Source organism: Neofelis nebulosa, chromosome 17, assembly GCF_028018385.1.
Source record: "Neofelis nebulosa isolate mNeoNeb1 chromosome 17, mNeoNeb1.pri, whole genome shotgun sequence".
Lineage (NCBI taxonomy): Eukaryota > Metazoa > Chordata > Mammalia > Carnivora > Felidae > Neofelis > Neofelis nebulosa.
In genome coordinates this window covers 49675850-49746643 of record NC_080798.1, presented here as the reverse complement: position 1 = coordinate 49746643, position 70794 = coordinate 49675850, and the positions used below count along the sequence as shown (strand labels likewise).

The following is a 70794-nucleotide window of genomic DNA, read 5'->3' as shown; positions in this document are numbered from 1 at the left end:
TGTTAAACCAAGCTTGAATTCCTGATAGACCCCATTTGGTCATGATGTATTATCTATTTAATGTATTGTTGTGTTCAATTTGCTTAAGTTTTGTGAAGAATTTTTGCAATGATGTTGATGAGTGATGCTGGTCTGTGGTTTTACTTGCTTGTAATTTTAAAATCCAGTTTTGGTATTAGAGTAATGTTGGCCTCAAAATATAAGTTAATGTATTGCCTCTTCAAGTTTTGAATGAGTTTGCATGGATTTGGTATTATTTTTTCCTTAAATGTTTAGTAAAATGATCAGTGAAGACAATGTTTGGTAGAATTAACCAGTGAAGTCATATAGGTCTAAAATTTCCTTTGTGAGAAAGTTTTAAAAAACGTTTTAATGTTTATTTATTTTTGAGAGAGAGAGAGAGAGAGAGAGAGAGAGAATGGGGTGGGGTCAGAGAGAGAGGGAGACCTGGAATCCCAAGCATGCTCCAGGTTCTGAGTGTCAGCACAGAGCCTGAAACGGGGCTCGAACTCACGAACCATGAGATCATGACCTGAGCCAAAGTCGGACACTTAACTGACGAAGCCAACCAGGTGCCCCTTTTGTGAGAAATTGTAAACTATAATTTCACTTTAGTTAATAGTTATAGGGCTAGTTAGGTGATCTATTTCTTCTTCAATGAGTTTTGGTAGTTTGTGTCTTTCAAGGAATTAGTTCATTTCATCTGAATTGTCAAATTTATTAGAGAAAAAATTGTTTGTAATATACCCTTATTAACTTTTTTTTTTTTTTCAACGTTTTTTATTTATTTTTGGGACAGAGAGAGACAGAGCATGAACGGGGGAGGGGCAGAGAGAGAGGGAGACACAGAATCGGAAACAGGCTCCAGGCTCCGAGCCATCAGCCCAGAGCCTGACGCGGGGCTCGAACTCACGGACCGCGAGATCGTGACCTGGCTGAAGTCGGACGCTCAACCGACTGCGCCACCCAGGCGCCCCCTACCCTTATTAACTTTTTAATAGCTGAAGGTTTCACCTCTCTCATTCCTGATATTGTTTAAAAAAATTTTAATGTTTATTTATTTTTGAGAGAGAGAGACACACACAGAGTGCAAGCAGGGGAGGGGCAGAGAGAGGGAGACACCGAACCTGAAGCAGGCTCCAGGCTCTGAGCTGTCAGCACAGAGCCCGACATAGGGCTTGAACCCACGAACGGTGAGATCAGACCCGAGATGAAGTCGGACACTCAACTGACTGAGCCACCCGGGGGTCCACGTGTCTTAACCATTTTGGAGTATACAGTTTAGTAGTATTAGATACACTCATAATGTTGTGCAGCCATTGTCACCGTCCGTCTTCATACCAGCTGCCCCAATATTCCTGATATTGTTAACTTATGTCTTCTTTTCTCTTCTTTATCAATCTGTCTGGAATTTTATCCATTTTGATGATCTTCCCAAATAACCAATTTTGGTTTCATTGATTTATTACATCTTTAATGGAAGAGGAAATCTTCACGTCACCCTGCTTTAAATTCTCTGATTGGTAATTTTCACTTTTTGACTTCCTGTTTATTTACTGATTTTTTTAAATTAATGGTATCCCCCAGAATGTCAGCTCCTTCAGAGAGAGAACTTACCTGATTTCTTCACCAGTGTATCCAAATCCCCCTAGAACATGCCAAATTTCTCTAGAACTTTTCATACATGTAATAATTGCGTGATGAGCTGAACATAAGAGTATGTTTGCTAAAAGAAAAATCCTCAGGGCGCCTGGGTGGCTCTGTCAGCTGAGCATCCAACTCTTGATTTTGGCTCATATCATGATCTCAGGGGCTGGATCCAGCCCACGTTGGGCTCTGTGCTGAGAATGGAGCCTGCTTAAGATTCCCTCTTTCTCTCTCTCTCTCTTCCTCTCCGTCTCATCCTCCCCCCACCTCGTGCTCTAAAAGAAAAACAAAGGAAAAATCCTTCTCTGGTGATTCAGTATTTCCCCTCTTCCTGTAGAGAAAGTCATTGGTATAAAATCCACAGTCTGGTAAGGGGGATGACTGATGGACAGATAGGACAAATATGAATGAGGGAAATTAGGGTAGATAGTTAAGCTGGGCCCTGAGATAGAGACAAATATCAATTCCTGGGAAGAGAATAACTGTCATCCCCAAAAGAGGGCACTACCACAGTGAGAAAAGCCTCAGAGGCAAAAAAAAAAAAAAAAAAAAAAAAAAAAAAAAAAAAAAAAGAGTGTATTTAGCGCTAATGAATCCCGTCTGCTCTTCTGATATGTAAACAGGAATTGGAGGTACAGTTGAAAAGTGGATTGAGACAGGGGGCAGACGACACCGCGTACTAGAGGGAGTGTGCGTTACACTCAGCAAAGCTTTAGCAACACGCTCAAATATTTTTAACTTGGCAATAGTCAGTATGTAGGGAGTATTTAAGTGGGAAGAGACTTGCATCAGAAAGGCTTTTTATCTTATTTTATTTTTAATTTTTTTTAACGTTTATTTATCTTGAGACAGAGACAGCACAGAGCCCGACGCGGGGCTCGAACTCACGGACCGCGAGATCATGACCTGAGCTGAAGTCGGACGCTCAACCCACTGAGCCACCCAGGCGCCCCCAGAAAGGCTTTTTAAAAGATAACTCCGATTCTTAATAAGGGAAATGCAAATCAACTACACAATTTCTTCCCTATCGGATGGGCAAGCATTGTAAAGTTTGACCACACACTGTTGACTCTCATGTGCTGCTGGTAGGAGAGCAACGGGGTGTTTCCTCTGTGGAATGGGGTTTGGGCCCATCTAACAAAACTATAAATGCACTTACCCCCAAACGCAGCAATTTCATTCTTAGGAATTTACCCTGGAAATATTCATCTAAGCCATATAAAAATAATATGTATACGACTACTCGTTCTGGAATAATTTGTAATTGCAAAATACGGGCAATAATCTAAATGTACTTCTACACAAAGGAGGCTGTTTTAATAAAACTGTGCTATATCCACCTTGTGAAACACTAGGAAATTAGAAGAGAAAATAAGGAGAATCTCCTTGACTTAATATGGAGTGATTTCTAAGCTAGACTGTTTTGTTTTTGTGGGGTTTTTTTTGTTTAAGTTTATTTATTTAGTTAAGTAATCTCTACACCCAACATGGGGCTCAGCTCATGCCCCCGAGATCAAGGGTGTTACGTCTTCTGACTGAGCCAGGCACCCCCATTTCTAAGCTACATTGTGATATAGGTGTCTATATGGAAACAACCTATATGTCCATCAATGGGTGACTGGATAAAGAAAATGTGGTGTGTGTGTGTGTGTGTGTGTGTGTATACATGTGTACACACAATGAAATATTAAGTCATATAAAAGAAGAAAGTTCTGCTGTTTGTGACAACATGGATGTACCCTGAAGGCATTGTGCTAAGTGAAATAAAGAAAGCTGGGGTGTCTGGGTGGCTCAGTCCATTAAGCGTCCAACCTTGGCTCAGGTCGTGATCTCGTGGTTTGTGGGTTCGAACCCCACATCAGGCTCTCTGCTGTCAGTGCAGAGCCTGCTTCAGATCCTCTGTCCCTCTCTCTCTGCCCCTCCCTGCTCAGGCTATCTCTCTCCCTCTCTCTCTCTCAAAAATAAATAAACATTAAAAAAAAGAAATAGAGAAAGCCAAATATTGTATGATCGCACTTATATGTGGAATCTAAAGAACAAACAAACAAACAAACTTACAGATACAGAGAACAGTTCGGTGGCTACTAGAGGCAGGAGGAGGAGAGTGTGTGAAATGGGTAAAGATGGTTAAAAGGTACAAATTTCCAGTTATAAGATTTTTTAAAAAGTCCTGCGGGGGTGCCTGGGTGGCTCAGTTGGTTAAGCAACTGATTCTTGATTTCGGCTCAGGTCATGATCTCACAGTTCATGAGTTTGAGCTCCAAGTTGGGATTTGTGCTCACAGCGAGGATCCTGCTTGAGATTCTCTTCCTCTCTCTGCCCCACCCCTGTTCACATACACGCTCTCTCTCTCAAAATAAATAAGTAAATAAAATGTACCCAAGAAATGAAAGAATTAGCATTAAAAAAAATCCTGGGGATGTAATGTAAAGTATGGTGACTATAGCTAACACACTGTACTGTAAAAAAAATGTTTTTAATGTGTATTTTTGAGAGAGAGAGAGAGAGAGAGAGAGAAAGAGAGAGAATGTGAGCAGGGGAGGGGCAAAGAGAGAGAGACACAGAATCTGAAGCAAGCTCCAGGCTCTGAGCTGTCAGTGCAGAGCCCTACGCAGGGCTTGAACTCATGAACTGAGAGATGGTGACCTGAGCTGAAGTCAGACGCTTAACCGACTGAGCCACCCAGGCACCCCCATATTGTACTGTATATTTGAAATTTGCTAAGAGAATAGATCTTGAAAGTTCTTATCACAAGGAAAAATGTAATTACATTCAGCGATGGATATTAACTAAACTTAGAGTGGTGATGGTGTCACAACATATGCATATGTCAGACCATTAAGACGGGTGCCTGAAACGAATACAATGTGATGTCAATTTCAAAAAAAAAATGTGTATGAGGAGCAGAAGTGGGGGTGGGGAGAGAACGGAAGGAAATAAGCTAAACTGGATATCGGCTACCTCTTGACCAGGAAGTAGAACTGGGGGTTTGGGCTGGGGGGATGACAACTGAAAGAAGGCTTGCGTGACTCACTCTATAAATTTCTGTATTACATAACTCTTTTCTTAAAGTCAGGTTTATTGGGGTATAATTTACATATAGTAAAATTCACCCCTATTAGACATACAGTTCTGAGTTTTGACAAATATAGTCATGTTACCACCACCAAAATCAAGACTTAAAATGTTTCCATTGCCCTCAAAAAAAGGTTCTTCATGCAGTTTTATGGTCCATTCTTTCCCTCACCCCCAGCCCTTGATCCAATTTTTTTCCTTATAAAACTTTTGTATGGTAATAGCACATTTGTGTACTACCCGTATAAACAAATGTTAATCTCAATAAGGTTATTTTTCCTCATCCCTTTTTCACACATGTTCATTTCAGGGGGGAAAAAAGACAGGAAATATAAACATGCAAATGGGAGGTAACTTCCAAAACCCTCTCGGTGCATATTTTTCCAACTTTCTCAAATAGACATTGAGCCGATCCAGGCAGCTCTGACACACTCCTTTAATATGTTTGCTTCCTACTCTCCAAATTGACTCACAGACTTTCATTTGCCTTAGTAATTGACTTGTTATCCCAACAGCCTTTATTGAATGAAGTAGTGTGAGCTTCTGTGGTCCTCGTGATTGACGGAAGGATCTGTACCCTGACGGTGAAGGTGAGGTGAAGATAAGAGACATCTCAGAGGTAGACTGGACACAATTCAGCTGCTGGTTGGTTTGGATCGTGTGGGAGACTAGCACTAAATGGGGATGCTGAGGTCCGTCACTGAGTATTGAAAGTTTCATGATGTCATTGCAGAAACAGGAGAGGCTGGTTTTAGGGGCAAGATAATCGGTTTGGGTTTAGCACGTGGGGCTTGCAGGAGACTCAGGTGTCATCAGAAATACCTCTCTGGATTTGAGAGGGGGTCAGGGATGGAGCTATGGATTTAAAATTCAACAAGAGATGGTTGTTGAAGTCAAAGTAGTAGATACAGTCACCAAGGGAAAAGTACAGAGGGGAAAATGGAGACTTGAAGGTGACCTTGTGAATAGCTCCATCTCAGGGGCAGTGGGAAAAAGAAAATATGCTGGTGATGGGGGAAAAAAGGTGGGGCCATCAAAGAGGCTGATAAACATTCAGAAAGTGAGTGTCAGAGAAGGGGCTGGAATCCACAAGGAGTTCAAGCCAAAGAGCGAGAACAGAATAAGAGCTGCCATCATTAAGATGGTTGTGCACATACATCAACACATTGGGGCCAAAGTTGGTCTGCAGAAAGTGAGAGAACAGAGCCTCCCAATCCTCTACAAGGACTCGAGACCCGTGGCTCTCACTTCCCTTGCACCCTTTTCATCTTTGATCTGGTCGGGGGGTGGTGGGTGTAAGAACATGGAGGTCGGCAGGATGGTACTCTCATCTGTTGAACAAGGAGGAAAGCTCCAACCTCACACACTGTGTCCCAGCAAGTGTATAAATGTCACACACACAAAAATCAGATGGGGCCCCTGACCCCCAAGCAAAAACCTGGGGTGGATAGAATAATTTGCACCAATTCCAGACTTCTCTGTTCTAAGTCACCTGAGCACCCGCTGCCTGGGGGCTTTTTCTAATTAATTTTCTAAACTATCATTTCTTTTTTTTTTATGTTTATTTTTGAGAGAGAGAGAGAGAGAGAGAGCAGGGGAGGGCAGAGAGAGACAGAGATACAGAATCCGAAGCAGGCTCAAGGCTGTGACCTGTCAGGGCAGAGCCCGATGCAGGGCTTGAACTCAGGAACCATGAGATCATGACCTGAGGTGAAGTCGGATGCTCAGCTGACTGAGCCACCCAGGCGCCCCTCTAAAGTATCATTTCTTTTTTTTTTCTCAGTGAATTATTTTATTTTTTTAATTTACATCCAAGTTAGTTAGCATATAGTGCAACAATGATTTCAGGAGCAGGTTCCCTAATGCCCCTTACCCATTTAGCCCATCTCCCCTCCCACAACCCTTCCAGCAACCCTCTGTTCTCCATATTTAAGAGTCTCTTATGTTTTGTCCCTCTCCCTGTTTTTATATGATTTTTGTTTCCCTTTCGTTATGTTCATCTGTTTTATGTCTTGAAGTCCTCATGTGAGTGAAGTCCTATGATAGTTGTCTTTCTCTGACTGACTAATTTCGTTTGGCATAATACCCTCTAGTTCCATCCACGTAGTGGCAAATGACAAGATTTCATTCTTTTTGATTGCTGAGTAATACTCCATTGTATATATATACCACATCTTCTTTATCCATTCATCCGTTGATGGACATTTGGGTTCTTTCCGTACTTTGGCTATTGTCGATAGTGCTGCTATAAACATGGGGGTGCATGTGTCCCTTCAAAACAGCACACCTGTATCCCTTGGATGAATACCTAGTAGTGCAATTGCTGGGTCGTAGGGTAGTTCTGTTCTTAGTTTTTGGAGGAAACTCCATACTGTTTTCCAGAGTGGGTATACCAGTTTGCATTCCCACCAGCAGTGCAAAAGAGATCCTCTCTCTCCGCATCCTCGCCAACATCTGTGGTTGCCTGAGTTGTTCACGTTAGCCATTCTGACAGGGGTGAGGTGGTATCTCGTGGTGGTTTTGATTCGTATTTCCCTGATGATGAGTGATGTTGAGCATTTTCTCATGTGTCGGTTGGCCATCTGGACGTCTTCTTTGGAGAAGTGTCTATTCATGTTAAAGTATCATTTCTTAATGCATATATTCTGTTTTTTGGACTCAACATCATAGCACTTTAGACATTTTTTTTTTTAATGAGTTGCTTTACAAATACTCTATAGCTTCATGTTCTTTTTCCCCTGTTGGGGGCATATGGATATCTTTCCTTTCTTTGGTGTCCTGGATAACTAGAGAGTGGGCTTTGACCAACAGGGAGGAAGTGAAGGTCACCCTCTGCACGGGAGTCTTGTCTAGCATAGAGCCACTAACAGAGTTTCTCAATAACCCCAATCACTCACTGCCTACCCTACCGGTCTAGAGGCACCCCACCCAGCAGATTTGTTTTGTGCTCATTCGAGTTACCCACAAGTAACTCAGGCCCAACAGCAGCAAGGCCAGATTATGACTCAGAACCCCAAAGCACGTTATTGTCCTCGTAGTTAATTGGCACCTTTTGCCCTGATTGCTTTACCTGAAATGGCCAAGAATGGATGTCTAGGTTCAGCTGTGAGCAGCTGGTCTCTGCCAGGCCGGGAGCTGGCATTGGATGACAAGCTGGCACTGAGAAAGGGCGGAGGCCATAACGGGTAAATCAGCCGAGAAGCATAACCGTAATAGTCTACCACCAGCACCCCACAACACATGTGCATGGGGCGGCAACTCGTGAAATATTTTTTATGTGCTCTCCTTTGGGTTTCACCCAGCCCTTAAGGCAGCCAGGCCAGGGGGCCTATTAAATCGCAATTTTACACAAAAAGAAGCGAAGTATTCGTAGCACCATTCACAAGAGTCAAAAGGTGGAAACACTGCAGATGTCATTCAACTGGTGAATGGATCAACAAAATATGGTCTGTCCATAGAGTGTGGGAATGTTGTTCAGCCTGAAAAGGGAATCAAGTGCCGATACGTGCTACAACACGGATGAACCTCGAAAAAATGATGCTAAGTACAAGTAAGCAGACACAAATATATTGTACAATTCCATTTATATTAAATATCCAGAATAGGCCAATCCACAGAGAGGGCAGATTACTGGTAGCCAGGGCCTAGGGTGGGGTTGGGGGCAGAAGGAAATGGGGGTGACTGCTAACGGGCACGGGGTTTCCTTTTGGGGTGATGAAAATGTTTGGGTCGAGGTGATGGTCGTACAACATTGTGAACTAAATGCCACTGAATTGTACGTGTTAAAACAGTTTAAATGATACATTTTATGTTATGTGAACTCTAATTCAATTTTTATAAAAGTGAAAGAAATCAGCGTTCAGTAGCTTAAGAAACTTGCTAAAGTCACTGGGGCCAGTGTCCAGACCCAAAGTAGATTCGGGGCTTCTGAGTCACAAATCAATGGTTCCATCTCTGGTAACTGTGATCTGTTTTGTTTTGTTTTTTTCCCTCTACGTTTGGGCGCTTTTTTGGATTCTATACATAAGTGAGATCATACACCTTAAACTCACACAGAGCTGTGTACCAATTATATCTCAATAAAACTAAGACAAAACAAAAAAACACCCAAACTCAGTGCTTCGTCTCACACAACGCTGCCTTTTAGCAAACCAAACAACCAGCCAATGAAACACCTAGGGTTTGTGCCACAGTGAATGAGGCCCATATTCCATGACCCGTGGGATAAAAAGATAGTACCTTCAGATATCCCAACAGCGGCAAAATGTTTAGTATTCAGATGAGTGCTTAAAAGGGGTATGCAACTGTATGTTTTCTGTGTGCACACGTATGCTAGAGGCAAATGTGTGTTTATGTTTACTGGTATAATTATTAGCAGATATTGGGTTTGTCCTGCGTGCTAAGTGCTGGAGACTCAAACCAACACGAGAAACATTCCCTGCCTCCAGCGCTTCTCGTTAGGGACCAGTCTAGGTAGGGACTGGGTAACAGCACAGGACGCTGTATGCTGAGAATACTCTCTGGAGAGGTGGTCCTGGAATGGCGGGGTCAGGCCAGCCAGGTGGAGAGATAGAAGGATCTCTCCCTCTGAAAGAGAGGGAGGCGAGTTTGAGGAGGTACTTCAGGATTACATCCCAGGTAGAATTCATATCTCACGGTGTTTGTCAGAGGGAACCTCTGGCAGTTTCTGAGCAGGGTGATGCCACGCACTGAGTGAAATGTTCGTTCTTCGTGGTGTTGAAGGGGGACTGGAAGGGCTGGGGCTTGGAGGAAAAGAGACTGTCAGAGCCATTGCAGGAGTCAGCGTGAGGGGACAATCTGACTTAGAGAGTGAAGTTCAGTTTCAGCAAATATTTACTATGCGCCTCCAGCGTCAGGAGCTCTGTTTGGAGCAAAGCAACAACCACGTAGGCAAGACGGGGCCTTGAGCTGCTCATGTCTAGTGGCAATGGAAGAATGAGCATTTAAGCTTAAAGTGAAAGAGAACTCGGCTCCTACCTGTACTCCTCATTAGCAGTGTGATTTGGGGTCTCATTTTCCTCATCTACCAAAGAATTAAGATTGAGCCATAGCCCTTCTCTTGGGCCACTTTTAACTTTAACATTTCTTTGCTTTTTAAAAATTTTTAAGTGTTTATCCATTTAAAAAAATCTTTTTAATGTTTATTTTTGAGAGAGAGAGAGACAGAGACAGAGACAGAGTATGAGCGGCAGAGGGGCAGAGACAGAGGGAGACACAGAATCCAAAGCAGGCTCCAGGCTCTGAGCTGTCAGCACAGAGCCCGATGCGTGGCTTGAACTCACAAACCGTGAGATTATGAGCTGAGCCGAAGTTGGATGCTTAACCGACTGAGGCACTCAGGTGCCCCTTAACTTTAACATTTCTAAAATGAAAAGGAAGTGAGAGGTGCCTGGCTGGCTCAGTTGGAGCTGTGAGCAACTCTTGATCTCAGGATCATGACTTCAAACCCCACATTGGGTATAGAGATTACTTGAATCAAATAAACGAACTTTAAAAAAAATAAAAGGAAAAGGAAATATAGGAGATGCCTTTTAAAGGAGGAGGGTGTGGCATAGGTGTTGGGTGACTCTAAGGTTTTGGACGTTGGGGCCAGGTGAGCGGTAATATCATGATCTTGGGTGGCTCAGTTGGTTAATAAGAAGAAATAAGGCAGTCCGGAAGGGGCTGCTGACCTAAGGGAAAGCTGAATTCAACTTTTCCTTTGCAATAATTTTTTTAAGCTTCCCAATACTTAAAAGACAAAAGCTGTCAGTCAAAATCGTTTTAAAAACGCACTGTTCACTGATTACAAGAGAGAAATCTAAACATATGATTATGGAAAAAGTAAAAGTAAAAAAAAAAAGAGCACGAACAAATATATACTAGACTTGTGCTTGCCAAAATACAGCTGGTATAGGAATATTAAATAGACAGAAAAGCAGAAATCATTAAAAGAGATGAACAGATTTACTCTGTAATGATAAAAGGTTAAATTCACAGGGAAGGTGTCACAACTTTGCATTTTTTTTGCAACTAATAATAAGTCCCCATATATATGTATATATGCATATATGTTTTTTAATTGAATTTATTTTTTTAATTTACATCCAAGTTAGTTAGCATATAGTGCAACAATGATTTCAGGAGTAGATTCCTTGCCCGCCCCAGCTTGTGCTCTGTCTCTCTGAGTCTCTGAAAAAATAAATAAATGTAAAAAAAAATTTTTTTAAAGAATGCTCATAATAGAAAAGAAAAAAGAAAAAAAAAACTCAAGCAAAGAAAATGGGTAAATAAATTCATATAGTGGAATATGACGCTGCTCTGAAAAACTGGTGAACTACAGTGACCCTCAACAGCATGGATAAATCTTTTTTTTTTTAAATTTTTTTAAGTTTATTCATTTTTGAGAGACAGAGAGAGACAGAGCATGAGCAGGGAAGGGGCGGAGAGAGAGGGAGACAGAGAATCCGAAGCAGGCTCCAGGCTCTAAGCTGTCAGCACAGAGCCCGACGTGGGGCTCAAACTCACGAACTGTGAGATCATGACCTAAGCCGAAGTTGGACACTCAACCGACTGAGCCACCCAGGCGCTCCCAACATGGATAAATCTTAAAATGATATTGAGTCAAACATGCAAGGCCACATAAAGTAAAATACAGTATCATGTGATTTTCATAAAACTCAAAGCTAAGCTGATCTAAATAATATATTGTATAGGCATATACACAGATGTGATAAAAATATTTTAAAAATATTTTTAAAGTTCATTTATTTATTTTGACAGCGAGAGTGAGGAAGGGGCAGAGAGAGGGAGAGAGAGAGAATCTTAAGCAGGCTCCACACTGTCAGTGCAGAGCCCTATGTGGGGCTCGAACTCACGAACCACAAGATCATGACCTGAATTGAAGTCAGACGGTTAACCGACTGAGCCACCTAGGTGCCCCAGACGTGATGAAAATATTAAAAATAAAAAGCAAAGGAAGGATAAGCACAAAAGCCAGCACCGTGATCACCTCTTGGGGAGAGGCAGAGAGATGAAAGTTTTGGAGTACAGAGGTACGTGCAGGTGTTTTATAATGTCCCAGCTCCCGGGTTGGGAGGCAAATTCATTGAGTTGAATACATTCTTTTTGCTTTGAAATTTACATACACTCTTTTGTTTGCTTTCAGAATATTTTTAAAGATTAAAGAATTAAAGATAACAAAATAATGTTTAGCCCACCATGCACACTATTTTTTTTTTTTCCACTGAAAATGTCCTGGAGATTATTCCCTATCAGTACATTACAGATCTACCTGGTTCTTCCTAACGGCTACATAGCCTTTCACAGTGTGAATGCATCATCGGTTATTCAGTTAATCCTCCATTATGATGAACACTGGGGTTGTTTCTAACCTATAAGCAGTGTTGCAATTAATACTATTACATACACATCCTTATACAGTATATCTGTAAGGTCAAATTTCTATAATTGGAATTACTATGGTAAGTGTGTTACGATTCTGAATAGATGCCTTAAACTACTTGGTCAACTTCAGGTGTTTAAGGCAGTGGTGTAACATGCAAATGGCGAAGTCCCGCAGACTGCTTTTGCACAGGCAAGGTGTTTGGAACAGAAGAGGTGTGGAAATGGGGTGAGGGTGACTATGCATTCACCACTTGAGAAAAACATTTGTGACCTAAGGCCTCCAGGCCTGTTGGACAGCAGTTCCACCCAGGCTAAGCCCAACTCTTGCCTACTCCCTGAGGACGCACCGGGAGAGAAGTAGAAGGGAGAGAAGAAAGGGACAAGTGTCCTGAACTTGGATACCTCTACTGTTCGGGTGGCCCCTAAGGCCTCTGGGCCAGGCTTTCTCACAGGGCCAGCTGGGCACAGGTGCCCAGTCCCAGGAGAGCACAAAGGTGACCCTGAAAATATCTTCCTGAGAGAGACAGATCCTAGCTGGATTCTCTGTTCTCCCCTCGGGGTCCTCCCCCCTCTCCCCAGGACAAGATTAGAATGAGGCAGTCACTCTGGGTGCACAATTTATGTCTGTGCCCAAAACACTTCACAATCAAGATAAAGAATATTTTAACGCAGTGTTTTTAAAAATTTGAAATTAATGCAAAAAATCCACGGTGAACACAATACCAGAAATTTAACTATTGAAGACAAGATCCAATCGTGCACTTAACCAGCTTGCTTCTCTCGCCTCACTAGCCCTGGTTCCAATAAAACTTTATTTACAAAAACATGATTTAAAAAACTATTCTATATTGTTGTGATAAAATATACACAATGTAAAAGTTACCATTTTAATCATGTTTCAGTGTACAGTGGTATTAAATAGTACATTCACGTTGTTGTGAACATCTTTTAAATATTACATTAAAATATTATATATTGTGATTACCGGCTTCGAGGGCGTCCGAGCCCAGAGCCTCACTCGCCTTACTCGAGCCCTCGCCCTGCCTCCCCCACTCCTCGGCCCCTCTAGGAGCCTGAGAATCGAAAGCTGCAAATTTCTCCCAAACAGACAGCAGCAGAAGAGTTATTCCAGTAGCGATCACGCCACCGAGGATGTCCGTCCAGGCAGCCACCCGCGACAGGAAGACTTGCTCCGCCTGCATCCGCCCGTCCCCTTCGATCTCTTGCGACGGGACACACCTGGCCGGCGCGCCCTCTACCTGCCCGGGGCCACCTGGCTGCCCGCCCCCCCTCCTCCCCCCGCAGCGGGTGGCCAGCCCCGCACGCGTTGCCCAAGCTTCCTGCGGGCCAATGGGGAAGAGGGCGCCTCCGGGCTCGAGCAGCGTCCGGCCGAGCGGCCAATAGGAGAGCGGCATGCAAATGAGCAGGTGCGGTGGCGGCCGGCCCGTCAAGGCGGCCGCGGCTCCGGGGATGTTAGAAGCAAGCTGGGCTGCCGCCGAGCAGAAGCCCGGGCTTCCAGCTGCGAGCTCCGCTCTCCCGCCATGGCCCCCGCTCCGCCCCACGCCGCCTCCTTCTCACCCGCCGAGGTCCAGCGGCGCCTGGCGGCCGGCGACTGCTGGGTCCGCTGCGGGGCCCGCCTCTACGACCTCACTGGCTTCGTGCGGCACCACCCGGGGGGCGAGCAGCTGCTGCGGGCGCGGGCTGGAGAGGATGTTAGCGCCGACCTGGACGGGCCGCCGCACCGGCACTCGGCCAACGCGCGCCGCTGGCTCGAGCAGTACTACGTGGGCGAGCTGCAAGGAGACCCTCAGGTACAGCCCGGCCCGGGGTCGCACCCCTCTACTCGCCTTCCCCCCTCCCCCACTCTCCCCTCGCCGGCAAGTCAGGTTCACCTGCCCTCTAGGAGGACCCAAGGTGACAGCCTCCGCCCTCACCTTCGCTTCCCCCTTCTCTCCAGGTAACAGGTCACGACCGGTCCCCCTCACCGGGACTTGCCCTTGCTCTCCAGCATTTCCCCTGACCGGCTTCTATCTGCTCCCTCCTTCCTACTTGTTCCTTCTGCAGCCTCTGCCATCTGACAATTTGGATCACCTTTTACCAGCCACGCACACTCTCAATCTTTCCTTTCTTTCCTGTTCCCTTATCAGCCTCTCCCCCTTTGCGTCCGTCCTTCACTTCTGTTGAATAATTGCTTCATCCTCACCTGTGCTCCCCTCCCCACCTCACCCCGCTCCTGCTTCCAAAAGTTACGGATCCTTACCCTTCTCAGCCAGTTTGGATTTCCTGGTGCTGCCCTATCCGGCACTAGGGCTTCCCTGGATCGCTAGCGGTTAGGGCAGTGTCCGGGGTGGACTATGTCCTTCCATCCCTCAGTATTGCTTGTCTTGGATGCTGGCGTGGGGGTCCAAAAGATCGAAATGACAAGATTAAGCTAGTTTTTTAGAGGAGGGGGGATTAGCACCGTGAACAGCATGCTGCCATGCGGTACAGCCTCATTTCGGTAGTTAAACCTCCAACTGATCCTGGGGTAGATTTGTTATCCCTATTTTACGATGTGGAAACCGAGGCTCGAGCAGGCTCTGTAATTTGCCCAAAGTCAAAGAGCTAGTTAGCGCAAAAGCCAAATGTACCTGGCTGCAAAATCGATTCCATCTCCCTCCCAAGGATCTCTGGGATATGGGAGATGGCCCCTATCCACAGGGCTGCAGGTAGGCCGAGCCAGAGGCAAACTGCCTCCTTGGGCCTTCCCCAGGTTCAGCTGTAGGACTGGTGACAGCGGGGCCATCGTGCTTGGGCATTACGCTGACAGCCGCTCCCTGCTTCTAGCTCTTGCTTTCAGGGTGGGCCCAGCAAATGCTTTTGGATCTTTGGATAAAAGGACTTGCCTCTCACTGTTCCTGGCGGCTCTGCACTGGACCACCTTGTTTACTACTTCAGTCACTTCTTCACTCACTGGCTTGGTCCCTTGATGGTTACCAGCACTGAGCTGGGTAGGCCTGGAGAGGCGCCAGTAATCAGCACCAATACAGTCTTCGTAGAGCAAACAGGCTAATGAGGGAACGTACTAACTGCATAGTAATTAATTACCTAGTGCTATCAGAATATGGATTTGGAGGTGAGAAGTTGAAGGAGAGCTTTCTTGAGAAAAGTAGCATTTGGACTGAGAGCTGACCATAAATAGGGTATTAGCCTGGTGAAGTGTGGTGGGAAGAGCATTCCAGACAGAGGGAACAGCATGTGCCAAGAAGGCTTTGAAGGGTAAGGGCTCAGCAGTCAAGGGACAGAAATAAATCCAGTGTGGCCAGAGGCTGGCGGGCATGGAGAGAGAAGGGGGAGGAGGCCAGAGGTCAGCCAGGGCTACATCACGCAGGGCCTCCTAGGTCGTGGGCAGGATTTGGGACTTGATTCTAAGAAATGACAGAAAGCCAGGGAAGGGATTCAGGAAGGGGTGTGGTGTGGTCAGATTTGCATCTTTGGAAGATCGCCCTGGCTACAGTGTCAAAAGGAATGCAGGGAGCCCAAGTGGGTGTGAGGAGGCCAGGCAGGAGGCCACCGCGTGGACTGGGCAAGAGGAGAAGGCACGATGGTGGCTGTGACCAAGGGCAGAACGGGGTTGAATTGGAGAGATTTCATAGGTAAAGCACCAGGGCTCAGCGTTCTGCAATGGGAGCCCAGCTGAATCTTGGAAGTTGGCGTTTGGTGCCAGGTCCTGAAGGGGCAGAGGTTTAGCCGTGGATACAACTGAAGCTGAGTGCAGGAAATGAGAGGTTGGGATCGGAATACTAGAGACTTCCAGGCTTGTGATGGCTACTGGGAGCCACCCTCCAAACTCCCAACCCACCCCCCTTCCCCAACAGTTGCCCTAGATGGCCCCACCCCCCATGCTTTTGCTTTGCTCTGCCCTACCTGACCCTCAGGGAGGACTCAGAGAAGACAGTGACCAAATTTGATATCTACCCCTGCACTCCCCTGTTACCCCAAGGGTCCCAATGTGGCCATGTTGCAGGCATCTTTATATCTGGGCCCCAGTCTGAGGATATGGGAAAAAAACCTAAAAACTAGTAACACACTTAAAAACCCATGGCTCAGTTTCCGTAGTGTAGTGGTTGTCACGTTCGCATCACAAACCCATGGTCAGACTTGACCAGGAGCCATACTTACCCCATACTGCAGTGGCCTGTCGGCTTCTGTCTGTAGATTTCTATCCTGGAAACTGGTATAATGTTGTCTTTAAACTGAGGGAGAAAGGTAGTCAGAGGAGAAATCTGGAATGTACCTGTACCTGTACTGAGAGAAGCCCTCTTCTTAAGGCCTGAACGGAGACTTTCTGTTCTTTTTTCTGGCTAAGCCCTTCAAGCACCCCCTATATTACTTCCTTCACCTCTCTTCTCTCCTCCTGCCAGGCCATGGATGCTCACTTCTGTTGAGCTCAGAGCCTAGCTTCTGTAATGTGACGACCAGGTGGGGTGATGGGAAAGGAAATGTCATGACCCAGCTCTTTGTTTGGAGTTCATTTCTGAATCGTGCCCCTTGGAGGGGTCCTTGAAGGAGAGTGTCCTGGGGCTCTGCTGTGAAATCTCCAGGGAGAAGTCCCGGTCCCTTTGGTTTCCCCTGTTCCCCAATTTGCCACACACCCCCTCACACACCCGTGTGTACTCTGACACACACATTCACACTCACGCAAAGGTGCACACACACACACACACACACACACACGCGCGCACACACACATAAAACAAGTCAAACTCGTTTCAGCCAACATACTGTGGGGATGAAACAAAGTCTGCCCGTGGTCTTGGACTTGAGAAAGCTGAGCTGCCTGCCCTGAGCAAGTGACAGAGCTATGGCTGAGCAGAGAAGTCAGGCCCCCTTCTCCTCCTGGCCCCTCAGGGGCTAACAGGGTCAAGCTGCTCAGTCCAAGCTCAGATACGAGCAGTGCTCTTCCAACTGGAGCTCATGTTGTTAGTGGCACATGAGGTCCATTTACTGAGCTGCAACCAGAATTTAAAAGGAATAAATAGGAAAGGAAGGAACTTTGGGTTCAAATCTCCTCCCAAGATCGCAGATACTGTGTTTCCTGGACTTGCGTCATCCATGAATCACTGTCAAGTTTGTTTTTTTTTTTTCTGAATTCGTATACCCCTCGAACTATTATATGTAATATTTAAGTAGACTCACTTTTTATTTTACCATTTACTCACCCTAAGCAATAATACCAGTGAAATCACAAGTTTTACATGCAATTTAAAATAGAGAGCTATTAAGGTAGGAAAGGCTCATCCCTTGTATTCCCTAAAATCATCTTGGGTACCATCAGTGGAGTGGATATCATACTTCAGAAAACATCCAAAGAATAGCTTCTCCTTTTTTTAAAAAATTAATTATTTTATTTTGAGAGACAACAGGGGAAGGGAGAGGGGAAAGAGAATCCCAAGCAGGTTCCGTGCTGTCAGCGCAGAGCCCAACTCAGGACTCGATTTCACAAACCATGAGATCATGACCTGAGCCGAAATCAAGAGTCAGATGTTTAACAGACTGAGCCACCGAGGCACCTGGGGTTCTGTGGGTCATTTTCTGGGACTGGTGAAACAGATGAATTTGTATGTAAAGTATACATGGTTGTGCCTTTTTCTAGTGAGAGAGCTACAGCTTTTATGATAGTCCAGCCAGGATCCTCCCCTCCCTCTGAACCTGCCGTCAAGAGGCTAATAACTGGGAAAGGGTGGTTCCTACCTCCCCATCTTACACACACGGATGCCCCAGCCACTGTTGTCAGGTAACCCGGATGTCTGAGTATCTCTGGGTGCCGTGTCCTAATGCCACAGGGTGCACCCATCTCTGGGCGGCTGAGAAGTCCTCGGCCTCTGCCTTGTGTGGTTCTGCCAGCCTTTGGAGGCTGGCCATTCAGAGCTCCAGGGCTTGAGTAACTCAATGGGTAGGATATCTAAGTGCAGGAGGACTCAGAGTTCCCACCCCGCCGCTGTAACTGCCCTTGTCGAGGTCATCGGGACCTTCGCCTCACTAAAGCCGGTCACCAGTTTGCACCTTGCCTCACCTGGCCTGGCAGCAAGTTTTGATGTGGTCACCAATTTCCTTCCTTGATACGATTTCTTCATGGGCTTCCCGAGACCACACCCTTTAGTTTTCCACTATCATTTCCTGTGGCTGCTGTAACAAATTGCCATAAACTCCGTGAATTAAAGCAACACGAATGTATTCTGTCACGGTTTAGAGTTCAGAAGTCAAAAATAAGTCAGTAGGGCAGACTTCCTTCTGAAGGTTCGAGGGAAGAATCCATTTTCTTACCTTTCCCAGCTTTTAGAAGCTGCTGGTATTCCTTGGCTCGTGGCCCCCTCCCAGCAATTGCATTGCCCCAACCTTTGCTCTCATGTCTCTTCTCTGACTCTCGTGCCTCCATATTTTACTTCTAAGGACCCTTGTGATCACACTAAGCCCGCCGGAATCATCCAGAAAGCCTCCCCATCTCAAGGTCCTAAATTTAATCCTATCTGTGAAGTCCCTTTTGCCATGTAAGGTAACATACCCACAGGTTCCAGGTATTGGGACACAGACTGGGGAGGAGGGCTGCCCTACCTACCTCACCACCTGTAGCCCCCTCCCTGGTTGTTACTTCTCAGTCTCCGTTGCTCATTTCTCTTGCTCCTCATTTCAAAGAAACATTTGCAAAGCTGAAACGGAATCATACATTGTGCACTCTGCTGGATGGCTGCTTCCACTCAACACTATGTCATGGGAGATTATCTGTGTTTTCCCTCCTCTGAACAGCAACTATCCCCATTCTGTCCTGGAGAATCCAGGGCTGTAGAAGGGGGGGAAACGGGGACTGACTAGGAGGACAGAGTGGATGGCTTGCACAGACCACACACTGATCCGCGTGAATTTCCTGGTCTTCCTTCCAGGATGTCTCCCCACGACTCCCCTACTTTGGCCAGAGCCCCGCTCCACTCGTTCTTACAGCAATCTCCCAGGCAGGTCTCTCCCTGCCAGTACTTCCTACACCCTACTGCCTGGGACCTTTTCATGTTACAGCAGTAATCCTAAGCCCTCGCGGGCTCCTCACCGCCACCCGGTTTAAGTCCAGTTCCAATGCTGCTTCTTCCACAGAGCGCCCCGCCCTTTGCCCGTACCTGTGTTACAGTGCTCGTGATGTTCTTCCTTATTTACTGTATTTTCACTATGTGTCTTATCTCCTCAACTAAACTATATACCCCCACCCCCAGAACTGGACTCGTCTGATTCATCTGGGTTTCTTTTTTTTTTCAACGTTTTTTTTTTTTTAATTTTTTAAATTTATTTTTGGGACAGAGAGAGACAGAGCATGAACGGGGGAGGGGCAGAGAGAGAGGGAGACACAGAATCGGAAGCAGGCTCCAGGCTCCGAGCCATCAGCCCAGAGCCCGACGCGGGGCTCGAACTCACGGACCGCGAGATCGTGACCTGGCTGAAGTCGGCCGCTTAACCGACTGCGCCACCCAAGCGCCCCAATCTGGGTTTCTTTAGGACACAGTAGCACACTGACGAATGCCAACAGAAACTAATCAGTGTTTGAATAAATGAATGACTGCGCTGCTTGGGAAATTGAGGCATGTGCACTACTGAAAAGGAAAGCGGGCGGTGGGGGGCGGGGAAGTGGGAGCGGCGCCTGGGTGACTCAGTTGGTCGACTGTCTGATTCTTGATCTGAACTCAGGTCATACGTGATTGCGCGGTTCTTGGGCTTGAGCCCCGCATTGGGCTCCATGCTGACAGCATGACGCCTGCTTGAGATTCTCTCTCTCCCTCTCTCTCTGCCCCTCCCCCACTGGTGCATGCTCATTCTCTCTCTCTCTCTCTCTCTCTCTCTCTCAAACTAAATAAACTAAAAAAAGAAAATGAAAATGAAAGTGGTAATATTAGCACACACAAGATACTTCAAGAATTACAAAGTTAAGTCTCTTTCCAGTTCCTGTTTTTGGCTAAAAGAGTTGGGAGTTTGATGGGAAGGATGGAGGGCTATCAAGTGAATCACTCATTTCTGCCTTCGCCCTCAGTTATTCTCAGCCAGAAAGAGTTGACAAAATGTCTTCCATACCAGGCTACTGCCATTCACCCATGCCCATGAGTCTGCCTACAAGACAAGAAGTGAACCATGGACAATCCCAGTCAAGGGGCGCCTGGGTAGCTCAGTCGGTTAAGCATCTGACTCTTAATTTCAGCTCAGGTCATGATCTCGTGGTTTGTGAGCTCATGCCCCACCTGGGGCTCTGCACTGACGGTGCAGAGCCTGCTTGGGATTCTTTCTCTCTCCCTCTCTCTCTGCCCCTCCCCTTCTCATTCTCCCTCTCTCTCAAAAATGAATAAATAAACTTAAAAAAAAAAAGAAAAAAGAAAAGAAAATGTCAGTCAAGAGCCTCCTTTGCTGTCAAGGCTGTGGCCAGCCCCATGTGGCTGTAAGTGCCTGTATGACGTGCTCAGGCAGGACCTGGGCTGCCTGGATTTCCAGTTCCGTTTACTCTTCCCTGTGTCTTGTCATGCAAATCTCTCTAAAGTGTGTGTCTCGGAACAGTAGTTCCCAATCTTCTCTAATCGCCACTCATCTTGCACGATATGATGTACAAACCTCGGACTTAGGATTTTTTGTTGTAGAGCATAATTCTCCAAATACTTTGTTTTCTTGCCTTGATTGTATATAGCAAAATATTTAAATACCGGTACCAGATAAACAAATCTGGGGGGATTTGAAGTATTTGAACTGTGATTCATATAGATACATCGTAAAGTCCTGTCATAGGAAAACTAGTAGCCGGAAATTCCGTTGATAAAGAACACGTGACTACACACGTAGACTAAACCATGCAATCTACAACAAACTTGACTGATAATTACCAACATGAAGTAGTCTTAATTTTTCCTTTAAAGGGAACAGAATTTCAAAGGAGTAGAGTTCTGGTTCTCTACATTTTTTCTGTGCCCATTAGAACCTTCTCAACATTGCTTAGCATTGCATGATGCTCAGATTTCCCCCGGGAAAGTGGAATCAGGGTTTTTAGGGATCTCTAGTAATGGCTAGTTTTAGTTTTATAAGTTCCAGATGTTAATGGTCCATAATAACCCACTTAGTTCCTAAGATCTAGTCCTTAGCCTTCTATCATAATGAAAGGCTATGAAACGGGCATCATTTATCCACAAGGATGAAAGATGGACCTCCAATCTTTAAGTCAATTCAAGGCCCCCACTGTGAGACTGACTGCTATGGAGGAATATTAAGGGTCACCTATATGGGACTGAATCAAGACTCTGTGATCCTGTACACCACCCCCCACAGGCCAGAAAAAGGTCAGACTAACCTGATTTAGTGGTTATCCCAGCAAGACCCATTGGCCTGCCAAGTGTAATGGCTTTTGCAGGTTGGAAAACAAGGTGTCATAAAAAATTCAGTTGTTCCTTAGACCTACATGGGAAAGTCTTTGACTCCTAGGAAAGAAGGTCACTTGAAATGAATCTACTTTTTTTTTTTTAATGTTTATTTTTGAGAGAGAGAGAGAGAGAGAAGAGTGCAAGCAGGGGAGGTGCAGAGAGAGAGGGAGACACAGAATCTGAAGAAGGCTCCAGGCTCCGAGCTATCAGCACAGAGCCCATCACAGAGCTCGAACCCACGAACAGTGAGATCATGACCTGAGCCGAAGTTGGATGCTTAACCGGCTGAGCTACCCAGATGCCCCAAAATGAATCTACTTTAAATGAAGACCAAACTTTCATAGAAAATGGAGCAGGGGTTTGGGAGAGGGGAAGCGATTATTTTTTTAAAATGAAACGGAAGGGGTACCTGGCCGGCTCAGTTGGTAGAGCATGCAACTCTTGATCTCGGGGTCATGAGTTTGAGCCCCACATTGGGTGTGGAGATTACTTTTTTAAAAAGGAAAAATTTAATAACAATTAAAAAATAAAAATGAAACTGAAAATTGTTTTAGTTTATTTTAACCTGACAGCAAAATTAAGATTGCATTCGTGGGCAGGTCCTTTAATTGAGCAAATACCGAATCAAGCGGTGTGCTTTTTGTGCACATGTGTGGTTTTTCTGACAAAACTGTATGAAAGTGACAGTGGGACATTCCAAACTTCACATTGTTCACAGCATGATCATAAAGAGAGTCATTTTAGCTAGAGTATTTAAGAGCTGAGGATCTTTCTTGATCCTGTGATAAACAGGTCATTCATTCATTCTCTTTTGAAGAGCCTCGTCCTTTGTGGGTAACCTGTGTTTCAGCGTCAAACAGCCCAACTTTGCCAAATCCTTATTTTGCAGTAGAATTGTGAGCAAAACAGTTTTCTTCAGTTTCACTGACTTCATTAAATTCTTTGTATTTTGGCATTAATTTTTTAAATTTTTTTTCGTTTTTACCATTTATTTATTTTTGAGAGACAGAGAGACAGAGCATGAGCAGGGGAAGGGCAGAGAGAGGGAGACACAGAGTCTGAAGCAGGCTCCAGGCTCTGAGCTGTCAGCACAGAGCCCGATGCGGGACTTGAACTCACAAACTGCGAGATCATGACCTGAGCTGAAGTCAGACGCTTAACTGACTGAGCCACCCAGGCGCCCCTTGGCTTTGATTTTCAATTTCACTTTGCAGTGAGCTTGCATTTCGTTACACTGTATATTGTCAGATGATAGCAACCCCAACCATCACTTTGCCTAGGTAGACTGGGGATTTGGGGGAGGCGGTGGTCAATCTGAGCAGGAATCAAATTCATAAATGGTCAGCTGACTTGTGAATAGCTGTACATTAAGAGGATTTTTGCCATTCTTTGCAACTTGGATGTTCAGGGACTCAGATAAAGAACACTTGGATAATAACGATGCCTCTAGGACTAATAGTAACACATCCAAATTTGTATAGCGATTTACATTTTTCTAGATATTTCTCATAGATTTCTAGTTGAACCCTCAAGGTAGGTGGGGCAGATATCCATTCTCCCATTTCATAGATGAGAGACCTATAGTTCTGAGAGATCCCGCAATGTGGCTGGTCTCTAGGTGCCCAGTATTTCCAGTGCATACACATTAGGGACAAATCTTAGGCGTGAGATTAAAGCAAGGGGCATCTTTTTCTTACTGATTTATAATCACTCCTTACATGTAAAGGATATTAACCATTTCCCATCATATGTATTACTATATTTCCTTCAGTTATTTGTCTTTTGGCTTGTCTAATGTTTTTTTCTCTATTTAAATCTTTAAAATTAAACCCTTAAAACATAAAACATTGTTTTATCATTCTTAGAAAGGACACCTCTACTTAAGATTTTGTAGTTGCCTAAATTTATTATCTACCTGAAATTTTTTTGATATCAGGAAAAAAATAGAGAGTATTTTAGGTTTATATTTTTCAGATGACCAGCTGGTTATCCCAATAGATTTATGAAATAATTGTTTTTCCCTCTGGCTGAAAAAAACACCTTTATCACACATCAACCATTCACAGATATACTTTGGTCCATTTGGGGGCTTTATTCTGTTCCAATGAAATCATTCGTTTTTCTTTAGGTTTTAACCATTAAGGTTTCCTCCCCCCACCGCCTTCCTTCTGTTCCATTCCAGCCAGGATTTTGCTGTCACATGTTCCACCAGAGAAAGCAAAGGGCAGGACAGGGGCTGAGCATCATTTCTGGGCCATGTTGCTGGTGCTGGGGAAACAGTCTGACTTTCAGGGACTGGGGCTGCCTGGCCTGCCCTGGACCCTGAGGTCGTGTGGCGAGAGCCCGGAGGGAGTTCAAGGAAGCTCACGCAGGCTACAGGCCCCAGGCACCAATACTGGAAGGGAGGGAGGCATCCAAAGTGGGTGTCCAAGCGGTCATGGAATGGTAGCGATTTCAGCGGGGAATGCAGGGGCGGGGAGGGGTGTGCACACGGATGGGTCCTGTGTGCCCACCCTGCAGTGTGTCCGCAGCCCCTGGCTGGAGGCTGGAAGAGCAGTGAAGCAGCTGTATTTGCTAACAGGGAACCTGGTGTCTTTCTTTTTTTTTTTTTTTTTTTTTTTTTTTTTTAAATTTTTTTTTCAACGTTTTTTATTTATTTTTGGGACAGAGAGAGACAGAGCATGAACGGGGGAGGGGCAGAGAGAGAGGGAGGCACAGAATCCGAAGCAGGCTCCAGGCTCCGAGCCATCGGCCCAGAGCCCGACGCGGGGCTCCAACTCACGGACCGCGAGATCGTGACCTGGCTGAAGTCGGACGCTCAACCGACTGCGCCACCCAGGCGCCCCAGTGTCTTTCTTGCAAAGCGCTGTAAATCTCCACCTCTTGTCCCTCCGGCCAAGGGTCATGGATGCTTTTGCCCCCACCTTCCTTCATCAAGATCAAGTGAGAAGCTTATTAAAAAAGATTCCTGGGTCTTTCTGGACTGATGGAAATGTCCTGCATCTTGACTTGGACATTGGCTGCCAGGAGGCATGTAATTGTCAAAACTTATGAAACTATACACTTAAGATCAGTAGTTTTTTTTGTTGTTTCGTTTTGTTTTGTTTTTGTTTTTACTATATGAGAATTAGACCCAGTTTTTTTAAAGGGAAGTAAATAAATTTAATACTTATTTAGTAACTCACTCCTGTAGATACGACCTCATGATGACAAATGCTAGTGTTGATACATACAAAGCTTTAAAGATTGCTTTTACAATAAGACCCTGTGGAATGTAAATGGTAGGACTTTAGGTAGGTGGGGATACTACTCGGTGTTCACGGGAGATTCTTTCAGCTGGACTGCAGTTTAAAATGTTTCAATAATAAAGCATTGGAAAAAAATACTAAGTAGTTACATTGTAGACATCACACAGAGAAAAATTCTTAAAGGAACAGTGGAAAACTAAAAGAAAAATCCATAGCGCATGCACATTTAAACACAACAAAACATTACATTTCTAGTAATATTGTATTACTTTCTCAAGAAGCTGTAACAAAGTACCACAAACTAGGTGGCTTAAAAGGAGACATTAATCATCTCACAGTTCTAGAGACTAGAATTCCGACTTCAAGGTATGGGCAGCGTCGTTTCCTCCTGGAGGCTCTGAAGGACAATCTGTTCCTTGCCCCTTTCCTGGCTTCTGGTGGGGCGGGCATCTCTTGGCTTGTAGATTATACCACTCCAATTTCTGCCTCCATCCTCACAAACGCGTCCTTGCCTGTATCTCTGTGTCTGCATCTCCAAATTTCCCCACTTCTTTTGAGGACACCAGTCATATTGGACTCACAGCCCCCTTTAATCCAGTAGGACCTTAAACTAACTGCATGACGGCTGCAGGTACCCTCTTTCCAAATAAAGTCGCGTTCACAGGTTCTAGGTAAACATGAATTTGGTTGAGGGTGGGGGGGGGAGGTGGGGGCGGGGGACACCATTCCACCCAGTACAGATGTCACCAAACAACTCTACCACTCGAATAACCTAGATAGAAGCAAGTGTGGTATGCACTACAGAACTGTGTTAGATTTCAGGAAAATTACTCTAGTAGCAACAGAGGTTCAAAGACTGAAGACTTGGATGACAAGTTTGATGTTTCATTTGAATGAAAAAACATGCATGTAAACTAACTCAAAGAATTACTTAGCATAGTATATTATAATATGTAATTATATGAGTATATATATTATATATAGTATATATAGTATATATATTATATTATATATACTATATATTATATATTATATATTATATTATATTATATATATTATATATTATATATTATATATATTTTATATATTATATATTATATATTATATATTATATATTATATATATTATATATTATATATTAGATATTATATATATTATATATATTTTATATTATATTATATTATATTATATTATATTATATTATATTATATTATATATATTTTTTCTCCTGGGGGGCACCCCTCAAATCTATAAAATTGAAATCTCTGGAAGCGAGATTCCAGAAATCCGTATTTTTAACAAATACTGTGTGTGTCTCAGACGCACTGGAAAGTTTGCAGCCCACTGCCCTAGAAGGCTCGGGGCAGAGGGAAAATAGGGATGGAAAACTGGGAACATGAAAGTTTCTCGGTGGGCAGGTCTCTCGGGAGTCCTGAAGAACCGGCATCCCCAGGCTCCTGGTGTGGCGCTTGTCACAGAGCAGTTGTGCAGACAGACCACCCTCTCACCCACCCATCTAGAAAGAGGAGGAGGCTGGGGTCTGCAGTCCAAGACCTGTGCCCTGGCTGTGTGATGCTGCGTGACTCATGCGAACGCTCGTGGCTTCGGTTCGCTTATTCCCTGCGTCCCTACCAGATTTGTGTGGCTACAGTGAAATCACGTGAGATCTGTGAGACAGAACCATGTAGATTAAACCAAAATAGGGTGATAATCAGCCCCTTCAGCCCCAGCTTCTGCCGAGAAAAGGTAGATTTCTCTTAGGCGGCAAGAGATAGATGTTTTCAGAACCCGAGTTGCTACGTACCTCAGATCCTCTTGGGCAAAGGCACGCACCCCCCAGAGGAGCTGGGGGGTGGTGACATCCTAATCTCCCAGTGTGGCCCCTTCCCCCAGCTAGGGCCCGTGGGGTCTGTTCCGACCTGCTGCCCTCATTCTATCTTCACCTGGACACGTGAACTGGACCGAGGAACTGACCACCGTTAGGGCCGGATGTCTCCATAGATGAGGCTGGCAAAAGCCTCAGGTGGCCCCGGGGACCTGCAGGCCTGCCTTCCTCTGCCTACCGTTCCTTTCCCTGTTCAGGCACAAACACAGATGACGTCTCATGCTCAGACTGAGTTCAGTGCTGAGGATAAAAAGACAACTGATCGTTGCCTTCATGGGGTATACCTGCCAGTGGAGGGGAGGAGACAGATAGGACAGTTAGGGGTGGTGACAAGAGCTACAACAGAATATCATATTTTATGTAGACTGTTATAGTCTGTGTGTATATACATATACATATGTGCATATATTATACAACAAAATAGATCATGTATTTTAGAACAGGGGCTGTGACAGAGTAACAGCTACAGCTTCTGACAGGAGTAGTCTGGTGAGTCTTCTCTGAAGAACTGATATCTGATGGAAACAAAGGAGTCGTCATAAAGGAGAACTGGGTAAAAAAGCAAAAAAATTCTAAGCAGAAGGAACAGCAAGTGCAAAGGTCCTGGGGTATGTGCCATCAGGAATCCAAAAGGAGGCTCTTCTGCTGCTACAGCATTGCAGGTGAACAGGAGTGTGGTGTGGGGTGGAGTGGGGAGGGAAGCAGGAGCCCTGCCTCTGTAGAGCTCACAGTCATCGCTGGGGAGGTTCGATTTTATTTCGAGACTAGGCTGGAAGATTTTAAGTGGAAGACTGACAAAGTGGGTCTGTATTTTACTAGATTGTTCCAGCTCCCTTGTGGAGGGTAGGTTGCAGGGGGCCAAGAGGAGGAGCAGGAAGAGAGCTAAGAAGACATCGCTATTGTCCAGATGACAGAGGGAGGTTGCCTGGACTGAGCGGCTATTGAGACAGAGGAAGTGTCTAGGGATTGGAAATGTCTTGGAGGTAGAACCACTACAACTTGCTGATGGACCAAACGCTGAGAGGAAGAGGAAGAGTTGAGGATGATGCCAAGGTGACTTGAGTAACTGGGTGGTTTGATATATGGGAAGTGAATGCTTGGGTGTAAGCCCAGATTTGGGGTGGGGTAGTCAAAGTCCCTTGGGGCCACATTGCATCTGAAATGCCAAGGAAACACTCGGGTAGAGATTTTAAGTGGTAGTTGAATATATGAGTCCAGAGCTATGCTCTCCAATATGGTAGCCCCTTGCCACATGTGGCTTTGTAATTTAAAATTAATTAAAATGCGATAAAATCAAAGTTCAGTACTTCAGTTACATGAGCCACATTTCAAGTGCTCAGTAGACATAGGGGACCATATTGGACAGCACAGATCTAGAACATTTCCATCATTGCAGAAAGTTCTCTGGGGCACCACTGGTCTAGCTAGAGCTGTGACCCAGAGTTGAAAGGTATTTCTCTCTAGGATAATGGTATCCTAATCTGGTGACTCTCGTCCAGGAAGTTGGTATCCCTGTGTTGTTCAACAAATAGTTCCTTCTTGCCCTTGACCACACCAGATTGTGTATTAAGTGATGTCCCTGAGCGGTAGCTATATCAAAGAGGCACTGAACACCCAGAAGGACAGTTTGTCCCGGGATTGTTCAAGGACATCGTCCCTTAAAGCACCTTATAGCGACGAGTATAAACATGATGTTTAATGAGCATAAAACATGGAGTACAGGCTGTAGCTCCCCGGGAGACACCAGTTCTCGGACTCACCATGGCAATTTTCTTAGTTTAAGAGACGTGCACTGAGTTTGGAACTAGGTTAAATGAGAGTGGAAAAGAAGACACAGGCTCAGAACCCAACAGTCTTGTGTTCTAGAACTAATCATACCCCTGGAGACAAGCCAGTCACCCTCTCTGAACATAAACATCCTCGACTGTAAATGGGAGAAGTTTCCATGTCCGGGCATGGAGAGAGAGAATAGTTTGCATCAGTAGACTGGAATCCGTAAAAAGTAGCAGGTATAAGGCAGGTTGATTTTTGTCATTGTTATTGTTTTGTTTTGCTTGCAAAACAGTTCAGTGCCTTCTATTTTTTTGGCAATATAATCATCTGTAACCAACGTTGACAATAGCAGTGAATTATCTCTCTTAAACTAGTAGATCATAAAAGGAAAATTTGGGAATATTATTTCTGGGATAGCGAGATATGAGGTCATTTGTAAACAGTGGTCTTGTTTCTTCTTTTAAAAACAGCAAAACATAGGGGCACCTGGGGGGCTCAGTCAGTTGAGCGGCCGACTTCGGTTCAAGTCATGAGCTCATGGTTCATGGGTTCAAGCCCCGCAATGAGCTCTGTGCTGACAGCTCAGAGCCTGGAGCCTGCTTCCGATTCTGTGTCTCCCTCTCTCTCTCTCTGCCTCTCTCCCATTTGTGCTCTCTTTCTCAAAAATAAATAAATAAAAATATTTTTTAAAAAAACAGCAAAACATAGGGGCACCTGGGGGGCTCAGTCAGTTGAGCGTTCAACTCTTTATTTCAGCTCAGGTCTTGATCTCACAGTTGTGAGTTAAAGCCCCACATTGGGCTTTGTACTGGGTATGAAGCTTCCTTAAAACAAAACAAACAAAATCAGCAGAATATAGTATTTTCAGCATGCTCCTTATAGGACTGGAGCATTCCATGATAAGTCCAAAATGTATTTTAACATAGTTGGGCCAGTGAGGAGATAATATATGTTAGATGGTTTAAATGTATTTTCCTTGCACATAGCACATTCTATAAGCCTGCCTGACATGCTCTGAGGCCTAAGTCTTGAGAAACTACGGTCTAGAAGTGTCCTATCCAGTCCTGCAGGCTGTTGGTGCCGCTCATCGGGGTTAAAAGTCGGGTGCTGTAGTGCCCACCAGGACTCTGTAAGGTGGGACTGAGGAGGTGAGCCTCAGATCTCCTCCTGTCCGCCCTGACCAAGCCCAGGCCCCACCCCCACCCCAACCTCGGGCTCCCAGCTGCCCCAAATCCTAGAGTCAGGCTTCCATTGGAAAAAAAAAAAACACGTGTCCACTTGACTCAGTGCATTCCTGGGTGTGGTGCCCTAGTCTGAGGTTAGAGGTAGAGAAGAGAGGCTCCCTGTGGATGCAGATGGTCCATGGCAGGCAGAGCCTAGTAGAGAATCAAGTTAATAGCCTGAAAATTTGTGGGTGTATTTGGAGAGATCTGAATAGTGATTTAGTATTTTTAATCCACTGTCTCCCTTTTCTGATGTCCTGGATTGCCCACCTATACGGCTTCTGCTTCTGGTGACAAGGTGGCTCGTGATGTGCTCCATGGGGGATCGTGTCATCAGGGGAAGCAATACCAGGTCCACAGCGAACCGATGTCAAGGACCCTGGAGGCTGGAGTGGTCTGGTCCATGCCCCCACACCTCCTGAGCGGGATAAGTTGGTCACACCCCAGGCACACGTTTGCCACTCGCTCTCTTTTCCTTTCTTCTTCCTATCGTGAATCCAGGGACAGCGGCCAGCAGAGTTCATCACCTTGCAGCCATCGTGGGTGGGCGACAAGTGGGGGTGTTTGGGGGGTGCCTTGTCACCTGCCAGGTATTATTGTCGTTTTTTGGTTTTGCACAGGAAGGCTTTATTTTAAATGTTTTAAGGAGAGGATGGGCCCCAGGGCTTCTGGTTTGGACCTAGTCTGGCAGAGGGCAGCTCGTTAGAAATGAAAGCAAGCAGATCCTGCTGCCTTCCTTTCAGCCCTAAATTTCTAGCTACTGAAAGCAACCAGTGGTCCCCTACAGGCCTCAGGGGTGGGCTTGTTAACAAAGAAGGCTTCCCCCCAAGGGAGACTCTTGGTGCAGCTGTGGTTCTGGGTCTGCACCCTCCCCCCACCCGGGCCTACCCCCCTCCTACCTTCCCAGGACCGCATCCAGAGTCCAGTGCGGACTGGAGTCCCCACCTTCCTTTGGGCCCCTAGAGGCCGGAGGCAGCTGGACACAGGGCCTGGGCACCATCTCGTTTCAGAGAAAGGGTTTTCAGGCCAAACCCAGGCTGCGGGATAAAAGGCCATCTGTCCATCCCTGGGTGCCCAGCCCCGGCTTTCCTGAACAACATTCCTTTATGCCAGCCCCCGCCTCCTGCGGCCCCCACCCTCAGCACACTGCTTCCTTTCACCGCCTCTGGGTCGGCTTGTTTGTTTACCCTGCAGAGTGCAGGCTTTCTGTTGTTCTTCTCATTTCTCTCCCCCTTGTGCGCCCTCCAGGCAAGCCCTCCCTGAGGACAGCAGGGTCTGGGGGGCTAAGGCAGAGTCCCCGCCAGGGACCCGGGAGCCTCCCGGTGAGCCCTCCCAGAAGAGGCAGGGGTGGTGCGTGAAGAACCTTAGTGGGACCGCACTCGACGTGGCTTCCTGTCTGGATGTCCCAGCAACCATTCGAGACTCCTGGAAGCGGTGACTTGGTCCCTCTGTGCCTTTGTTTCCCCCATCCGTGGAATACCTCGTGCCAGTCTCTCAGGGACAACCGTGTCGATACCAATGAGATGCCGGCCACACATGTGGGGTGGGAAAGGCGCTCACCATGGAGGTGGCTCGTCTGTCCCAGAGCCACGTGCTCCAGTGGAGGGAGAACGGGGCAAAGCTGGCCACAGTTTCCACTGAAGAAGGCGGCAGTTTGCCGGACACCCGCCCCCCTCCCCAGTTCAGCCTGCCTCTTCCCTGTGGGGAAAACTAGGAGTGACTTTTCAGGCCCCGAGGAAGGGGAACCAGGCAACCCTGGCTGCCAGACAGCCAACAGCGGGCTAGGAAGGGGGCGGTGCCTGAACATCTTCCCCGCCGGCCGCCGAGGGCTCTCTGTGGCGGCTGCCACGGCAGATCTGGTGGGAAGGCTGGGTTGGGCACGAGACCCTGATTTTTGCCGCCTCCCCCGCAGAGGATGAGCGACAGACTCTCCACACGTCCCTGGATGCCTCTTCCAGTTGTTTTCTGGCTCAATTCCTTCTCCGTCCGTGGTCTTGTCTCCATCCCGGGGGAACCTGGTTCAGGCCTCGTGCTAGTTTGCTTGGGTCTCAAAGTCCCACAAACTGGGTGGCTTAGGCAACAGGGATTTATTGTCTCGTGGTTCTGGAGGCTAGAAGTTCTAGATCAAGGTGTCGGTAGTAGGGTTAGTCCCCGCTGAGAGCTGGGAGGGGGCACGGGTTCCAGGCCGCTCCCTAGCTTCTGGGGGATTACTGGCAATCTTTGGAGTTTCTTGGCTTGTAGGTGCTTCACCCCCCGTCTCTGCCTTCACGTGGTGTCCTCCCTGCTCTTCAGATTTCACCTCTTTCTAGGGACACAGATCGTATAGGATTAGAACCTCATTTTAACTAATCACCTCTACAATGACCCTACTTCCAAATAAGGTCACGTTTTGAAACACTGGGGGTTAGCCCTCCAATATATGAATTGGGAGGGGGCATAGTTCAACCCGTACCAGACCTCTGTACTGGGAAATGAGGCCCCGTTGGTCACACCGTTGGTGCCCGGCCTGTGTCTCCGCTGTGATTCCTTCACACCGTCACAAATTTTGTCTCCTTTCCAGTCACACATGGGGAAAGAGAACTAGTAGTTGGCTTCCTCTTGGAGTCAGTCCTCTCTGCTGGACTGGAGGCGGGGAGGAGGCCGACGGTCACCCTGCAGTGAACCTTGCTGGGGCTCTGGCACCCAATCCACTCAGGGCCTTGATACAGCTGGCTGTAGGCCTGCCCCACGCGGGTGCAGAGTCCGTGTTCTGGGCCTTGCACGGGAGAACAAAACCCCTGCTCTTGGCCGTCCACGCGCATCCTTCTCTGTGGCCGTACCATGAGGCGGAGGGCCGCAGCTCGCCCAGCACTTCAACCCGGCAGACCAGGGGCTGCGTTTGCACTCAGGTCGGTTTAGCCCACATCCTTCGTCTGTTGGTTTTAAATGCAAAACAAATCTTAAAATCTGGAAATTTCACACAAATATCTAGTTTTCCAGCTTTTCTTAGAAATGGGGAGGTCTGCAACGCTCAGCTCCTTCCTCACCTGACCTGGACCTGAGTCAGGGCTGCTCCCCCTTCGGTGGGGCGCTCCCCCTTCGGTGGGGCGCACCCCCTCAGGCTTCCTGAGGTCCACTGCCTTCAAGACCAAGTGACCATGACCATTGGTTTCTGCTCCTGCTGCCTTTCCCATGTTTGTTTCATCTCTAGCAAAAAGGTGCCTCACAGCTTTGTTTTTTGTTTGTTTGTGTCTCGGCACCTCATGTTTTAAAAATGAGAGTGAGCGTTTTTCCCTGTGGAGGTGAAGAATATTCCCACGTGTTTATTATGCAAACAAAATGAGTCTATATTACGAACCACACTTTGCCCACTTCACTTATTGGCGTCACCGGCCCAGCCTCTGAGGGCAGGGCAGGAACTCGGGATGCCCTGTCAGGCCTCAGCGGTTTCTTGTTGCTAGAGAAGGATCCTCAGGTCACACAGCAAGTTGGTAATGGAGCCTGGTCTAGAACCATGCCCCTTAGTCTAGAGGTGAATCTGCAGCCTCTAGAACTAGAGGCTGGCCCCAGATTGTTCCCCCGGCCCCAGGCTGCCCCCCAGGACTGCCTCCCTGAGAGACGGGTGTCGCGGGCACTGGCTGGAACCTTAGGGAGCCGACAGGAGTGACTCCTGGGTCCTCTCTGAGTTGGGGTCTGAGATTGCTGAACTCAGTGTGAGAGAGGACGGAGGAGGATAGAACCCAGGAGGGGCAGTTGTGTCCACAGGACTCTCCATGAGAGGAGAGCCACGGCTTGGATATAATGCCTCTTGATTAGCCAGGAACTGGCATTGCCCTGGGAGAAGCTAGGGCTGGCACTGCTGTCCCACCGGCTTCTCTCCTTGCAGCTTTGAACAGGGGCTGGAGGATCTGAGGAGATGGAAACGCCCTCCTGCCGCCGCCGCCGCCATATTTCCCAATACGTTCAGAGTTTCTCACCTCAGAATGGGCGGGACCTGCCTACCTGGTCTCCTTGGCCGATCACATCGGCCATTCTTGAGCACGTTGACCTTCTCTTGCTAAGTACACACAGGGTTTGGAAGGCATCGGGGAGCTCTCTTTCCACCTGCCCCGCCCACACTTCCGTGGCCTCTCCAGGCCTGGGCCCCTAGAGCCTCAACAGGCCACCATGTACGCTTTAATGTGTCATCCCACAAGCACGAATACTGACCCCGTGCCATCATCTGGGGACCTAGCGGTGAGCGAGACAGCGGACCTCTGCCCTCACGGAGCTCACGTTCTAGCTCGGGAGACCGTCACGGGGAAATGCAGGAGAGTGAGCTGCTTTCCCCACCACTGGAGCACCGCCCTGCTCCGGCCATCAGGCTCTTCTCAAACAGCCTGGGACCTGACCATTAAAATGCCTCTAGCCGTGTCTCCTGCCCCCTTCACAGCGGGGGAAGGATGCCAGGACGAGGAGGTGGGTGTTCCACTCCATTCTCACTGCCCCACAGCCATCCGTGTCCTTCAGGCGGACCCTCTGAGGAAGCTATCGCCTTCCACAGATGGGCCTCACACCCCCTGTCAAACTACACTCGTTCACACTTACGCCGACCACTCTTACAAAAGCCACTGAGAGGGGCGCCTGGGTGGCTCAGTGGGTTAAGCGTCCGACTTCAGCCAGGTCACGATCTCGCGGTCCGTGAGTTCGAGCCCCGCGTCGGGCTCTGGGCTGATGATGGCCCAGAGCCTGGAGCCTGCTTCCGATTCTGTGTCTCCCTCTCTCTCTGGCCCTCCCCCGTTCGTGCTCTGTCTCTCTCTGTCTCAAAAATCAATAAACGTTAAAAAAAATTTTTTTTAAAAACAAAAGCCACTGAGAGCCTGACTACCTACTTCTCCCCTCCTTTACCAAAAACACTGAAACTTGTTCAGCCCAAAGGCAGAACGGTTTCCAAATACTGGAAAAGAACGCACGTGCTCTTCCCTCTCTGACGCATTTCGGTTTTTAAAGATCTCTCTGGCTTGCTTCCAGGAGCGGGAGAGTCTTTTAAATAATGCATTGTGGAAGTTTCCAAGAAACTTTAAAAAAAAAAATATTTTTTAACGCTTGAGCTTGTACCCTAGTTCCCAGGAACGACCTTTACACACTTCTGATTCATGGATGGTGTTTGCCTGTGGAATTCAAGGGTGAGCCCGGCTCAACTATAAAATAAACACCGGGGCATGGAAGGCTGGAAAATGTGGCCCAGATCAGTGCGTGCGGGGCAGCGGCTCCCAGGAGGACCCGTTCCTGGAACCCCCGCGCCCAGGGTCAGATGGGAGCAGCCTCCAGAGTGGGGGTGGAAGCCCTTCTTCGGGAGGGTCTTTGTCCTGCTTGTGGGGGTAAAGGCGCTGAGGCCTTGGAAATCTCACAGCTGGACTCGAGAAAAATAGTCAACGAAAGACACGCTAGAGGACACTTCCTGCTCCCCCAGTGTATCTGCTCCTGGTGCTACCAGCGTGCTGACTCCCCTTGAAGTCTCCTCCCGGACCAGAGGTGTGTACAGTCTTGTGATTAATAACCTGGGCGTCTGCCAGGGAGGGGTGTGGTCCTGAGGAGGCCACCCAGAGAGCACCTGGCTTATGCGTGGTCAGTCTGGAACTTATTTGCCGAGAGCACGTCACCCATGACATTGCTACCTGGCGGCTCCAGGACTCTCCAGTGGAGAGGAAGCTGGGGTCCCGGAAGGAGGGAGGAGATGGAAAGGAAGAAGGGTGCCTGCTCCCTTTCCTCCCTCCCTCTTGCCCTCCTCCTCCATGGGCAGCGCACCCCCCCCCCCCCCGCCGTGCCAGCCTTCACTGACCTGATCCAGGGTTCAAGGGACCCATCTTTTTTTTTTTTTTTAATTTACTTTAGAGAGGGAATGTAAACCGGGGAGAGAGGCAAAGAGGAGAGGGGGAGAGAGAGAGAGGGAATTAGAATGAATGAGAATCTTAAGCAGGCTCTACGTTCAGCATGGAGCCCTATTCCCATGACCCTGGGATCATGACCTGAGCCAAAATCAAGAGCTGGGCACTCAACCGACTGAGCCACCCAGGCGCCCCTCGAGGGAATCCCCAGCCGCTGCGTGCTGGCCATGCCATGGGCATGGCTCTCTCCCACTTCCCTATCTTCGTCTAGGATTTTTCCAGTTGAATGAAAAAAAAAAAAAAAAGGCAAAGTTCTGTGTCCACTGGCAGCCCACACACCTGTCTGTGAAACTGGGTTTTTACTAACTTTTAAGAAAACCTTGGAAGTGGAACATGTAGACATTGACTCTGCTTCATGTCACATGTAGATGAGAGAGCCCCACACAGGCCAGTTTGAATCAAGAAAATAATTATGCACAATTAGTTCTCACAAAACAAACTTTTAGGTTGTAATTTTTCTGCATTAATAAATATTTATAAATAGGTCCCTTTAAAAAAAAGTAAATGTAAAGTTGCCAAATGTCCTTCCTTAGGAAGAACTGTCTTTCATTCTGGAAGTATGTGTTTCCTACCTATTTGGTGTTGAAATTTTCGTTCATTTATGAAATGCTGCTGATGGTACTTAAGAAAAAATGTTTTAATGTTTATTTTTAAGACAGAGAGAGAGAGAGAAAGAGTGAGAGCGGGGTAGGGGCAGAGAGACAGGGGACAGAGTATCCAAAGCAGGCTCTGCACTGACAGCACAGAGCCCAATGCTGGGCTTGAACTCACGAACTCTGAGATCATGCCCTGAGCTAAAGTCGGATGCTTAACAGACTGAGCCACCCAGGTACCCCTAAAAAATATTTTTATTTGGCAAAATAAAATGCTAGCACTCCTGTGTAAGTCTGACTCACTTTTAATTCTGCTTAACACGTGTACTTGGCCAAAGAGCGCCAAGAATATACGGCTCGGATTATTGTAATTTTGACCCTTGTATCTGGGCACTGCCCTATCCAGAGTGGCGTTTTAAGAAGGTGTGCTCAGTGTCCCGGGCCACTTGTCTCATCTAAGAAGGTTTATTTTACATTCTCAGGAAGCAGGAGCCCTGTGGAGCCTCAGGACTTTATACCCAGCAGCCACGCCCCCGGCAGCCACGCCCCCCCCCCCCCCCCCCCACTGCCTGAACCCTAGGGAACCCTGGCCATTTCGCAAAGAACATTGAAACGTGGTCCATTCAAGAAATAATGAGCGGAGCACCTAATATTTCCAGGAGCCCATCCTAGGCACCGTAAGAAAGAGGAAATGTATCCTGCCCTATTGGGATCCATTGCACAAATGATAGAATTGCCCAAGCGTACGTTGCCCAAGCAAGAGGCAGGAAATTATAAGTGCCAACCGAGGCAGGGGGGACACATGGACAGTATGATTTTTTTTAAATTGACGGATGAGAGGCGCCTGAGTGACTCAGTCTGTTGAGCGTCTGACTTGATTTCGGTTCAGGTCGTGACCTAATGGTGTGTGGGGTTGAGCCCCGCGTTGGGTTCTGCACTGACAACGTGGAGCCTGCTTGGAATTGTCTCCCTTTCTCTCTCACGCTCGCTCTCTCTCTCTCTCTCTCTCTCTCTCTCAAAAATAAATATTTACAAAAATAAGAAAAAGTTGGCAAATGAAGAGATGATACAGTTGTTCATACAGTCGTTTTGAAGATTAAAGGACTGGGCACAGAGGAAGCATTTGTGAATACTCACCTTTGTCATCATCCTGGAAGGATGACATTTGAGAAGGAAAATGCTGGCTAGAAGGGAAAATTAGAGTTAAATCCAAGGGCGTGACAGCAGAGCAGTTTGGAAATACAGGGGAAAGATTTTAAATATAGGGAAGTCAACCATAAGCCGATTTACAGGGGGTGATACTGTGTTCGCTTTCAGGAAGTGGTGTCAGAGGGGACAGGGGACAGCAGGGCTTTGGGTTAGACCATAATGTGGGTAGTTGGGAAGATTCTCCGGAGGCAAGGAGTGGGGCCAGGGTCAGAGAGAGAGAGATGGGGAGTCTTCCGGGCCGATGCTGAGGCACATCATGGATGCTCAAACGTGTGTGGATGGATGAATGCATGGAAGCGGTGGCTGTGGATGAGAGCCGCGTGGGAGGCAAGATGTGAGGGAAGAGGCAGGGGCCACGGTGGTGCCGCGCTGAGACCATCAGCCCCGAAGAGGAAGCTGATGAGGAGCCAAGGCTCCCGGTCCCCGCAAACTCCCCCTTGCAGGTCTCCTTTTCAGGCTTTCTCTGTTTTCTGCTGCCTGCTGCTCTCTCCTTCATTGCTGTTCTGGGCATCCCAACCCTCATCACATATCTTTTGGGGCCGTCCAGTGAACAGGTGTGCCGGTCCACACCACCTCCCGGGCCACACCAGCTCTCCACACGGTGCCAGCAGCAGACGTCCACACAAAAGGCTTCAAGGGGGGATGGAAGCCAAGTGAACGTGTGTGCGTCGGATGGCAGTTCCCAAGGGCCGGCGGGAGCTCAGCCCCCCTCATGTTCCACACCAGGGAGGCATGAACGCTGCTGGGTTCTGTGCTGGCCCCGTCCCATCTGCCTTAGACGAGGAACAGCCGGCCAATCCTTACGCTGAGAGACCCTGTTATGTGCTAAGAGGGGCTTGAGGAAAAGCAGATGACAGAGTGCTAGGGTGTTGCATATCCTCAAATAGGTGTGAGCCTCTCAGGTGAAAAGGAGAAAGTGTGCACAGTCCTAGAGGGAAGGAACCAGGAGCGACTCCTGGAAAATTGGAGACAACCAGTTGGGCAGAAGGAAGATTTTCCAAGGACTGGAAGTCTCAGAAAACAGTCCAGGCTTGAGTGAGCAGAAACACGGGTTGGACACGGCCCAGGGCCGTGAGGGGATGGCCCTTTCTTCTGCTTCCGGTTTGTGTCTGCCATTCAGGGATGTGTGAAAAGCGTAGCACAGAAACATTAAATGATAATACGTGTGCTGACTCCTTCCCTGTTTGGGATGGGCGGGCAGGTCCCCAAGACCAGCATTTTGTTTTATTGAGAGGGACCGATGGGGTTGCAGTGAGTGGACATGGGGGTGCAGAGAAGGGTCAGATTACACAATTTAAGAAAGGATTTGGGGGGTGCCTGGGTGGCTCAGTCGGTTGAGCGTCCGACCTCGGCTCAGGTCACGATCTCGCGGTCCGTGAGTTCGAGCCCCGCGTCAGGCTCTGGGCTGACGGCTCAGAGCCTGGAGCCTGCTTCGGATTCTGTGTCTCCCTCTCTCTCTGCCCCTCCCCCGTTCATACTCTGTCTCTCTCCGTCTCAAAAATAAATAAATGTTAAAAAAAATTTTAAGAAAGGATTTGGGGTGCCCCAGAGAAAATAACTATCAGGAGGAAGGGAGAATCAATAGCTCGGTGACTGGGGGTGCTCCAGGGTATTTTGAGGGTAGAACAGAACTAGAAGGGACGAGTTTATTATGTGACATTTGTATTGGATATTTAGGGAATTTCATTGTACAATATGCTACGAAATCCACTCTTCTTTGACCTCAAGAGGTCATTCGAGATCCTTTTTTATAATTTTTTAATGTTTATTTTTAAGAGAGAGCAAGTGGGGGAGGGGCAGGGAGAGAGGGAGACAGAGGATATGAAGCAGGCTCTGCACACTCAGCACAGAGCCCAATGGGGGGCTCAAACTCACAAACCGTGAAATCATGACCTGAGCCGAAGTCAGACGCTCAACCAACTGAACCACCCAGGTGCCCCAAGATCCTTTTCTAAGAATTCAAGGGGTGCCTGGGTGGCTCAGTCGGTTAGGCATCTGACTCCTGATTTTGGCTCAGGTCATGATGTCACAGTTCATGAGTTCAAGCCCCGCATCGGCTCTGTGCTGACCGTGCAGAGCCTGCTTGGGATCCGCTCTCTCTCCCTCTTTCTCTGCCCCACCACTGCGCGTGCTCTCTCTAAATAAATAAGTAAATAAACTTTAAAAACATTGAAGGAAGGAAGGAAAGCAAAGAAAGGAAGGGAGAAATAAAGAGAAAAGAAAAGAAAAGAAAAGAAAAGAAAAGAAAAGAAAAGAAAAGAAAAGAAAAGAAAAGAAAAGAAAAGAAAAGAATTCAGGTATCAGTACGGTGACCCAGACCAAAAACACTGACACATCCACCCCAAGACAGGACCACAGAAGTCTACTTTTACTTGGGTTGATATGGGTTTCCCCAGAGAATGCCAGCTTCGCCGTCACCCCCAGTTTCTCTTGGTTCGTTTGGAAGCAAAAACGTAAGAATTGTGCCAATAGAAACTCCAGAGGGCTGCTTCGGCTCCTCAGTCCTTGCCAAGTACCCTGCTTCCGGGGTCCCCACCACGGTCACCAGCACCACAGTATGCTTTAGTCACGGGGCATCTGAGGGCAGGCCTCCCAGTGGCATTGCTCTCCCCACCTCTCTCCTGCCCTCCCCAGCCTCCTCACCACCACCCCATGACGTCAGGGCCAGCTGCAGCCATGTGACTTTCCTGGTACATTCCACAATTCCATTTCCTTCTGACTTGGCTTCTCTGCGACTTCGATTTCACCTTGAGCCCATCTGGGCACCTCTCTGCCAGTTCTGCCCCATGTACAGCTGCTGACCCACACATGGGAGCTCCTAGAGGGACCGTCTTCTTCTCTGGGCTGCATTTCTTATGGGCATGTGGACCTAGCTGCCCCAGCCTGTGACCCACGGGCTCTGCAATTCCTGGGAAGGGAGGGAGGTGCGGTGGTCACTGGAACGGCACAGTGAGCCTACCAGGGGCCCAGGGTGCCACCCTGTGCCTCCCTCTGCCTGACACCTGCCAGGGACCTAGAGAGAGAGAGAGGCTGGCAGGGACTCCCTTGCCCACAGCATACCCACTGAGGGCTCTAACTTCCTACAGCCTCTCTGCCAGCTTTTTTTCTCTCCCATACCTTTCTGCCTCTTGTTCTTACAGAAATTATTTTTTAAAAGGAGGAGAAAAGTGAGGAGAACAACACAAGTAGCGTCTACCTATTTTCAGATGCATTCAGTGTCCTTGATTTCCGCCCACCCTGCCCCAGCAAGAGGCTCTCGTCGCTGTGGGCTGCCTCGCCTTGGGCTGGCTCCTTGCTCCCTTCCCCCCACTCTCACCCCAGCACCATAGATAACCACCTGTATCTTCTCTCCCCAGGGCTCCATGGAGAATGGGACTGTGACCTCTGTGAACACTCAGAAGACAGACCCTTTGATGGAGCCAAAGTTCAAAGTGGTGGACTGGGACAAGGTAGCTGGCAGAGGGCAGGGCTGGGAGATGATCGGGGGCTCCTGGGGCCAAGGCGGGAGTGTGTGGAGCCAGAGGCTGTGCGTGTTTGTGACATCCTCCCAGGAGCGTTGAGATGGGGAAGCAGACATTCATAGCGCGAAAGCAAACCGGAGCCGAGGTGGTGGGTGTGGGGAAACTGCGCACACAGGGGTTCTTCGGACCAAACACCCCAGAGGGTGGTCTCCCACAGAGCCTGGGGCTGAGAAGAACACAATGACAAGTTCAGAAGGTCCAGACAAACCCAGCTTGACCAGCCTGCAGGGCAGAGCTGCCCCCAGGCGCTAATAATCACTCTCAGGGGTCACCGGCCCATACAGGGGAGGGGTGGGGGGAGGGGGGAGCCTTGAGGCCCCGGGGGAGACAGCTGGCACTATTTACAACATCCATCTGTGGCACCTGACCTCTCCTGCTGTGATGAAGCGGGTCACACATGCTGGTTTGAGGAATCCTGGATGAGCTGACGGGTCACAGTGGAAGTGAGGTCGTTCAGTGGAACAGGGGTAGAAGCTGTATCACCTGGGAGATCTGGGGGGAACCAGACTTGAGCGCCATTTCCCTCCAACCTGGGTTGTGGAACTGTCCCAAGCCTGGAATAGACACCACCGTGCACATCCATGAATGTCCCCTACCTGTGCTGGACACCAGGGTCAGGAGACAACAGGACAGGCCTCCGCCCCCAAGGAGCGCACAACCTGCTGGGGAGGACAGAGCATCCCGGCCAACAGTTATTACAACTTGGAGAGATGTGAGAAGCACACCCAGAGAACATAGGTGGCCAGAGGTGGGGAGGATCCACAAAGCTGCTTGTTTCCTGGGCCCCTTTCAGGAAGGACCCCGGGAACCCGGAGACAGCATCTGTCACATGGGAACTGCCACTGCCTCTGGGGGAGCCCCTCAGCCCATGGCAAAGATGCCCCTTGGGTGTCTTCTCTGGAAGTTTTGGGGGCTTGGACTTGTTCTGCACATGGGTAGGACGGATGGGGAGACAGCCAGCTTGAATGGGACAGGGACCCCGGAAGCTGTGGCGTCAGGGCCTCATCCTGGAAAAACAGGAGCAGCTGAAGTGGGGGGAAGGGTGTGGAGATGAGGGCAGGCCCAGAGAGTGAGCTGCGGATGTCCAGCTCAGGGCTCAGCGGCTGGGTGGTCTGGAAAGGAGCAGCGAAGAGGGATGCTTAGGGCCCGTGAGCTTGGCCTGGAGGGTTGAGTGTAGGAAAGGCAATAGAGAGCCAACCAGGACTGGATGGACGTCGGCAGCCCTGTGGCACGGCGGCAAGAGAGAATCAGAGAGAATGATCCTGGAAGGGAGGGGACTGCCAAGGGAGGCTGGCTGGGGACAAGGGGATTCTTTTTTTTTTTTTTTTTTAAGTTTATTTATTTATTTGAAGAGAAGAGCACGCGAGCGAGCCGGGGATGGGCAGAGAGGAAGAGTCACCCCCCCCCCCCCCCCGCCCCACCAAGCAGGCTCCACACTGTCAGCAAAGAGCCCAATGCAAGTTCAAACTCACGAACCGAACCATGAACACAAAACCCAAGCCAAAGTCTGACGCTTAACAGACTGGGCCACCCCGGCACCCCAGGGGACAAGGGGATCTTGCGTTGCCAGCCCCGCCCTGGGGCAGGGTCCTCTCAGTCTCCCCAGGCTGCAGGTTCAAGGCTGACTCCAGCCGTGTCACTGTATGTGGCAGGGGGAGGGGAAATCAAGTCCTGTTCCTCCATGTGCCCCGTGCCCCGCTCCCCACCAGCCCCGCTCCCCACCAGAGTGGAAGAGAGGCCTCCCTCCTCCTCCCCTCCCAGGGCCTGCTCCTGGCTCCTGGCAGCAGCCTGACTCACCTTCCCTGCCCCTCTGTCATTCTTTCACACACTTTCTCTCTTCCTCCTCCCCCCTCCTCCTGTGTCTCCGGCTGAGAGAGGGCTTGCAGACCTGCCCTGGGAAGGGGCCCCCAGCCCCACTGGGAGGGGTGGGGCTCAGCCTGGAGAGCTGGGCTTCCCAGGGAGAGTGAACAGTGCCTGGCTTGCTCTTTCTTATTTTTTTTTTAAGTTTATTTATTTATTTTGAGAGAGAGAGAAAGAAAGAGAGAATGTGAGCTGAGGAGGGGCAGAGAGAGAGAGGGAGAGAGAATCCCAAGCAGGCTCAGCGTTGTCACTGCAGAGACTCGCATGGGGCTTAATCTCACAAACCAGGTCGGATCATGACCTGAGCTGACATCAAGAGTCAGATGCTCAGCTGACTGAACCAGGTGCCCGCTTTTCCTTATTTTTGCATTCGTCTACCACAGGTTCAATCCCAGTCCCTTTGGGGGAGTGGAGAGGCTTGGCGAGCCCTTAAGCCCCTGGTCTGATTTAGACCCTACACCTGTTTCTGCCCCAGGCCAGGGGCTTGGGGGCGTCCATTGGGTCTGGACCTTGAGGAGCTGAGGAGAGAGGCCAACAGGGCAGTAGCTTTGACTCAGCCAGGGTCCCGGGCCTGGCGTGGACTTGGACACCGCTCTTAGGGCAGGACTTGCCAAAGTTAACCCTTCATGTTTTGCGTTCAAGGGAGCCCCTCTGGGGGGCTGCTAAGGAAGGGCCTGGAAGCTGGAGGACAGAGTGGGCTGTTCTGGAAAGAGTGAGGGGAAACTGAGGTGGGGGTACCTGGGCAAAGGGCGGAAGGTTCTGAAAGGGCCAGGAAGCAAGCCCAGGGTGCCTCGCCCTGCCTACAGGTGCAATATTGGCTGACTTTCAGGCTCTGCATGGGATTTTACTGGAACAATTTCTAAATCATTCACTGGATCACTCAGTCATGCCCAGCTTCCTTGTGGGATGAGAAACCACACTGTAGCTCCTCAACCTACACTAGCCTCTGCATGTCTCTCCCCGTGTTCTGGACCCCAGCCAGCCTGGAGCTTGTCTCCGTATAGGTGGCCGGAGCCGCCCACTGCTCCTGGCTTCTAGATGCACCTGTCCTATTTGTTCCACTGCCTCTTTTCACCGCTCGACTGTGTCCATTTCAGTCTCTCTGCACCCCCAGCCTCCTCCACCCTCCCCACTTTGGGGGCCAGCCTCCCAAGAATCAGAACTGGAGGGATTCGAGGGGTTTGCAAAAGTTCCCAGCCCAGATCCCCCCGGGGAAGCGGAGTTAGCCCTGAATTAACGCTTCTTTCATTGAGCTCTTACCAAGTGCCAGATGCCGGCTGAGCACTTTATATACATTGTCTATTGTCTGATCCAATCATTAGAACACCAGGACAAGATAAGGATTAGAATGATCCTGATTTGGAGCACCTGGGTAGCTCAGTCAGCTAAGCTCTGGCTCTTGATTTCAGCTCAGGTCATGATCTCATGGTTCGTGGGTTCGAGCCCTGTGTTGGGCTCTATGCTGACTAGACCCTGCTTGGGATTCTGTCTTTCTGACTGTCCCTCCCCTACTCATGCTGTGTCTCTCTCTGTCTTTTTTTCCTCTCTCTTTCAAAACAAATAAACTTAAAAAAAAAAAATGATCCTGGTTTTACTGAGGAAGAGCTGAGGGCTCCTGTCCCAAGTGACTCTGCTGGTTGGCTCAGTGGCCCTGCCTGTAACCACAGAGCTGTTGAGCCCCCTCCCCTGACCTGTTCCTTCCATGTGTCCTGGGCTCCTTCCACCCTGACAGCTGGCCACAAAGAAGACCCTGAGGCCTGTACTGGGGGAGGGGAGGGCAGAAGGGAGGGCGTAGGCTGAGGTATAGTCTTCCTTCCCATCTTGCCTTGAGACAGAAGTGCTCTAGCTCCACAGGCTACCAGGGGGTGAGGCCCACTCTCTTCCCCTAAGAAACCGGTAGAACCATCCATCCAGGTGTGTCACGAATCAATAAGCACTGGGAAGCTCTCTAACCCTGGGTCTATACACACGTCCCCACACACAGGACCCTCGGCATCAGGGGCTGCTCCGGGGTTCCCCTGCGCCTACAGAGATGTTGACGTTGGCTGCATGGGTTAGCTTTTCAGCACACCCGGATATGTCACTGAGAACTGGGGAGAATAGCCCCTGGATCCAGACAAGGGCCCCTTGGCCAGCCCACATCTGGGGAAGGGTCAACCTCAACACTGTGGGTGCAGGCCTGGCTCACCTCCCAGCATTCTGTCCCCTGGGCACCTTGGGTCTCCTTGGGCCTCCTGTCTCACCTTGACCCTCCCCAGGGTAGGTGTCAAGAAAGCCAGGCTGCCCAGAGCGTAGGGAAGGGTATAGAAAGGGTTAAAGAGCCCACCTGCTTTGGGATGGGGGTGGGGGCAGGGCAGGTCCCCTCTGGGTTCTTCAGCCTTGAGGATTGAGTTCCCATTGGCTTTCTGTATGACATGGCCACACCTCTCTCCCCGGGGTCTGGCCCTCACCTCCTGCTCCCCAACCACTGTCATCTCTGAACCCTCATGGGGGAAGCCAGCACTTCCCCCGGGGTATAGGGTGGAGGTGGGTGGTCCAGAACTGCCTTTGTGGGTGTGAGCTTGTCCAGCTGGGAACCCCTAGTTAGACTGTACAGGACAGGCCTCCAGCCACCCCGTAAGGCCTCCTGTGGGCCCCTCAAAGCCTCTGTGCTGACGAACTCACAGTCACGGCGGCCCCTAGCCAGCTGATAGGAGGCCTCCTGGCCCTTTGAGACCGCGGGCTCTGGAGCTGTGCTGGCTTGGGCGCACGTCCCCCTGCAGCATAAACCACTGAGCATCTGACCTCGGTCTCCTCACCTGTAAAATGGGACCATGTCAGGCTCCAGTTCTCAAAATCACAACTTATGTAGGATAACGGACATGAAGTCTGAGCCCAGGGGACCTGTGACAAGGATAAAGGAACAGTGGCCAGGATTCTTGTAGAGCTTCTAGCCCTCACTCCCCTCCCCACTGGCCACTGCTGGTTAGAAGCCCATCCCCCACCTTTCTGGCTCAGAAGCCATCCCTGGAGCTATGAGCTCAGCAGCTCTGCGGTTTGGGTGGACATTTCTTTAAACAATTGCCTTAGGTTATGGCTGCGGGAGGAGCTGCTGGCACAGAGCTGCTGTCCCCTTTCCCCACATGTGCCCTGTCCGGGGAAGAGCAGATTCCCAGTTTGCCACTCCTGAGCTGGGGTTGGCCCTCAGAAGAGTTCTGTGCCAGCAGACCCCTGTGCCGCCTGGGGGGAGGGGGATCTGGGGAGCAGAGAAGGCTCCCTTCCAACCCTGGCAGCATGCAAACCCTTCCAGGCTCCCTCTGGGCAGCAGGCTGCCCTTTCCCCCTGCAGGCCTTGCTGCAGCTGCATTCCAGACATAGCCCGGGAGAGCCCTCCCCCACCCTTGGGTCAAGGGCAGAGCCGGGTGGGGGAGGGGCGTAGGACTCTGGGCCAAATTTATCCCGATTTACATGTGTTTTCCGGGGCCCAGCCTGTAGCTCAGGATTTTTGAGTTCATTAAATGACCACCCCCCTCCCCAACAAACAGTTTCTGGATACATGCTCACCCTCACCCATGCCGTCAGTTTTAGCTGGGCACCCCTGAGTGAATGACTTGCTGTCTCTGAGCATCAGGTGCCGCATTTGAAAAAGGAGGATTTGTTATTGAGAAGGTTGCTATGGAAACCCCCAGATGCCTGGGAACTGGAAGTGTGGTCAGTGGTCTGTTCCCCCCTCCTTTCCCCACTCAGGACCAGACAAAGGCTGCAGATCTTTTTCCTTGTAGTTCCTTGTTTCGCAGAGCCCCAGGACATAGAGGTGGGGAGGGGCCAGGACCCGGGGCCAGCTTGGAAGGGAAAGGAAGAGAGCCATTTGTATGGGGGGATTAACGGTCCTCAGCCGGGGAGAAGAGGAAGTGAAATTTACTTTGAGACCCTTCCCATCTCCCTGGATTCGGAGCTCTCCTCTACATCCTCCCTTCTCAAGACCAGTTCCCAGCCAGCTGCCATGTTGGAAATGACCCAGTAAGTGAGAGGTGTTGGACGCATTAGCATCCAGCTGACACGTTCTCGGGCAGGGTTTGGGGCTGGAAGAGAATTGAGAAAAGACACCCTGTCAGTGCATGTGTATCTAACTGAAGGTTGAGCATATGGTGAATGTCCCAGCTCCTAGGAGATTGTGTGGAGGGAAGGGGGGGTGGCGGAGTCACCCCTGCCCCAGGACCAACCGGTCCCATCTCAAGAGTCACTTGTACCCTCTGGGCCACAATGCCCTGACCCATAAAATGGGGAGGAGGGCAGTGGGCCTGGATTTCTATACTTGCATGGAAGGCTCGCTTTACTTCCCCTGGAAGAGTGGCTAATGCTCCAGTAGTGGAAACCTACTGGAATAGGTGTTGGCTATTGAGGACTGAGGGGGATGTTTGCAGAGGGGAAAATGAGCCTCCTTGGGATTTTTTCAGGGCAGTGCCTCAGCCCCCAGAGTGACATGGCCCTCCCTGGCACCAAGGAGGGCTCCCTCACAGAAATGTACTGTGGGCTAGACATGGAGCCAGGTTTGAGGTCCTCCAAGGCCAGTGATCAGGTCGGAGGCAGCCTTGTGACCAACTCTAGATAGCAAGTCTTCCATTCGTACATGGCCAGTACTCACTGGCCTACCCAGGAAGGAACCAAAGTCATGTCCAAAGACCAGGTGGGCCACAGGACATCAAACAAGAGATGCCCATGTTGGGGGGGGGGGGGGGTGGTGGAGCTGAGGGAGCTGGCCCTATCTACCCCACCTGTAAACAACCAGCTCTGCACACCTGCTCTGTCCTTTTGTTCTGTTCCCTTTGCAATGGGGTATAAGATTCAGGCTAGATTCCCAGCTTGCTGCTCACCTAGACATTCTTCCTGTGTCTCAACTGAATTAAGCTTATAAATCCTATGCTGTTTTCTACTCACTTTATGAAATAAGGGCAAAATGGATCAACAGGCAAAAATTTGCCCAAACCACTGCTAGGCTGAGAGAGAGGCCTGCCTGGCCATACCCTTGTGTTATATATAGCTAGAAACGTTCATTGTCTAAGGTAGCTAAGTCTGAACTAAGTGTACAGGCATAGAGTGTTGTGTGTAACATGCAAAAACGGAACATATAAAATCCAGGGGGTTCGTTCAAGATAGATGGTGATAGGGGCACCTGGGTGGTTCAGTCGGTTGAGCGTCCGACTTCAGCTCAGGTCATGATCTCACGCTCCGTGAGTTCGAGCCCCGCATCGGGCTCTGTGCTGACAGCTCAGAGCCTGGAGCCCGCTTCAGATTCTGTGTCTCCCCCTCTTTCTACCCCTCCCCTGCTCATGCTCGGCCTCTCTCTGTCTCAAAAACAAATAAACACATTAAAAAAAAAATTTTTTTTAAAAAGATAGATGGTGATAGGTTAAATATGCATATTATCATCCTTAGAGCGTAGCTGGAGGAAAAATACAAAAACATAGCTAAAAAGCCAATAGAGATTATAATATAGCATATTTTTAAATACTTGATTAATGCAAACAAGACAAGAAAGAAAAGTGGAGAAGACAAATAGAAAACAAGGTAGTAAAGAAGGTAGTAGACCTACCCCAGCATTAAACGTAAATAGACCAAACACTCCAATTAAGAGGCAGAGATTGTCTGACTAGATAAAAAAGCAAGACCCAACTGTATGCTGTCTGCAAGAGATGCTCTTTAAATGTAAAGACTGGGGCGCCTGGGTGGCGCAGTCGGTTAAGCGTCCGACTTCAGCCAGGTCACGATCTCGCGGTCCGTGAGTTCGAGCCCCGCGTCGGGCTCTGGGCTGATGGCTCGGAGCCTGGAGCCTGTTTCCGATTCTGTGTCTCCCTCTCTCTCTGCCCCTCCCCCGTTCATGCTCTGTCTCTCTCTGTCCCAAAAATAAATAAAAAATGTTGAAAAAAAAAATTAAAAAAAAAAAAAAAAAAAAAAAGACTGGGGCGCCTGGGTGGCGCAGTCGGTTAAGCGTCCGACTTCAGCCAGGTCACGATCTCGCGGTCTGTGAGTTCGAGCCCCGCGTCGGGCTCTGGGCTGATGGCTCGGAGCCTAGAGCCTGTTTCCGATTCTGTGTCTCCCTCTGTCTCTGCCCCTCCCTCGTTCATGCTCTGTCTCTCTCTGTCCCAAAAATAAATAAAAAACGTTGGAAAAAAAAAATTAAATGTAAAGACAAATGCAAGAGGAAAGTAAAAGGGTAGGAAAAGATAGACCGTACAAACACCAAGCATAAAAAAGCCCAGTGCGACTCTATTAAAATCGGACGAAATGGGCTTTGGATAAAAGGTATCACCAGGGACCAAAATGGCCATTTCCCAATGATAAAGGAGCCAACTCATCAAAAAGATGTAACTGGGCAACCCTGGGCAAGTTACCCACCTTCGTTTCCCATCTGCAAAATAACAATAATAATAGTAGCTACCTAGTTAGGGGTACGGCAAGGGTCAAATGATTTAATTCACGTAAGATGTTTAGAACCGTGCTTGGTACATGATGAATATGCAGATGACAAATGCCCTGTGAATGTTAGTTCTAAGGTTATTGCAATTGGGACAAAGCCTCAAGCTCTCACCATGACCCCGGCTTAGCTTCCTCTGAGGTGGGGCTCTGAAGGTGCTGCAAGATAAGGTGTAAACAAAGGCCACTAGCTGGTTCCTCCAGTTCTTTTTCCTGGTGGCGATGGTGCTGTGTATGTGCGTGTGTAGAGACCTAAGGCAGAGGAATGGAAGGAATGAGACAGTGTGTACCTAATGAATCTATCTGCTGCTAGAACCAAGGGAGAAAGTCAAGGAGACTTGTGGACTGGGGCCAGGAAGGGAGCTGGGGCCAGGTGAGGTTTGGGTGATCGCCAGGTATAACGTGCTGGATGGATGGCTCCAGGCTGACATGAGTCATCTTCTAGCCTGAGAAGCAGGAAGACAGCCACCACCTGGGAATCACCAAGTTCACGTGGCAGGAACCACAAAGATTCGGGGCCTTTCCTCCCTGGTCACAGGCACAGAAAGAATGCGCAGTGAATTCCCTGTTGGCCCTGAGGCCCCTAAACCCTGCTCCAAGGCTGTGATAATGGGGCTAGTTTCGCCTCTGGCAGGGCTGGGATCTACTGAAGCCACACCAGCTTTGGCACGGAGGCCTGTGCAAGGATGACGTTCCAGCCAGGGACGCGGGAAAGCGGGTCTCTGAACCACTGTTGACTCCTTGTCCCAGGCGCGAGTGCTCTTCCTCCACGTACACACTCTTACTTTCCTGACACTGCCTAACTCCCTTATTTTGGACATTTATTGACACCCACCATGCACTGAACGCATCTGACCCCCTCTCCTATTGTGGGTGGAAGGTCAGGGCACACCCAGCCTTACAGATGCCAGAGCCTAGGAGCTCCAAGAGGTAAAGGCACTTGCCCATGGCTGATACATGGCTGGCTTTGAAAGTGGTCTCTCACTACAAGTTCATTGTTCTTTACCGGTTGTGGTTTACTGATTTGCGCCCAGATTAATCTTCTTCAATATGCGGACTCCTCAGAAACCTTCAAGGGCTTTGCGTTTCCTAGAGCTGCAGCTTCCGGGCTTTTTTAATCTTGCATCCCTATGAGTAAAACATTTAGAGCACCTTGTCCATTACATGTCTATTTTAATTATCTCTAAATTATTTGCATGTGCTAATGTACTCTTGTATTAGAAAATATCCATACATGGTTTAAAGATGAGATAAATGTGTCACAAACAGAAAGAGTCTCTAAAATTTTCTCCCTGCATCTGTGGACCAGCCTTGAGTACCCCTAGGGGATGCATACACCCCCCACCCTGGAGACAGTTGGCCTGGAGGATAAAGTACCAACTCCTGGGCCTGGTACTGGGTGTTCTGTCATCTAAGACCATCAACAGATTTCTTCCTACTGCCCTGCAGACTAGTGTCAAAATAACAGATAGGCCACAGTCTCAACTCCATAGAGTTGACCTCCATAGGTCATAATCTCAACTCCATATCTCCTCCTGCACCCTTCCCCTCTTCTTTCCAAGTCTTCCATGCTTTGTGGGCTCTAACCCAAACCCTAGGTTTTCTGCAAGGCCTTTCTCCTACCCTGGACCCAGGCGTTGGTGCCAATCATTCTGCCTTCTAATCTCAGTCTGCTTGCATCACCACTAAACTATCTCACCTGGTGTGTTTGTTGTTGTTGTTGTTATTGTTTTTTAGAAAGTTTTACATTTATTTATTCTTGAGATACAGAGAGAGGCAGATCCCAAGTGGGGGAGGGGCAGAGAGAGAAGGAGACAGAGAATCCGAAGCAGGCTCCAGGCTCCGAGCAAGCGGTCAGCACAGAGCCTGATGTGGGGCTCGAACCCACAAACCGTGAGATCATGACCTGAACCAAAGTCAGACGTTTAACTGACTGAGCCACCCAGGCGCCCCTCCCCTGGCGTGTTTTAGCTTGCTGAACACTTTATGCAGGTATCATTACTTCCATCTCATAGCTGGGAAAACTGAGGCTCAGAGAAGTCAAGTAATTTGCCTAAGGTCACACAGTAAGTGATGGAGGCAGGAATTGCACCTAGGCCTGACTCTACAGTCAACCCCAATTAAGCAGTAAGCTATATAAAGCAAAGATGGTCTCTTACATTTCCATTTCTTTTTCCCAGCTGCTTGCATAAAAATATACACATATATGAAATATCAAGCAAATTATTGAATGAATAATTGTTTGAATGGGTGAATGAATGAATCATCCAGACCAATATCAAGAAGAAAGCCCATGGTAAAAGGGAAAAGGCCTATTTTATTGCTACTACAGTTTTTTTTTTTAATCTTTAAATGTTTATTTTTGAGAGAGAGAGATTGCTACTACAGTTTCTTTTTTAATTTTTAAATGTTTATTTTTGAGAGAGAGAGAGAGAGAGAGAGAGAGAGAGAGAGAACGAGTGGGGGAGGGGCAGAAAGAGAGGGAGACACAGAATCCAAAGTAGGCTCCAGGCTCTGAGCTATAAGCACAGATCCCGACATGAGGCTCAAATTCACAAACCACGAGATCACGACCTGAGCTGAAGTCGGACGCTTAACCGAGTGAGCCACCCTGGTGCCCCACTAATATAGTTTTTTTGCTTTTTATTGTTTTTGTTTTCATTTTTGCAGGGACCAAATAATTTATTTTCTCTAGCTAACTTCATAAAATTGCAGACTTAATATGCCTATCATAGACTTTTTTTCCCATTCGTATCTAAAGTAAGTCCATGCCCACGACCTGGCCATGGGTTTGAGGGACTAAAGCTAGATGTGGAAGGCAAGTCATGCATCATTTGCTACAATGTCACATCAAGTGTTCATGCTCAAAATGTGCAAAGAAATAAAAATTACAGCAGAGAAGGGCAAAGATGTACAGAAAGCTTAGGGTCTCTCTCCTACCAAAATCTCATCGCAACTTCCGGCTTCAGCACTGCTGTGCTATCAGAAAAGACCTGTGTCGGCTGCCAGCCATGAGCTTCAAAACGGTCTCCAACAGGGGCGCCTGGGTGGCGCAGTCGGTTAAGCGTCCGACTTCAGCCAGGTCACGATCTCGCGGTCCGTGAGTTCGAGCCCCGCGTCAGGCTCTGGGCTGATGGCTCGGAGCCTGGAGCCTGTTTCCGATTCTGTGTCTCCCTCTCTCTCTCTGCCCCTCCCCCGTTCATGCTCTGTCTCTCTCTGTCCCAAAAATAAATAAAAAACGTTGAAAAAAAAAAAAAATTAAAAAAAAAAAAAAAACGGTCTCCAACAGCCTTCACTCTGTGTGAGGTTTACTGGGTTGCTGACCATAAAGGCTCCACGCCACTCTTGTCCCAATCGGATACAGAGCTCCAAAGTTAACACTGGAGAATTCCAACAGCACATCACCTCCAATTCATCAACATGCAGGCCTGGATTCTAAACATGCCTATACGATGCAGACGTGGACCCTCACAGCTGTGTCCTCAGATTGATGCTGCACCTTTTGCCCCACCTTCAGCCGAGAGAGCAGGCCTGTTGTCTGAGGCTTCTGTACCTAAAGAGTCCTGGGCGAGACTTCAGTCTTCGGGTGTGGTTGAATCCGGGTGCTCGGGTGTCATGACCCAGATTCAGTGTCTCTAGCTCCTAGGTTGGCCATCCTCTGTGTTGACCAAGTCTGCTAGCAACTCCAGGGTCGTGCTGTGCCAGCTTAGCAACCCCAGCAGGAAGAAAGGGTGTCTGACAGCTCATTGCACCGGCTTAGGTCATGGACCTGTCCTGGGTCCCGTTTCTGTGACTGGAAGGCTGAGATGAGTGTCTTGGTCAGTTCTAGGATCATTGAAGTGGAGGGGTGGGTACAGATCATGTGAGCTTAGGTGGGGGATGGAGATTGGGATATTGTACCAGAAAATGGGAGAGTGAATGTGCACAGGTGTGAATATCAAGTCCACTTGACTTTGTCTCTTGCAGGATTTGGTAGACTGGCGGAAGCCCCTGCTGTGGCAGGTAGGCCACTTGGGAGAGAAGTATGACGAGTGGGTCCACCAGCCAGTGACCAGGCCCATCCGCCTCTTCCACTCCGACCTCATCGAGGCCCTCTCCAAGACTGCCTGGTGAGCCCTGCTCTGGGCCCATGGTGGGGCTGTCCTTCTCTCCTGCTGCCGCCAGTCGGATACAGAAGGGGAAGGGACAGTTGGGCCCCTCTCCAGAGCCCGGAGCTGTAGTGTAAACTCTTGGGGATAGTGGAACATGCCATAGATACAATCCATTCCTATGCATGGTTTATCCATTGAGTGAGTGGCAACCTAACATGTAGCCAGAAGCCACTTTAAATGTCACCTCATTCTTTTTTTTTTAAGTTTATGTATTTATTTTAAGAGAGAGCATGAGTGGAGGAGGGGCATAGCGAGGGGGAGAGAGAATCCCAAGCAGGCTTCATGCTAAGCCCAACACCACGATTGATCCCACAACCATGAGATCATGACCTGAGCTGAAATTGAGTCAGATGCTTAACCAACTGAGCCACCCAGGCTCAATAGAACAGCCACCCCTGTTCTATTCCAGACTCTTAGGAGGGTTTTCCAGCCTGGAAAGCCCATGGGAACAATTTTGCCTGCAATTGGCTTCTTTGCCACAAGAGGTCGGCATCAATCCAGCGGCACAGAGTCTAGCCACAGGGATGCAATTCTTTTCTGCCAGTAACTCACTTCAGAGACAGAAGGAGATAGACTTACAGCCTCTCTCTTCTTTTCTTCTCCCCATCCCCAAAGCAGTGTCCCTTTGGCTCTATGTCTCCATATGCTTTCCGCACATGCTTTGGTATCATTTACTCCTTCCTCTAGTTGAGCGATGCGTCTCTGGGGAAGCTGAACCCTGTCGAGCCCCTGTGCATGTATTTTTCTCACCCTGAGGATCCTCCTGCAGGTACTCTGTCCCCCTCATCTGGACACCCCTGGTGCTGTACCTCAGCTGGTCCTACTACCGAACCTTTGCCCAGGGCAACGTTCGACTCTTTGCTTCCTTCTCCACAGGTAATGTTGGTTCCTTCCTGATTTGCTCCCCTGGGTCCTGGAGGCAGGAAATTTCAGTGGTGTCTCTGGTCCTGAGTTTTGAAGAACACAGAACCCCAAACCACCTCACAAACGTTTGTAAATGAGACCTATCTGTAGCAATAGACAAAGAAAACTGTCAGGCTCCCCCGAACGCAGCCCCACATGGATAAAAACAACAACAACAACAACAACAACAACAACAACAACACGTGAGCAGAAACTAAACGAAATTATTTCATCAGGAGACATAACAATGAAGGAGAGGGCTTCTTGCTGAGTGTAATACTAGAAAACGTATGACTTGGGACTGTCAAAGAAACCAAAATGAAATCATTTCACTAGATGCACAGCTGAGAGCTTAACTCAAAGTGGCCCACTGAACACAGCACAGATTAGAACCTGGGAGAGAAAGATCTGGAAGTGTCCTATGGTGTCTCCTGAGCAAAAGCTCATGCAACAGAACCCCTGACTTGGAGTACGAACCCCACTAACCACTATTAGGCACTTACCACGTGTCAGGTTCCAGGGACCACCTCACTTAACCCTCCCAGCATCCCCATGAGAAAGGTACTATCATCATGCCCTTTTAGAGACAAGGACATAATGCCTCAGAAAAGTCAAGTGAGGATTCAGGGTCACATGGCTAGAATGTGAATGTCGGGTGCCCCCCAGCTTTGAGGATCAGGGGACAGAGGGAAGGGCCGATGTGGGGCAACTCCCAAAGAGCCTATGTGACTGAGTCTCTAAGGTTTGGGGGTGGCCACTTCTGCCCGCTGCCTCCCAAGCTTACCGCCTACCTGTGCCCCCGGAAACATACCACCTGCACAGATGGTCCCGTGTCCTGGCACAGCCTGCCTCAGGCAGGTGCTAGCCCCTGGTGGGTGGCTTGGACCCAGGCAAGGTTAGGGGACAGGCAGGGGAGGGGTGCCGGGAGCGGGTGAGGCGGGCTTTCCTCTCCTGATCGCACGTCTCCCATTCCTGACTGTGTGCCTTCAGAGCCTCCCTCTCTCTGCCGGACGCAGGCTCCTTCTCCCCACGCTCCAATGTCTCTTCCCAGCCCACCTTTGCGGGGTGGGGGACAAGTTGAGGGCCTGAATGGCTTAGGTGAGAGGGGCCCTGGCCACAGCGATGGGAGCCTCTGTTTTCCCACCTGGCCCAGGTTGGGATGGGGGACGAACAAGTGCAGGAAGTCCCCCTGAGCCCCAAACTGCTCCCGGTCACCAAGGGTTAATATGCACGCCCCCACATGCCAAGGTTACCCTTTTCTGCCCACGCTGAATAGCTCAGGCACAGCACAAGGCTTGTTGCTCAGAAGGCCCGCTCCTGAATCGCCCACTGTCCACCCGGCGCTCCCCTAACAATCACCAACAGTGGCTGGGCCGCCGGGGCTGGCAGCCGGAGGGAGAAGGGGATGCCAGAGCTTTGGCCCGGGTCCCTCTGCAGGAGCCCTCCAGAGATGCCACTCGGTACCAGCTCCGGCCGGATGGGCCGACAGGGGTGATGCTGGGGTGAGGGGGCGGGCAGAGACTTGACCTATAGGAGGGGACTCTTCTGCGTGGCAGGGAGGGTGACCTGGAGGCTTGGCCTGAACGCAGACCTCTGCAGAGCACTGAAATGCACTAATAGAGGCCCAGTGTAGAGTCTGTGACCGTGATGCCAGTGATGATGGCATGAGAGAGATGTGTCCACATCCCTCCCTCCTCCCCAAGCTCGTCAGGCAAGGCATGGGCGCCAGCAGAGAAACTAAGAGCCAGCGAAGTGAGGCAGGGGGGTGCTCAGCAGGGTCCTGGTGCAGCTGGTAGACAGAGGGCGCTGGAATAGAGGCAGAGGACTCGGGAGGCCGAGAGGCAGTGGAAGCTGAACGGAGACACCAGTGCGATGCTGAGATGCCTAGATGCGTGAATGAGAATGCTCTGAAAGGCAGAGGGGTTCTGGAAACTTAGGATGGCCCCTAGAGCAGTTCCTGGGAGCAGATGAGAGGGAATGCTGAGCCAGAACCATTGCCCAGCGGCACCCCAGGTGGCGCTGCAGGCCTCCAACGGGCTCTGTTGTGGGAGTCTGAGCCAAGGTCAAGACCAAAGTCTGTGGCCACAGAATGTTCCTGTGTGTCCAGTCCTCTCCCTGCTGATGGGAAAGCTGAGCACCAAGGTGGGGCTCCTGCACTCTGGGCAGGGGGAGGCGGGGGGCTGGGGAACTTCTTCAACCAGGGACCCTCCAGAACTCTACAAGGAGAATCAAGAGAAGATGGGCACAGTAGGACCACAAGTTAGAACTTAGATGTATTTTGCCTCATATTTAAATGTGAATGGTCCCATTTAAAAATTATAGTAGCTAAATAAATAAATAAATATTATAGTAGCTACTTATTATATATGAGGAGCATTATATTATCAGTATTACTATCTGAAAATATGTTATTCTTACTGTGTATTATCTATACTTATCATATAATTAGGTGGTCTATTCCCTCCATCGTAACAACAGCCTTTCACAATGCGTAGGATATTTTACTGTTGAGAAAACACCGAGGTAGGTGGTACAGAGCTAGGATTTGAACCCACGTCTGCAAAGCCAAAGGCCAAAACCAGCGTGTTTTGAAGGACCCCAAAGGTGTCAGGACCTCCCTAGAAGCAGGGTTCCTCGCCTACCAGAGCAGCTCAGCCAAGGTCAGGTGGCCACTCGCACAGAGCTGTTGGGGAAGCATCTTGTACCAGATGTGGACGTGGCCTAGGTTGATGTCCGGATGAATTGCCACCCACTGAGCCCACCACAGTGGGACAGTAACCTGCAGAGCTGCAGGTCAGGAACTGTAGAGAGGAGGAAGCCAGCCTCCTCTCAGTGCCAGTTCTTAGGGATCTGGCTCTAAATTACCACTCTGTGGCTGGTAGGCCCTGTGTGGGGAGGGGTTTTAGAAAGCCACTGCTCCCTCCCCACTGAGCCAACAGTCATCACTACGGTCCCATTTGAGAAGCTTTCAAGCCAAGGTCATGATTATTGCCCACCCTTCCCCCCACCCTCAGATCAGCCTGGTACAAAAGGTCAGGTTCACCTTGGTCTTTCATTGTTTTGTCAGAATGGGGCTGGGCCTAGATTCTGTTCCAAACAGCTAAAAGCTCACCTCCTCCTCCCTGCCTTCCTGGGCTTTCTTCCTTCCTCAGCAGCCACCTGTGGCCATCCACACTTCCTTCAACAGAACCCGAAGCTGCCTTCCTCTAGGCCCAGTTCCACCCTTAGAATGACACAGATCAGACCTCACCTGGGTACAGCCCTTCGGAGGGGCTTGCTTCCAACCACCCATCTCTCAAGTATCCAAGCACCTGCTGTGTGAAGCCCTGGAGATATCAAATGAAAGGCCTCCCTTGCCATAAAATGGGACCAATGATAAAACCCGCAAGCCAGAGTGCAGCATGGTAGCTGTGATAGGATATGAAGGGTGGGGCAGGAGCTTCAAAACCAGCCCCAGTGGGGATGAGGGGCGTCTGCGGAGGCTTTTCGCAGGAGACACATGGGCTGAATCTCCGAGGATAAGGGAGCAGGGAGGGAATCCCAGTAAAGAAAATATGAACAAAATTAGGGATAAGATGGGGAGGTGGGAGGATGTGGTACATCTAAGGAGCCACACATGCTTTGGTTTGGTCCCACTACCAGGCAACATGGAACCGAGGCGGGGTGTGGCTGGCTGGGCGGGTCTCAAGGGACTCTGCGTGCCTCGTTGGGTGTTTGCACTTTACCTAAAGGTAACGAGGCGCCGTGGAAGGGTTGGAACATGCACGGAGGCAGGGGACTGGGATGGGAGGCAGATGCCATCACCGGGCAAGAAGTAATAAGGTAGTAGGGGATTAAGAGCAAAGAATCAACCAGAGAGAGATTTTTTTTTTAATTGAGATGAGATTCACATAACAAAATTAACCATTTCACAGCGAGCAATTCAGTGCCATTTAGTACATCCACGACATTGTGCAACTGCCACCTCTGTCTAGTTCCAGAACATTCTCATCACCCCAAAAGGAAATCCCATTGCTCTCCATTTCCCACTCCCCAAGCCCTTGGCAACCACCACATCTACCTTCTGTCTCTACACATTTGCCACTTCTAGACATTCCATACAAATGGAATCATACAGAATATGGATTTTTGTGTCTGGCTTCTTTTGCTTTGCCAAGACATGTTAAAGAGGGGGAGCCTACAGGTGCCTGGATGGATGCGAGAGAAAGGGATAAGTTAAGCCTTTGGTCACATGTGGATATTGGTGCCTCTGGCAGAGGAAAGAACCCAAGAGGAGCATCGTGGGGTGATAGGATGGGCACGAAGAAGAGGAAGAAGATTGGTCTCGTCTGGCCACCGTTGACTTTGGGGGCCTGTGGACAGCCATGTGGAGGTTCCCCTGTAGCAAGTGGCTGTCTGGGGCTGGGGTGAAGTGTGGGTCTGGGGTGGGGGGTGGTCAGCCTGTGGGTGTGGCCACCTTCCTGCATTGAGCAGGGAGTATGGGAGAGTGGAGCAGGAAGGCTTTGACGCTGGGGACTGAGGCAGCATTTCCATGATGGAACCTGACAAGGGGCATCTAGGGAAGAGGAGAAAAGCCAAGCTGTGTATTCTAACCACACTGGTCGTAGATCCTTCGAGATATTCTGAGAAGCTGTGGACTCGCTTTCTTGAAAAATCGTACAAAGAGGCATCATTTGGGTTACCATTTCAGGAGTTTCACAGACACCCTGGAATCCAGCTGAGGACTCTGGGTGTTCAACAACCTCAGGTTAGGAACTTGTGGGGGCTCCAGATTCAAGAAGAGACTGGTCACTAATATCATATGCCACAGCCAAGCAGGGGATGAACTGAAAAGCTTACTAGATCTGGCAAGAAGTACATCCTGAATAGCCTTTGCAATTCCAGTGGCTTGGGCAGAAGACGGACTGTAGGGGCTTGAGAATCAAATGGGAAGCAATCAAGTAGAGATATGAGTCTAGTCTGTCTTTCCCATAGGCTTGGCTATGAATCAGGGACAGAGTCTATGATGGGAAAGCCCACTAGAGAAGAAGTTGAAGATGCCCAGAGAGGAGTTGGTTGGGATGGAGGGGCTCGGGATGGAGGGGGTGGGGGAAGCAGGCTGTGGTCTCTGCACTCCCTAGTGGGTTGAGCCTGGCAAGTAACTTAAGTTGTCTGTATCTCCATATCCTCACTCATATGGGTAATGTCAGGGCTTCCCTCATAAGGTTGCAGTGAGGGGAAACATGAAGTAATCCATGTAAATCACTTACATGGTGCTCTGTATGTAGTTACTGATCAGTATACACCTGCTGTTATGATTATTGCCACCATCCAGTACCCAGGTGCCTGGGTGCCTCTCTCTTCCCTGAGGAGCAGGAAAGAAGTTCAAGGGCGGGGGCAGAATTGGGTATGGTTAAAGGTGGAAGGGAAGGTGTGGAGGAAGTCTGAAGTAGGAGGCTGGGTGGACGGAGGGGGGCAGTGTTTGAGAGCAGCAGGAAGGGATCTAAGCCTGGAGACATAAAAGGATCGCCGCGCAAGAGCTGAGGTTGAAGCTTCCAGACCCGTGTCTGCACAGCTCTCCCTCTGTGCTCAGCAGCTTGCATATGCAGAGGACAGACAGGTTCTTGTACTGGGTTGAGGATTCATGGGGGTGGGTAAGGGAGATGGAGGAAAGATCAAAAGAGAACGGCTATCTTTGGAAAACAGTTTGGTGGTTCCTCAAAAGAGTAAACATAGTTACAATACGACCCAGCAATTTCATTCCTAGGCTTATCCCCAGGACAACGAAAGCATGCCCCCACAAAAACTTGTCCATGAACGCTCATAGCAGCATTATTCGCCACAGACCCAAAATAGAAATAACCCAGATGCCCATCAACTGAGGAATGGATAAATGGAGATGGTCTATGCATAACATGGAAAAATATTCAGTCTTAAAAAGGAAGGAAGTCCTGATACATACGACAACATGGATGAACCTTCTTAAAAAATGTTTATTTTTGACGTATATAGAGAGAGTGGCAGCAGTGGGGGAGGGCAGAGAGACAGAGAGAGAGAGAGAGAGAGAGAGAGAGAGAGACAGACAGAGGATCCAAAGTGGGCTCTGCGCTGTCAGCAGCAAGCCCAACACGGGACTGGAACTCATAAACTGTGACATCATGACCTGAGCTGAAATCAGACGCTCAACCGACTGAGCCATCCATGGGCCTTGAGAGAAAGAGAAAGAGAGAGAGAGAGAGAGAGAGAGAGAGAGAGAGAGAGAGAGCAGGGGAGGGGCAAAGAGAGAGGGAGATAGAGAATTCCAAGCGGGCTCTGAGCTGTCAGCAGAGAGCCCCACGCAGGGCTCGATCTCATGCACCGTGAGATTAATACCTAAACAGATATCAAGAGTCAGACACTTAACCGACTGAGCCACCCAGGCACCCGATATCAGTGAACCTTCAAAATAGTATATGTAAAAGAAGCCAGTCATAAAAGACCACGTATTTTATGAGTCCATTTATATCAACAGTCCTGAATAGGCAAATCCATAGACAGAACATAGATTTGTGGTTTCCATGGGTTGCAAAGTGGCAGGGGTGTGGAAGGAAGTGGGGAGTGACTGGTAATGGATATAGGGTTTCTTTTTGGGGTGATGAAAATGTTCTAAAATTGACTAGTGATGGTGGCACAATCCTGAGTATACTAGAAACCACTGAATTATACACTTTAAGTGGGTAAATTGTACGGCATGTGAATTATATTTCAGTGAGACTATTATTTTGAAAAAGGGAGAGGAAGTCTGGCCAAAGGAGTGGCTTGTGGGGAAAAGTAAAGCTAAGAGGGTGAGGTTAGGCTTGGAGAAAACAGTGACCAGAGCTGACGTCACCATGAAGTCAAAGAATGAATGGGGAAAGGGAAGGAGACCCTCAGCGACTGCGGGCTGTCCTCAGACCACTGGGTGTTGGGAACTCGCACCTGATGACAGTTACATCTCTGAAGTCTTCTGGTCTCTGAGCGAATCATCTTCGGTTTTTTCATGTCTCCCCCACAGCTGTGATTTTAAGTCTTGTCTGTTAAGATTTCTCTGCTTGGGTTTCCTGTCCCTCCTGCCCTACCCCCAGCCCCACCGATCCCGGGTTGTTAACAGTTTTCATCAATAACCCCCAGGCTCTGCTGGCTTCATTGGGATCGTCCCTCCCTCTCCCTTATGCCACCGAAACAAAGTCACCCTTCCCAGAAGCGTCAGCCATTTGGACCGTTTTAATCAAACATCACAGCTTGGGTGACTTATAAAAAATAAGAAATGTATTACTCACAGTTCAAAAGACTAAAAGTCCCAGATCAGGATGCCAGCCTGGTCAGGTGAAGGCCTCTCTTGCAGGTCTCAAATATCTTATCGTGTCCTCACATGGCCAAAAGGGGAAGGAGCTAGGTGCAGTCTCTGTCCTTCTCTTTTTCTCGCCACCTCCCCCCCGCTTTTTTTTAATGTTTATTTATTTTTGAGAGAGAGAGAGAGAGACAGAGCATGAGTGGGGGAGGGGCAGAGAGAGAGAGGGAGACACAGAATCCTAAACAGGCTCTAGGCTCTGAGCTGTCAGCACAGAGCCTGAAGAAACACGAGATTAAGACCTGATCCGAAGTCAGACGCTTAACCGACTGAGCCACCCACGCGCCCCGTGCAGTCTCTTTTATAAGGACACTAGTCCTGTTCATGAGGGTTCCCGTTTCATGACCCAATCACCTCCCAAAGGCCCCACCTCCTAATCCCATGGCATTGGCAGTGATGTTTCTGTTCACCTATGAATCTGGGGGGGGGGGGGGGGCAGACACATTCAGAACATAGCACCAGAGAAATTTCCAGCACTGGCAACAGCTGCTCCCCTCAGTCCCCCTAAGGAAGATCTCAGACCTCTGGCCAGCAGCCCCATTGTTCCCAGGGAGGACCCCTCTGAGCGCCGCAGCCCCTCACGGCCTCCTTCCCATTTTGACCCAAGTGTCCCATCAGTGTGGCCCGGCCCCATAGCTGCTGGACGGAGAGCAGCAGCCCCCAAGGTGACGGGGCCGTGAGATGGCGTGTCTGGAGCCACCAGGCCTTAGCGCCCACTGGGGCTGTCTGCCCTGACTTTGCCTCTGTCTGGCCATTCTGCAGAGTACTCGGTGGCCATGCCTAAGTCCGTGTTCCCGGGCCTCTTCGTGCTGGGGCTGCTCCTCTGGAGCCTCATGGAGTACCTCATCCACCGCTTCCTGTTCCACATGAAGCCCCCCGGGGACAGCTATTACCTTATCCTGCTGCACTTCGTCCTGCATGGCCAGCACCACAAGGTGAGCAGGGCAGGCTCCTGCCCGGGGCCTGGCAACCATGACCCGCTCGGGGGAGCTGCTGATCTTTCTGGGAGTCAGGCCGGGAACAAGTGGCCATCAGGGCATTTGCTGCTGCTCAGAGGGGTGACTGGGTCCTAACTGGAGGCGGGCGTGGACAGAGTGAGCATGCGTGTCTGCACACCATTCATGATTGACACCAGGCACGCTGCAGGGACATTTCAGCCGTCATCTTTAATCCTCACAGCATCTCGTTCGTTCGTTCGTTCGTTCGTTCATTCAGCAGACGTTCACTGAGCGCTCACTACCTGCGGGCACTGTTCTAGACACAACAGAACAAAACTAAAAACTCACTGTCCTGGTGGAGCTTCCTTCTGAGGATGTTGCTACGGTTCTCCCCATTCCGCAGAGCCGCAAACTGAGGCTTAGAGAAATTAAGAAACTGAGGAACTTGTCCAAAGTCACACCTGGCACAGCCAGGATGTTGGGCCCCATTCTGTGAACCCCAGAGTCTGTGCTCTCAGCTGTCTTTCTTCTTTTCTCCCTCCCCGCTTCCCTCCCTTCCTGCCTTTTTCTTCCAGGAGCTGGTCCTGGGGTTGGGGGTGGGGGGCGGGGGGAGGCCCACACCTGCGCATTGCTCTGTGGCTATTACCTGCTTTCTCTCTCTCTTCTCCTCCAGCCCAGAGAGGGTCTGTCCCTTCTCAGAACACTCACCAAGCAGTCTCTAAAACCTTACCTCTATGCCAGGCCCTTGGCTGTTGAAGCTGGAGTCTAAGGCTTGGCTCTCTTATCTGCTTCACTGTGACCACACCCCCTTGGAACGCCCCCTAGGAGGTGGGGACAGGGAGACCGCCTCCGCTCACACTTCTGGTACCGGTCTACCCTGTGAGCCTGCGTTAACCTCCTCTTGCTGGTGTGCTGGCCCCCCAGACAACATCAGGCCTCCGTCGGGGTACCCCGCATGGTATCTGGCGGTGAGGCTCCTCTCTAGCACCTAACAAGTTCCAGGGCCAACGTGGCCTCGTGGGCTGGGAGCCCGCCGCCCACATCACGTCCGCCGCCCTGTTCTTGGACAGGTCTCCAGGGCCCGTCCTGGCTTGGAAATTGGGAGCGGGACAGTCTCTCAAGGGCCTTCGAGCATGGTGGCCTGCCCTCCCCAAAGCCACCGAAGGTGCCAAGCCCACCCGTGACAGGTTGCTGCCGCCTCACTGGAACGCGCGGGCGGCTCTGCCCCTGTCCTCTGCGGTGCTGGGACCACAGGCAGGCCGCCCGGCCCGGCCGTCTGCTGACGCGTGAGCCTCTCCCTCCGCAGGCACCCTTCGATGAGTCCCGCCTGGTCTTTCCCCCGGTGCCGGCTTCTCTGGGGATTGCCTTCTTCTACGCGTTGCTACAGCTCCTCCTGCCGGAGGCGGTGGGGGGCACTGTGTTCTCTGGGGGCCTCCTGGGGTACATCATCTACGACATGACACATTACTACCTGCACTTCGGCTCGCCGCACAAGGGCTCCTACCTGTACAACATGAAGGCTCACCACGTCAAGCATCACTTTGCACATCAGCAGTCAGGTGAGGCCGCCCACTCCCAGCCTCCCTCATTTGTTCTCCTATTTATTTTACAGCCACCAGTGAGCCCCTACCAAGGGTCGGGTACTGTTCTGGGTGCTGGGGATACACAGGAAGGCAAGCGGGGGGCTCCCACCCTACCCACCGGGAGACAAACAGGGAAATCAACAAATAGCAAAGATAACTTTAGACAGTGATAAGGGCCACAAAGAAAAGAAACCACGAGATGTCGGGGAGGGTCCGGCTCTGTGTCATAAAAACAACGCGAGTCACAGATGTGATTTCAAATTTTCTAGTAGCCACGTTAACAAGCAAAATTAAACAGATATAGTTAGTTTTAATAATATATTTTAGAGGTGCCTGGGTGGCTCAGTGGGTTAAGCGCCTGACCTCAGCTCATGGGTTCCAGCCCTGCATCAGGCTCTGTGCTAACAGCTTGGAGCCTGGGCATGCTTTAGATTCTGTCTCTGTGTCTCTGCCCCTCCCCCATTCAAGCTCGTGCTCTCTCTCTCTCTCTCTCTCTCTCTCTCTCTCTCAAATATAAATAAAAACATTTAAAAAAAAATTTTATTATATATTTTATTAAGGGGGCGCTGGGTGGCTTAGTCAGTTGGACATCTGACTTCAGCTCAGGTCATGATCTCCTGGTTCATGGGTTCAAGCCCCATGTCAGGCTCTGTGTTGACAGGTTGGAGCCTGGAGCCTACTTTGGATTCTGTGTCTCCCTCTCTCTCTGCCCCTCCCCTGCTTGCACTCTGTCTCTCTCTCTCAAAAAAAAAAAAAAAAAAAAATTTAACATTAAAAAAAGTAAAAAAATATATATATATATTATTAAGCCAAATACAACCAAAATATTACCATTTCTGCCTGTAACCAATATAAAAAATCGCTAATGAGATATTTTACATTATTTTTCTTATGTTACATTTTCACAACATCTAGTGTGTACTTTGCACTTACGGCACATCTCAATTCAAATGCTAAGTTTTCGTTAGAAATGCTTTAAAAAAAATTTTAATGCTTATTTATTTTTGAGAGAGACATAGAGCATGAGCAGGGGAGGGGCAGAGAGAGAGGGAGACACAGAATCCGAAGGAGGCTCCAGGCTCCGAGCTGTCAGCACAGAGCCAGGATCCGGGGCTCGAACTCACAAACCACGAGATCATGACCTGAGCCGAAGTCAGACGCTTAACCGACTGAGTCACCCAGGCACCCCTTATTAGAAATACTTGATCTATATTTAGAGTTTATAAAATTGACTATTTAAAAAAGTGAATTCACATTAGGTGAGTTGTCCTAAACATGCCTAAAAGTTTTTCAGTAGATCGGGGTGCCTGGGTGGCTCAGTTGGTTGAGTAATCACTCAACTCATGACTCTTGATTTCGGCTCAGGTCATGATCCCACAGTTTGTGAGCTTGAGCCCCGAGTCAGGCTTCATGCTGACAGTGCAAAGCCTGCTGCTTGGGATTCTTGCTTGCTCACTCTGTCTCCCTCTCAAAATAAATAAATAGGGGTGCCTGGATGGCTCAGTTGGTTAAATTTCTGACTCTTAATTTCAATTCAGGTCATGATCTCACAGTTCAGGAGATCAAGCCCTGTGTGGGGCTCTGTGCTGATAGCAGGAAACCTGCTTGGGATTCTCTCTCTGCCCCCCCCTTCAAAATAAATAAATAAATGTAAAAAATTAATTAATTAAAAAAAGTTTTCCAGTAACTCAGTCAACTATAAATTTTTAAATTGGAATTAGAGTTATTTAAAATAAAATGAAATTGGGGCACCTGGGTGGCTCAGTCTGTTGGGCGTCCAACTTCGGCTCAGATCATGATCTCGTGGTCTGTGAGTTCAAGCCCCGCGTCAGACTCTGTGCTGACAGCTCAGACAGAGCCTGGAGCCTGCTTCGGATTCTGTGTCTCCCTCACTCTCTGCCCCTCCCCTGCTCATGCTCTGTCTCTATCTGTGTCAAAAATAAATAAACATTAAAAAAAATTTTTTTTTAATAAAATGAAATTAAAACTTACAAAGTGGGGGGTGGGCGCACCTGGGTAGCTCAGTAGGTGAAGCCTCCAACTTTGGCTCAGGTCATGATCTTGTGGTTCGCGAGTTCCAGCCTCACATCGGGCTCTGTGCTAACAGCTCAGAGCCTGGAGCCTGCTTCCGATTCTGTGTCTCCCTCTCTCTCTGCCCCTCCACCACTCATGCTCTGTCTCTGTCTCTATCTCTCTCAAAAATAAATAAGCATTAAAAAAAAAAAAAAAAACTTAAAAAAATGAAATGAAATGAAATTAGGAATCGAGTGCCTCCGTAGCTCCGGCCACGTTCTCAGGGCTTAGCAGCCACACAGGTCAGTGGCTACCGCATTGGATGAAACAGCACTAGGTAAAGTGGTCTAGGAACGTATCATTGCAGAAGTGTCTTTACAGCTGAGGCCTAAGCTAAGAGAAGCCAGAATCCAATGTCTGGGGAAAGAACATCCCAGAAGCAACAGGTGCAAAGCCTCTGTTCCAGCCTCTGCAGCAGGAATGAACTTGACATCTCCAAAGAGAAGGAAGAAGCTGAAGTGTGAGGCAGAGGGGAAGAGACTCAGGCAAGGGCCAGGCTCTCCCACCAAACACAGGCTGCATAAGGAATTTGGGTTTCCTTATGCCACTGGGTATTCCAGTGGCATCCCTGGGAGACTGCAAACACAAGTACTCTGCTCTCAACCTCTGCCAGCAGGGCCCTGAGAGTTGGGAAGGCCAGCGGGGACAGATGTTCAAACCCTGCCTGCGTGCTAGCCCTCCCCAGGCTCCCTTCCCGAGGAAATTTCTCCCGCGCCTTCTCCGGTCCCTCATCTTCTCCCCATTTCTCTCCTTCTCTAGGATTTGGCATCAGCACTAAATTGTGGGATCATTTCTTCCACACCCTTATGCCAGAAGAGCCCCACCTGAAGACGCAGTGACAACTCCCAGCCCCACCGTCCTGCCCTCAGCCCAGCCGTGGCTCCTGCCTCACCCCCACCCCCCATCCACACCCTGCAAAGAAGGTTTGCTTGGCCAGGCGGGACAGGCTTTGTCGGGCCTTTGGGCTTGGTGGGGGCATGCTGGAGAGACCCGGAAGACTGAGACAGACCCTGAGACTCCCCTCCTGACCCCCCACTGGAGGGTCATGTCCACGAGGCGGCCAGGTGGCTCTCAGGGTCTAGCTCTTTTCTAGAGTGTCCTGGCCTCTCCATTAGCTTCCCCGCCCAGAGCCTTAGCCCACAGGATGGCTTCAGAACCTGGCCAATGGGGAATTTCCCAAGGGGAATGAAGGAAACTGACCCCTGGGGCCAGGCCTGTGACCCACCTGTGTCTCAGCACCTTGGGCCACCTGGGAGAACCCCCCCCAACCCCCCAGTGGTGGAGCTGCCGGTGTTAACAGCAAAGTGAGTCTACGGGGCCTGGGGTCCTCGTCTTCCTCTTCCTCCCTTCCCGGGGAGGGTTTGGTGGCTCTGGCTGTTCTCCTGATGAGAGGAGAACACTGAGGTGGATGAAGGGCTCTCACAAAGAGAGAGACAACATGATGCCTCCCATGGGCCACCTCCAGACCCGGGGCAGTGCCTTTGTCCCCTGCCCCAATCACAAATGCCAGCTGCACCGCCAGATGCCTCAGGCTGCCACACGTGCCCCACCCACACGCCCGGCCCTTTCCAGCCTGTGCAGAGGGGCGGGGGGCCTCTGGCATGGCCTCCTAGCTGGCGGGACCCCGGGCCCCTTTCTTGAGGAACCGCCAGCTTCTCTAGCCACCTCCCCACCTGCCTTCAGAATCACACAGCTTTTCCCCAGGGGAGGCGACCGGGGCCTCTCGGTGGGCGGGAGCCCCACCCTGTCTCTGGCCATTCTTGACCTCCGCCTGGCACCGGTGGGCCTCTGCCGCCCCACTCAGGACCCTTCCAGCCAGCACCTCCTCACGCCGAGAAGGAGCCATCATGCGGTGCCTTACCCCCTCCCCAGCTGCTTCCCTGCACCTCCCCCAGCAGATGAGGTTCCCACCCCCGCCTCGTAACCAAAACCCTCACTGCTCATGCGAGGGTCTTATTTATCAACTATATAAATGCCCTTAGTCTGGCCCCCCACCGAGTAGCTGCTCAGATCGCCGTATCTAATCCCACACGTCAGGCTTATGTAAGACATTTTGTCCCGTTTTTGTTCTCCTCTCACCCACAAACCGTTACTACTTGAAACATTTTAGAATCTCTAAGAGTGTAAAGGCTACAGAGAAGCAGCTTGACGGATCCTGTGATTTGTACTGTTTACTGTGGAGTTATTTAAAGATTTTGGAATAAATATACAAACTACAGTTGTGACATAAAAGTGTAAATAAATTGTATATTTTGAAAAATAAAAACCTTGAAAAAGAAATCAACAAAAGTTTGTTGGCACTTGTTGATTGGGGCCTCACCAAACTTCATGGCGGGGGGGGGGGGGGGAGTGGGGGAGGGGTGACGGGGGGGGGGGGATGAAGGCTGTTGGTCCAGCAGGGAGGGATGTTTATGTTACTACTGATCAGGCTGCGTGGACTTGCTGGAGCATAGTGATGATAAAAAGCTTGCCGACTCTTTCTTTTTTTAAGTTTATTCTACTTATTTTGAGAGAGCAGGCAAGAGCAGGGGAGGGGCCGAGAAAGAGGGAGAGAGAGAATCCCAAGCAGGCTCCATACTGCAAACCTTGCCAACTCTTATCCTCTTATTCGGTCTTATTACTGTCTTAAAATTCTCCGCAGACCACATCTCCCCTCACTGCTGGGACATGGGCTGGAGCTGGAGGGTCGGCATTCTTACCAGCCGCCTTGATGCACCACTGGGGAGGTGTTTCTTCTGGAATTTATCAGATCCCAAATGAGGTTCCAGTCGACTTTCCTAAAATGAGGGGGGAAAGGCTGTAACAACAAATGCCCACAGTGGGAACTAGAATTTCAGGCCAGTTCGGTCTAGATGTAACGTAGTTTCCTGGGATGCCTTCTCAGCCACATCAGTTCCCATCTGGGGAACCTGTCGAAGTACAGATCCAAGTCCTCCACCCTCAGTGTCTAATTCAATCGGTCCGGCGGAGGTGGGCTGTGACTTTGCCTGCCTAAAGATGGGGAAGCGGAAGAAAGCTAACATTGGTGAGACTCTGGCGACGAGGCGAGAGCCCCCGCCCCTGCTGCCTCTCCCTGCTCCAGCAGCCACGCGGTGACTTTGTCCATGTGGCTCCCAGCCTGAAGACAGGTGTGACCTGTCTGAGCCACCCATCCCACAAGCTCCTGGAATCGGGCCCATCCAAGCAGCAGAAATCACAACCTGTGTTTCCTCGATGTTGCTGGAAATCTGACAGCAGAGCATCGCACCCAAGGAACAGGAAGAAACAAGAAGGAAGAACAGAGGAAGAGATTGCTTGGGTGTAAATATGTAAGTCCATCAGAGAAATGTCTAAGATGAACAAATTTGAGCAAAAAAAAAAAAAAAGTCCTGGAAAAAACGTATTTAAAAAGATTGAAACAAAACTCATGGAAACACTGAAATCTAAATAAGTTTATAGCATGATAATAAGATTTAGGGGAAAAAAGAGTAAAACCAAGCCAACCTATTAATGAGAAAGTCTTCTCGGTGAATATTGGACAGATTCCCCCAGAGCTTCCTGTGCCCACTAGAACTTTCCAGGGGGTTAGGAATTTCCACAGAGCCTTTGAAAGACAGTAAGTCTCACTGTACAGAAAAGAATATAGTAGAGTCAGGGAATTTATTATCATGTGTAAGAGACATGAGCCAAAGATCAGATCTAAAGCAAGCAGGGGGCATTATCAAAATGCCAACACAGATAGCATGATGGGAAAGCCTGGAACTCATGGCACGTGATTATATTTATTTCTGTAGTGAGAGCAGACACAAAACCATCAAGAAAGTTGAATGTTTGCTCAGGCAAAGAGCCATTTAAATTCTGATTGGTGTAAATATCCAGGCTGAATGATTCAGTGATCCGAGCAATTTACCCTATCTGATTCTGTACCAACAAGCCAGCTGCCCTGGCAGAGGACAGGCCCTAGCCATTATATTTATTTCTGGCTCTGTGCTTGTACTTCTAGATAGGCTGTCTTTGGGCGTTTCTTGGCTGACCTGAAGAACTGCCCTTTTAACTGGACTCCGTTCTTTTCCTCCATTGGCTCTGGCTTCTGTTCTCTGTCTTTGAACTTTGTACCATTTCTTATTGTGCCCAGCACAATGCCCAACTTGTAACAGGCTTCAATAAATGTTAGTCTTGTCTCTGTCAAATCTCTGACGGGTTACATTGTTGGAGTCTTGCTTCTCCACCTGTTCTCTGGCCTCTGCTGCCCTCTGGTGACAGCATGGGGCTCTGCCCCTTCTGACTGCCTTCGTGACTGTTGCAAATCAGATGTCGCTGGTTGTAAAATTCCAGCACTTTTCCACTTTACGTGTTCTCTTGACTTACTGTTTTGTCTCATCTGATGTTTTTGAGGGAAACCTGGAACTATGTTGATGAGTTTCTGATTCTAATTTTCTATGAAGATATGCTGGCTGTAGAGATTTGACTGGAGCTTTCTTTACAGTGAGGTGATAATAGCACAATGAATAAATTGTATCTACTAAGGATGCTGCAAGTTGAATGTGAAATTTGGAAAATGCCAGAACTCTCATCTTCACTCCATCCCCAATACCTTATAAGCT

At 49.2% G+C, this 70794-nt stretch overlaps 1 protein-coding gene and 1 long non-coding RNA gene across 3 annotated transcripts; one reads left to right on the top strand and one right to left on the bottom strand.

The window, feature by feature from the left end:
* The first annotated feature begins 13596 nt into the window (after positions 1-13596).
* Positions 13597-68491, top strand: FA2H (fatty acid 2-hydroxylase). Its single transcript, XM_058706737.1, has 7 exons — positions 13597-13940; positions 40739-40831; positions 53182-53324; positions 54136-54242; positions 62380-62552; positions 63862-64114; positions 66971-68491. Exons 1-7 carry the CDS (start codon positions 13671-13673, stop codon positions 67048-67050), a joined length of 1119 nt encoding a protein of 372 aa, XP_058562720.1. The 5' UTR covers positions 13597-13670; the 3' UTR covers positions 67051-68491.
* Positions 39729-57260, bottom strand: LOC131499047 (uncharacterized). 2 transcript variants are annotated; one of them, XR_009255710.1, is made up of 7 exons: positions 56912-57260; positions 50222-50343; positions 49331-49467; positions 45562-45646; positions 41272-41457; positions 40720-41069; positions 39729-40290 (listed from the first exon to the last, which is right to left on the bottom strand). It is a non-coding gene; the product is annotated as an uncharacterized LOC131499047 (long non-coding RNA). The 2 variants fall into 2 exon arrangements; XR_009255709.1 differs by having other exon boundaries at positions 41272-41386.
* Positions 68492-70794: the final 2303 nt, after the last annotated feature.

What these genes read in the sequence shown, in the direction of transcription:
- FA2H (XM_058706737.1), top strand. Translation starts at nt 13,671, where the DNA reads ATGGCCCCCGCTCCGCCCCACGCCGCCTCCTTCTCACCCGCCGAGGTC. An exon ending in CTTTGCTTCCTTCTCCACAG is followed by an intron (nt 54,243 to 62,379) that starts GTAATGTTGGTT and finishes GCCATTCTGCAG; the next exon opens with AGTACTCGGTGGCCATGCCT. An exon ending in CTTTGCACATCAGCAGTCAG is followed by an intron (nt 64,115 to 66,970) that starts GTGAGGCCGCCC and finishes CTCCTTCTCTAG; the next exon opens with GATTTGGCATCAGCACTAAA.